The 67,898-nt window shown below is 38.0% G+C and overlaps 4 protein-coding genes across 8 annotated transcripts in view; 2 read left to right on the forward strand and 2 right to left on the reverse strand.

Moving 5' to 3' along the window:
• Positions 1–10,049, reverse strand: part of LOC127425481 (transcription factor E2F3-like) — a 19,588-nt gene extending 9,539 nt beyond the window's left edge. Inside the window, exons 1-5 of the mRNA XM_051671536.1 lie at positions 9,290–10,049; positions 7,611–7,713; positions 6,372–6,591; positions 4,350–4,521; positions 4,142–4,252 (exon numbers count right to left, since the gene is read on the reverse strand). Coding sequence (XP_051527496.1) covers positions 4,142–4,252; positions 4,350–4,521; positions 6,372–6,591; positions 7,611–7,713; positions 9,290–9,553 — 870 coding nt within the window. The 5' untranslated portion in view covers positions 9,554–10,049. The remainder of the gene's footprint in view (positions 1–4,141; positions 4,253–4,349; positions 4,522–6,371; positions 6,592–7,610; positions 7,714–9,289) is intronic.
• Positions 10,050–11,578: 1,529 nt separating this feature from the next.
• On the reverse strand, positions 11,579–21,478 carry LOC127424950 (serum response factor-binding protein 1-like). Its single transcript, XM_051670527.1, has 3 exons — positions 21,355–21,478; positions 16,694–17,361; positions 11,579–15,305 (listed from the first exon to the last, which is right to left on the reverse strand). Exons 2-3 carry the CDS (start codon positions 17,339–17,341, stop codon positions 13,467–13,469), a joined length of 2,487 nt encoding a protein of 828 aa, XP_051526487.1. The 5' UTR covers positions 17,342–17,361; positions 21,355–21,478; the 3' UTR covers positions 11,579–13,466.
• An 11-nt stretch (positions 21,479–21,489) lies between these two features.
• Positions 21,490–37,595, forward strand: LOC127424951 (macoilin-1-like). 2 transcript variants are annotated; one of them, XM_051670528.1, is made up of 11 exons: positions 21,490–21,703; positions 22,399–22,540; positions 22,705–22,831; positions 27,383–27,506; positions 29,912–30,090; positions 31,538–32,042; positions 32,132–32,290; positions 34,108–34,293; positions 34,371–34,491; positions 35,300–35,474; positions 35,582–37,595. In XM_051670528.1, the coding sequence occupies exons 1-11, from the start codon at positions 21,624–21,626 to the stop codon at positions 35,782–35,784; spliced, it is 2,001 nt and encodes a 666-aa protein (XP_051526488.1). In that variant the 5' UTR covers positions 21,490–21,623; the 3' UTR covers positions 35,785–37,595. The 2 variants fall into 2 exon arrangements, with proteins under 2 accessions (XP_051526488.1, XP_051526489.1); XM_051670529.1 differs by having other exon boundaries at positions 31,541–32,042.
• Positions 37,596–39,159: 1,564 nt separating this feature from the next.
• Positions 39,160–60,459, forward strand: LOC127425317 (low density lipoprotein receptor adapter protein 1-A-like). 4 transcript variants are annotated; one of them, XM_051671159.1, is made up of 10 exons: positions 39,160–39,540; positions 50,304–50,446; positions 50,922–51,034; positions 51,574–51,688; positions 55,822–55,894; positions 56,340–56,411; positions 57,671–57,780; positions 57,914–57,948; positions 58,770–58,801; positions 59,835–60,459. In XM_051671159.1, exons 1-10 carry the CDS (start codon positions 39,465–39,467, stop codon positions 59,879–59,881), a joined length of 816 nt encoding a protein of 271 aa, XP_051527119.1. In that variant the 5' UTR covers positions 39,160–39,464; the 3' UTR covers positions 59,882–60,459. The 4 variants fall into 4 exon arrangements, with proteins under 4 accessions (XP_051527119.1, XP_051527120.1, XP_051527117.1 ...); XM_051671160.1 differs by having other exon boundaries at positions 39,164–39,540; positions 57,692–57,780; XM_051671157.1 differs by lacking the exon at positions 58,770–58,801 and having other exon boundaries at positions 39,169–39,540.
• Positions 60,460–67,898: the final 7,439 nt, after the last annotated feature.

The following is a 67,898-nucleotide window of genomic DNA, read 5'->3' on the forward strand; positions in this document are numbered from 1 at the left end:
TTTATTTACATGTGGAAAATGTTCTAATATATATGTTTTATACTGTATATAGTAAATTATAATATATATATTATATATATATATATATATATATATATATATATATATATATATATATATGTGTGTGTGTGTGTGTGTGTGTGTGTGTGTGTGTGTATATTATATATTTTACAGACACATACACACACTCTCTCTCACTCACCACTTTATTAGGAACACATTGACCACCTACTTATTCATGCGATTATCTAATAAGCCAATCATGTGGCAGCAGTGCAATGCATAAAATCATGCAGATACTGGCAAGGAGCTTCAGTTAATGTTTAAAATCAACCATCAGAATGGGGAAAAATGTGATCTCAGTGGTTTTGAGCATGGCATGACTGTTGGTGCCAGACAGGCTGGTTTTTATGCATTTCTGTGACTGCTGATCTCCTGGGATTTTCACACACCACAGTCTCGAGAGTTTACTCAGAATGGTGCCAAAAACATAAAAATATCCAGTGAGCGGCAGTTCTACGGACATAAATGCCTAGTTGATAAGAGGTCAACAAAGAATGGCCAGACTGGTTCTAGCTGACAGAAAGGATACAGTAACTCCGATAACCACTCTGTACAATTGTAGTGAGCAGAATAGCATCTCAAAATGCACAACACATCAAACCTTGAGGCGGATGTGCTACAAAAGCAGAAGACCATGTTGGGCACTTTATATGGACCATAGTGTTCCTAATAAAGTGCTCAGTAAGTGTAGATGCTAAGCACAGCCCTACAATAGAAAAACTGATAAAATACACAACAAATAAATAGCAGGTATTGTTATAAAAGACGTTCCAACATAGGGCACAACACTGCTTATGTGCATCCAGGCCACAAAATGATGCACCTCAATGTAACCAGAGTTGTTTCAAGAGTGCATAGCTGTAAGATTGAGGGTATGCAACATGTTCACAGCGTCCAACATTTGTTTTCTTCTGCAACAATTTAATAACGCAATTATCTGTCTGTCAGACACCTCACCATTTCAAATAGGCAGCAGACTCCATAAAAATACTGTCCTTTCATCTGTTCACAACACCTAACAAATAAACCTGAGGACTTCGCATAATAACAGGAACATTGCGTACAGCAGGCAATTTAAAGTGTGATAACTAAAATGTAAATTTATTGTTGAACGCGGTTAATTTGTACACAAGCAATGCTTTGAGAAGTTGCATATTAAATCATCATTTAAAGTTTACCATGCTGATAGCAACTGCACACAAATGCACCGCATACGGTCAGCACGCTTAAACATTCCAAACAGTTGCATTTCTCAGTTCATCCCTTTAAAAGCACCACAGCTAAATTATTAAACAAACTAGTCGTTTTTGGACAACTAGTGGAACGGCCAGTCCCATTTTTAGGATGTGTACTTTCATGACTTCTGCCTTCATGTTTTAATTTCTTTAGAAATCGCAGTCATATAAATGCACCCAAACAACGGTGTTGGGTTTTTTTTTTGCGCACCACCACTGATTAAATAGGAGCACCGCTGCTGAAATGTAACATGTTTATATTCATTAACATTCTTGACGCAATGCAATGCTAGCAAATTGGGTTGCATAGCCATACATGTTGGATCGCAACGTATTTTAATAAATGTGCAAAACTTTGAGTGAAGGAAATTAACTCTCTTCAGTCCATTCTTCCATGCTGTTGCACTGGCTGGGACAGTCTTTCAGCTCTTTGCTTAGAATGATGTCACTCCACAATACCATTTGATAGGCAGACTCTCTCCTCCATGATATGAAGTGAGGCAGAAAAGCGGTCACTCAAGCTTGACATTTTCATGACACTAGTGTTACCATATACACTCGGCAAACAGAATGACAAATTCCTCAATTTGTTTGTGGCGGTTTTGAATAGACTGATTTAAGTATCAGAAAGAGTGAGGAGCATCAAGAATATACACGGATACAACGATGTTTCAGTAGGTGGCATGTGTCAAATTGACATCCACATGAATGGCCGGACCCAGGGTTTTCCAGCAGAACATTGCCCAGAACATCTCACTCCATCCACCGGCCTGTCGTCTTCCCCCAGTGCATCCTGGTGCCATTACTTCCCCAGGTAAATGGCACACATGTACATGGCTGTCCACGTGATGTGAATGAAAATGGGACTTATTGTACCAGGTGACCTTCTTCCACTGCTCCAAGGTCCAGTTCCGACGCTCACTTGCGCATTGTAAGCACTTCTGGCAGTAGACAGGTCATCATGGGCACTCTGACCGGTCTACAGCTACGCACCCCTATACGCAGGGTGGGATGCACTGTGTTGAGACACATTCCTCCCATAACCATCATTAAAAAAAAAAAAGTGTGACTTGTGCCACAGTAGACCTTCTGTCATTTCGGACCAGACGGGATCGCTGCCCTTGCGCATTGATGAGCCTAGGGCGCCCAACACCCTGTTGCCCGTTTGACCCTCCTCGGACCACTGTCGGTAAGTGCTCACCACTGCTGACCGTGAGCACCCCACAAGCCTTGCTGTTTCAGATATTCTTTGACCTAGTTGTCTGGCCATAACAATTAGGCCCTTGTCAAAGTCACCCAGGTCTTTACTCCTGCCCATTTCTCCTGCATTCAACTCGTTGAATACGAGAACTGATTGTTCGCTAAACATCTAATCTACCCAGACCTAGACATGTGGCCTTGTTCGGAGATGATCAACGTTACTCGCTTCACCTGAGTGGTCATAATGTTTTGGCTCAACAGTGTATCATCTCCTCATGCAGCAGCCCCCTTAACTCGATAAAAAGCCGTGAAAATTGGGAACAAGACGAAAAGCAGTTCAAGTCAGGAAAATGGTTAAGAATTATAAAAACGGTAAAGATGATCAGAAATACACAAGTATTGACTATCAAAGTGGGATATGCAAGTTGCTTACAAAAAAATTACAATTGCTCTGTACTGCACTAAATTTTTCATAGTTCAATCTGAAATAGAAAAAGACCTCAGTATGACTAATAATGGTCAACTGACACTATTGATCGTATCAGTTCTGTTCAAACTATTACTCACAAGTTTTTGTTTAATTGATTGGACATGATTTGGAAAGTTGCCACCAGTTTTGTGTTTGCATATTTATAGTTTTTATTTTATTAACAATAATTGGTCACTTTGGTATTTTTGGCAGAACTATGGTTGCCATGGTACATGTTTGTAGGGTTTAAAAATATAATGCTTTCAAGCTCAAACTGGATGGAATTGATTTGATTAGTTTCAAGAGATTTTCTCTTTATTTCAAAAATTCGAGTGTTCATGTTTGTGTGCTTGTTCAAATGTTTAAATTTCCATTATTTTTTTTTTTTTTAATTATTTTTGTCCGAGAAAGAATAAATCAGAAATGCTTGTCATTAAAAGCGAGTAAACTAATGGATATAGCAAATACAGCAAGTGTGGGTCCTAGGTACACACAAAATGTCATATTTGGACCCTGGGCAGAGAAAGTTTAAGAATCCCTGATATGGGGTGCCAACTTCACTGAGATACAAACTTAGACTAAACTGGTGAAACTTTGTCCTGTACACTTATCTTGTTTTTTAGATTAGTCTGAAAGACTGGCTAACTAAAAAAGTAAGAAGGACGATAGTGACCATGGAGGAGCTGAGGTCAGTAAAGCAAAGTAGGGGTGCAAACTAATCAACTTTCAAGTTAATGAGGGGGATGTATATTTTGGGTGTAAATGTATAAATGCTTGGAAGTTATGAGAAGGGAATCAGTGGTATAGTATAGTGTTTCAGTAGTGTTGATAGTTATGAATGTATGCTCTGATGACTAGGGTTATATTATCTATTTGTATTTGTTTAAAAATAGTGCAAGTAATTTTGTATATTTATATATAATATTATTTCGACGTGAAAATTTCATTTGATTCTAATGTTCTAAATTCCTAGTTAAAGTAACTGAAATTTTTAAATGCGGTTAATAGTAAAACTGTATAATCGCGACATCAAGTAGTACGTAAAAGAACACCATGCCTTTTTGTTTTGCTTCTGGTATGAATAGGCCCGTCATCACTTTTTAGTTCTTACAGTGATTTGGCCTTTACATATTGCCATAACCAACACAAATCAATCAAAAATTAGAAGCATTACCTCCTTTGGGTCAGGCACCTCCAGCTTCGTTTCAGATGGTGCTTTGACCGCTATGACGGTTTGGTCTTGAAGGCTTTTTATTCTTCGGATATCCTGATAGGTTACATAGGCATATGTGCAAAAAGTTAAGGACAAGCCAGGCAATTACAAGGCGTACATTCCTACTTTTGCTTTCACTGCTCTTAAGATAACAAATTGCTAGTAAAGGATATTTTTGGTTATGGATCTCTTCAGTCATCTGCTGGACGTTACGTGTGCAGGTCTGTATTAGTTCATCTAGTCGTCTCTCCTCCTGCGTGAGCTCCAGCATCTCTCTGGCCAGACTGTGACTAGACATCGAAAGAGATGGCAGCTCTCCCTCTGATGGCAGACTGGGGCCTCTGCCGGAATTAAAACATGTAAACCCTTAGAGCTTTTGACTCATCCCACAGTTTAGTGCTCAAAAGGATTTTTTTCCTGTTGGCCCCGTCAGGCAAATAGTTAAGATGTCTGCTTCAGGGTTCCCACTCTTTTCAAGGCTCAATTGTCCAGGACATTTCCTGGACATGGGTGCAAGGCATGGTGCGAGGCGATTGTCTGTGTTCCACGACTGATATCAGGACCTTGAATAATGTATAACGTGTGAGGAAAGACAGGCGGTGGAGTTTCTGGTGCCCCCCTAGGGAGCTGGTGCCCTAAGCAGACTGCATATGAATAAGGAGCAGCAGTAGTTTGACAGTAGTTTCTTAACTCCAAATAAGCAGATTGCTGCATGGCCCAGTGCGATTATTAAACCCCCAAAAGCTGTGATTTCATTAAATAATTATATAGACTGTATGTGCAGCATGTTTCAGAGCTCTCACTCATACATATACTACACATACAAAGTGAGTTTGATGACCATGATTAGGGCTGCACAATTACTCGTAATGCAACCAGGTAAAGTGTTCAGTATAGCTGGTTTATAGATGATCGACCAAATCACAAGCTTTTTCGAAGTCCATTTCCAACACAACTGACCTATCACTCTCCCTTCAGAAGTTTGCTACTGACCAATCACTTTCGAGCACGCTCTGAAATATTTAGCCGCAGAAGTTTACAAATAGCATGTGCAAACATGACTTAATTTTGGCCAAAAGCAATCACCTAGTAGTTTGTAGTTTATACACCTTGTTCAGCAAGAGAGACGCTGTTTAAACGTAATTTTAATGCTTTTTTCCCCATTTTAGAATATCTAAGCAGTTGCAACAGCGATTTTTTTTTTTTTTGTCCAAATCGTGTAGCACTACAAAAAAAAAAAAAAAAAAAAAAAAAAAACCTCAAATGACAGAATCTTGAATATTTGTGATTAAAACTGAGAAAAATAACCTTGCCTTTTATTTTTAAACATTATCATGCAGCCCTAATCATGATGTCTTTTCAGTGATTGACCGGCTTCACACATTCATTTTGAAATGTGGTGCACATGCATATTATATACACTGATTTAATAAAATCACAGCCTTTCACAGCCTTAACCACATTAGGACATATCACAATTTTAATGTGATTGTGCATTTAAATATTAATTTGTCCCAAATATGTACAATTCCATGACATTCCATATTTAATGAAAAATTTTTGACCGGATTCAGTGATTCTGTCAGCGTTTTCCGCATCATGGAAATCATAGGACCCTACATGTGATGATCATGGTATATGTGGACTCCCATCATTGAATTATTGAAAAATACACCTGAGGTGTAAAGACTGCATCGCCACTACCACTTCAGTGTATGAATTCATTTTCAAAAAAATCTGACCGTCTTTGTTGTCTTAAAGGTTCATGACAGTCAACTGTTGATGTTGTTTCACAATACGCAGCCGCCGGCAGTGACAAAACGATAGGAATGTGTGTATGAGACACCTATCCAGAATCCCAATCGTTAGAATGTTTTTGTACATGTAACAAAAACCTTGTCAGTGATACAATCAAACTGTTTTATTTACAAAAATATTTTCCAAGACAATTTTTTTTCCCCCAGGACATTTAGGCATTTTTCTTATTATCATGACATTTCCATAACTGGAAAACTGCACTGCAAAATTCCAGTTTTCCAGGATGCGAGGGAACCCTGCTACTTGCCCTGCCAACATTTTTAGCACTGTATTTATGTGCCAAGAAAAAAAAATTTGATAGTTTTCATAATAAATAATTATTCATTATGAAAACTAAGACATTTGTAAATAACTGTAATTGTAAGCAACCTACAGCCATTGGATGTTGTTCTTTGACTTCTTTTTGATGAGGTGCACACCCTCCAGCACATTGGTGATGTCATAAAGACGTCTCTTCTGGACGTTGAGCACAATCGCAGCTTTATTCAGATCCAGCACTCCATCTGAGGACTGGGCCAGCAGCTCACAGAACTTCTTTGTCAAGAACCCCAAGGATGTGTCATAACGGGTCTTCTCTGGTGGAGTTTTGGGAGCTGAAATGTAAGAGGTCATTCAATCAGACATAACTGTCCATCAGGAAGGGGCCAATACTGTTCTTAAACACTGGATCAAATGTGATAACATGACAAAGGGATAGCTCACCCAAAATTGAAATTGGTCATTTACTCCATCTCATGTCGTACCAAACCCACATGAATGACTTTGTGCATAACTCACACTATTTTCAGTATAATAGTAGTGAATTCTGCTTTCCAGCTTTAAAGGTGAACTCTGTAATGATTTCCTCATTAAATAAAATAAAAAAAGTTTAACTTCCATAGAATAGTAATTTTGAAACAGAAGTATAAAATCATGACCAGTCACATGAGAAAAAGACTTGTCATATCAGTAACCTTAAAAAAAAAAAAAAAGCAGTTTTATTTTAGAGGTCCATACATGGGGGCTGCCATGTTAGGACCACATGACCAGCCAAATACTGTTCTTAATCTCAGTAACCACCCTGTTAATTGACACTTCAACTCATGTGTTAAATTATTCATGGCTAACTGTGAAGTGTACATTTTTACAAATGGCATCGGTATCTAATAATTGTTTGAATGATGCTGCATCCAGGAACCTAGATGTCAGTGTAAGTTTAAGATGACAAATTCAAACAATTACAGAGTGCATCTTTAAAAAAGGATGGAAGTATCAGTCCTCTCATGAACGTGCAAGATTTTCACAGAATAATGACTTACATTTTGGGTTGTTTTCCACCAAACCCGATCTTGGAATATGAAGAAATCATATGGACTACTTTTGCATCTTTATTTGAAGCTTAAAAGCAGAATCATCATAAACTGCCACTGTATTGAAAAGACAGCCAGAGACAGTACAGCAGTTCCTTTCTGTTCCACAGAAAGGTTCAGAACAACATGACATGACAGCTTCCGTGAATATTTTAATGCTGAAAATGATAGAATTCTCATTTTTGGGTGAACTACTACTACTTTTATAGATGACAGCGCACTTAAACTTAAACAACTGCAGCATGACGCACTAAACTTGATACCTTTGGGGATCTTCAGTTTAAGAGCTCCTTTCTGACTTCGAAGTGTTTTAGCTGGCTCACTGTATTGATGGTCTGTGATGTCCAGCTCCAGCCTCCTTTTAGCCTACAATTGAGGGAAAAAAAGTAACCATTAATGTGTAAAATATTTGAATATCTTTCATGCAAAACTAGAGTAATGATAATGAATACAGGTTACCTAAATAGCTCATCCCATTCCATCCTACTCAGGTAACAAAATACAGTGAAGCCAGTGTGACAAGAGAAAAATCATGGTCAACCAATATAGGTTTTTCCAACAACCAATGTTCGAAATAATGCCGAGACTATAGAGGCCTACCTATACATGCTTACAATATTAAATGATAGCAACAGATAGCTTCAGCAACAAAACTGCCGAAACCAAATGAACTTATTTTACACAATATTTACACTCATTTAAAACAGAAAAATGTCCATTAGCCATTAAACAAAGTCTGTTAAACAGACACACTGTTAATGCGCCAAATAAGTATGACTGTCTGGTAATCTTAAGAAGCCATACATCTACAGATATTATCAGTCATGTCACTATCAATAAGAGAATCAAGACTAGGTAGGGCCTTGCATATCAAAATACAAAAAATAGCTTATTTTCCAGGGTAATAACATGATCTGACATAAAAAGCAGCAGACATTAGATTTTCATTACTCTCTACTTTTGCTTGGTAATATAGGTTACCAATTCAAATGCAGAAGTCAACACAGGATGGGGGTGGCAAAATGGCTGTCCACCATTACCAGAGTGTAACCTTAACGCCATCTAAGAACTTCCACTGACTCGCGGAGATAAATATAGACGGGTCGAGGATTTATTTTTATGCATTTTGCATCTAGCAAAAACACTGCTGTCGTCTTAATAGGTAGTAAACGAAGTACAGTTCGAGCTCTTATTAGCGGGTTAAGTTTTGGAGCAATTCGAATGCCATCGACGTTATTTATTCCATATTAATCTACAAACAAATGCCAGTAATGCAATAATGAACAATAAAAAACGCAGTTAGCAAAGCATTCGGCTTAGCACAAGGTCCGCGAGCTCAGAAATGACTCCATCCCCCCATCCTAAGAAAACAAACCAGGGCCTAGACTTAACAAATTCAATCTTTTACTTGGAAAGCAAACTCCCAAACACATATAGTCTATGTCAAGACTTAAAAACATGAAAAACATGAGGGGAAAACATGAAATCAAGTTCTAAGATATGCAACTGGACAACGAAGCGATTTATAAATATTACTTTAGTATTCCTTAAAGTTAGAGTTACAAAAGGCATTGAAAAATCTCGTCTAATACGGTTATACACAGATTGACTAAAGCAGTTAAGTGAAGTTATTTCACTAAACATGCACTTACTACATTGCGGAAATATGCATGCTTGTATTTCCAGTACAGTAAACAATCGTCATACGTCCTGAACCATTTTTGGGGGAGGTTAAAGGTCTTAATTTGTTAAATACCTTAAGCATGCAGGCAGGTTCTGAGTTGTATAATTAAACTGCCTGCTTTAGATATTGAGTCTACATTGAGAAGCACCAGTAGTAGCCACAGAAGCAGGCTAGGAGGACTTAGCCTACCGACTTAACATTTGCAGGACTGGATGTGCATGAGACTCTACAAAACACAGAATTTAAGCAGACATTTACCGGCGGTCGTCCTAATGTGGGTCGCAGTCCAGTCCCGTGCGTCGGTACTTGCAGAGGAGTTGTGTACACACTGTCAACAGAAGCCTCGGGTACACAAACTATACTAGTGGACGGCGGTGTGTTAATATGTATACGACTTGCACTGGAATAACCTGCACATTGCCGATCAGAAACCGCGTTATAAACACCGTTTTGCTCACGGGGAGAAGCTCTAACCCTTGAAAACATTACTTGTCCTGGGAGCGAGGAACCCCCTTTTCTCATGATCTTCAGATGCGTAGTTCCCTTTGTCCCGCTTTTGATTCAAGGCTCGTTTTCTATAAAATCCGTGTGCGTAGATTTAAAATGATCATAAATTATCAAAGCGCACAGTGTCAGGAAAGCACTGTTATAATATGTGTGAAATTGCTCAATCCTATAATAGCCGATGTAAGCGATTAAAATGCGATGCAAACTCCCTCCCTGTAGAGCGAAAAATGGCTCCAGGAAGCGGACAATGAAGTAGGGGATGAGGTTTACGCGCGAAAGGTCCTCCCGCGAAACTCAGATTTCCCGGGAAAATTTTGAATCTGATTTGCATATATGAATTCATTGGCCAGCGCCTTTTTATTTCCCGCCCCAAGTGATGACGTTTGACTGCAGTGGAGCCAATAAAAGCGTTCGATGAATTTGTAATTACACTTGCTCATTCACTAGAGGGCGATAGATATACGACCAAATGTTTTCAAAACAGTTTTTGGGCTAAACATTTATTAATCCTTAATTTAAAGGTAATTAATGCGAATTAAAGGTAATTCAATCTATTGACTTCTTGTATTATTTTGATAAGAGGAAAAGAAAGTCTACTTGCATTTATGTAAATTGTACTAGGCAAGTCGAGATATTAAAACTAAAATTGGGGGAAACCAACCGTGTTCCAAACGACTTAAATGATGCCTTCGGAGAGCACTTCGAAGGGAGAATAATCATGATAGTTAAGCTGTAAGGTCGTTCCAAACAGAATTTCCAATAAAGATGACGTATCCCCACACTTGTCAGGCCTCCAAAGCTCTCACAGTGGGTGGTAAAGTCATCAAAGGGAATTGGGCTTAGGAACACTTCTGAATAGAACACACCCCAATGAAAAAGTTTAAGAATTAGTCTTTGAAAAACACACATTGATTGACTTCTATTCTGAATATTGGCGAGGACGTGCCCCCCTCAATGTCTATGGTGGTTACTGCCTTGTGTACAGTTACAAAGAAACAATTTTGACTTAAAATTAGGATAAAAGGAGACTCCAGTCATATCAGTAACCTCATAAAAGCTGTTTTATTCTATATGGAGAGGGTTCGCACATGGGGGCTGTCATGTTAGAATCACGACCTGCCGAATACTACCCGCTTAATCTCAGTAACCGTCCTGTTATTTGACAGTTTCACTCATTGATTAAAGTAATCATGGCTTACTTTGAATACAAAATTTCTACAATGGCATCTGAAATTGAAAACTAGTGATTTTAAATGATGCTGCCTCCAAGCCGCTAGGTGTCAATGTAAGTCCAAGATGACACAAAGACAAAATTAATGAGTGGAAGTTTAATGTTTTGCTGCATTTAGCCAAATCTTTTAGCTTTAAGGTGATTTGCTAGTGTACATTTAAATGTTGACAAAATTTGTTTTCAGAAGATATAAGCATTTAAAATCTTATCTTCACTCTCGCTCTTCCAGATAAAAAGACTCAGCATCATCCATGACTCAGAGGTTGTAATATCTTGTCCAATCAAATGCTTACTAGAACGAGAACTCTCCCTCCCCCTACAACTGTTCAGCCCATCTGGCTGTGCTTTAACTGGCATATTATCCTTTACTTCACACAGAGCACTTTGAAGGGAGCACAATCCATGCTTTAGGGTTGTTTCTAAGAATTTCAAATAAGACTTGCATAAAAAGTGAGTTCCGACTGAACATTAAGAGACTTATGTCTCTGCAGAAAAAAAATGGGCTTTTCCCAATCAGTGGGTATTTTCATGCCAGGATGGGCATTTTTCAACCGCTTTACATGTGACATTGATATTCCCTACTTTCATTGGATAGTTTAGAAATGCCCATTCTGGTTTGGAAACACCCACTGATTACTATATTGAGATTCCCTACTTTCACTGGATAGTTTAGAAACAACCATCCCGTTTTAAAAACGGAAGCCTATTGGCTATTTTTAAAAACGGGACAAGTCGCTTGACGTGTCCCGCCCCACTTCCTGTTTCAGTAGGAAATATGTCAAAACACCAAATCAAACTGTGCTTGTCAAGGCAATTCACAGGGAATTTAATGAACTTAAAAATAATACTGGAAAATAACCCCAAATTTCAGGTACAGTTGAAGTCAGAAGTTAACATACACTTAGGTTGAAGTCATTAAAACTCATTTTTGAACCACACCATAGATTTCATATTAGCAAACTATAGTTTTGGCAAGTCGTTTAGGACATCTACTTTGTGCATGACATGAGTAATTTTTCCAAAAATTGTTTACAGACAGATTGTTTCACTTTTAATTGACTATATCACAATTCCAGTGGGTCAGAGTTTACATACACTAAGTTAACTGTGCCTTTAAGCAGCTTGGAAAATTCCAGAAAATGATGTCAAGCCTTTAGACAATTAGAATCTGATAGTCTAATTGGAGTCAATTGGAGGTATACCTGTGGATGTATTTTAAGGCCTACCTTCAAACTCAGTGCCTCTTTGCTTGACATCATGGGAAAATAAAAAGAAATCAGCCAAGACCTCAGAAAAAAAACAAAAAAAATTGTGGACCCCCACATGTCTGGTTCATCCTTGGGAGCAATTTCCAAATGCCTGAAGGTACCACGTTCATCTGTACAAACAATAGTACACAAGTATAAACACCATGGGACTACGTAGCCATCATACCTCTCAGGAAGGAGATGCATTCTGTCTCCTAGAGATGAACGTAGTTTGGTGCAACAAGTGCAAATCAATCCCAGAACAACAGCTAAGGACCTTTTGAAGATGCTGGAGGAAACAGGTAGACAAGTATCTATATCCACAGTAAAATGAGTCCTATATCGACATAACCTGAAAGGCTGCTCAGCAAGGAAGAAGCCACTGCTCCAAAACTGCCATAAAAGAGCCAGACTACAGTTTTCAAGTGCTCATGGGGACAAATATCTTACTTTTTGGAGAAATGTCCTCTGGTCTAATGAAACAAAATATTAACTGTTTGGCCATAACGACCATCGTTATGTTTGGTGGAAAAAGGGTGAGGCTTGCAAGCCGAAGAACACCATCCCAACCGTGAAGCATGGGGGAGCAGCATCATGTTGTGGGGGTGCTTTGCTGCAGGAGGGACTGGTACACTTGACAAAATAGACGGCATCATGAGGAAGGAAAATTATGTGGATATATTGAAGCAACATCTCAAGACATCAGCCAGGAAGTTAAAGCTTGGTCGCAAATGGGTCTTCCAAATGGACAATGACCCCAATCATACCTCCAAAGTTGTGGCAAAATGGATTAAGGACAACAAAGTCAAGGTACTGGAGTGGCCATCACAAAGCCCTGACCTCAGTCCGATAGAAAATTTGTGGGCAGAACTGAAAAAGCGTGTGGGAGCAAGGAGGCCTACAAACCGGACTCAATTATACCAGTTCTGTCTGGACGAAAGGGCCAAAATTCTAGCAACTTATTGTGAGAATCATGTGGAAGGCTACCCAAAATGTTTGACCCACGTTAAACAATTTAAAGGCAATGATACCAAATACTAAAAAAGTATGTAAACTTCTTACCCACTGAGAATGTGATGAAAGAAATAAAAGCTGTTATTCTGCTACTATTATCCAGACATTTCACATTCTTAAAATGGTGATCCTAACTGACCTAAGACAGGGATTTTTTTTCTACAATTAAATGTCAGGAATTGTGAAAAACTGAGTTTAAATGTATTTGGCTAAGGTGTATGTAAACTTCTGACTTCAACTGTATGAGATGTAACAGGAAATTAACATAGGCTTTAAACATTCCTTCATTTTATAAAACCAAAGACTAAATCCATTTTAACTCCATGTTTTAATACAAATTAACAGCAAATAGCTTAAAGGAAGCTTTTTTATTTTTTATAACAGGCAGACATTTTTTAAAAAATAAAGGTGCCATATGAATCTGAGCAGGTCCAGCTTAATCATAGTCATCAAATTTGATCTTTTTCCCCTGGAATGCTGTGATTTGTGACTGCTGTTCTTTTCTTTTCCTGCTGGCCTCCCATGACGGATGAAGGGCATGCTGAGGTGGATTTGAAATATTGCCTGATGGACCCCTGGGATTTTGCTTCTTGTGCTGCTCAAACTGTGACTTTCCCCTCCCCACCCCTGAAGGTCCACCTTGCCTTTCTCCTGAAACTTTAAATGTCTGGGTATTGGGTTTAAAATTAAATGGGTCTGGGCCTTGGTATTGAGATGCTTTCATCTTGCCCTCAGGACCTTTCCTTTGGTTCTGAAAATGAGGAGGTCTTGGACCATCATGCCAAGAGCCATGCTTTACGTTCCAAGAGGAGATGCTGGATTTGGACAAGGTCGAACAAAAAACTGATTTTAAGTTGCCAAAGTTTGGCCTGTGAGGTTTGCTGGTGGCCCCCTTTGGTTTCTGTAGATTGTCAGGTTTTTGAGGCTCACCCTTTTTCTCCTTGACTTTTCCTTGGTAATTTTTCCTTTTCTTGAATTTGCTTACTTTGTCGAGGAAGAAGTCATCATCATCGCTCTCTTCAGACTGAGATGATTGTTTACGGAAACGCTCCTCTGTGCTGTCGTCGAAGTATTCCTTCTCGTCATCATCATCCGATAAATCACTTTCCTCATCGTCGTCTTCTGTCTCAGGCCTCTTGGCCTCAGGAACGTCCTGCTTCTTCTGTGAATTTATGGTGGTACCCTTTTCTTTGTCTGATTTTACAAGGTTCTTCGGTAGCTTACACTCTGTACTGGTTACTTTTGAAGACTTTTCAGGGGAACTTTGAACAACTGTAGAAGTGAGATCAGCACTCTTTGATTTAACATTGGGCTCTCCGGCTTTTTCCGAAGATGTTGTGTTGACCTTGGATGGTGTCAATTTTACAATCTGAGTGTTTGTACCCTCCACTGGCTCTTCAATGCCAGACTTGTGGATTTCAATGGAAAGACTATTAAATTTTTCCTCCCCCACTTCATCCTCCTTGTCTTGATCGCCATTGTCGTCTTCTTCTTCTTCTTCTTCTTCTTCTTCCTTCTCCTCCTCCTCATCATCATCATCCTCCTCCTCCTCACCTTTATTCTTTGACTGAACCAAGACCAGTCTGTCTTTCTTTTTCTGTTTGGTTTCAGCAGCCTTTATTCTTTCTCTGGGTTTTTCCAAAGGTGTAGTGTTGACCTTGGAAGGTGACAACTTTACAGTCTGAGAGTTTGTACCCTCCATTGGCTCTTCAAGGCCAGATCTGTGGATTTCAATGGAAAGACTGTTCAGTTTTTCCTCCCCAACTTCATCCTCCTCGTCATCTTCATCACCATTGTCTTCCTCCTCCTCTTCATCATCATCATCCTTCTCTTCCTCACCTTTCTTATTTGACTGAACCAAGACCTTTCTGTCTTTCATTTTCTGTTCAGCTGCAGCAGCCTTTGCTCTTTCTTCTTCGATAGCTTCTTTGACCTTTCGGAGTTTGTTGACGAAGTGGGAATGTGTGATGATATGTGCAATGGCTCTGTCCAGTGGGTTTGCCTGAGGGTCCTGCAAAACATTCTCAAGCTCAGCGTTCTCCTGAAGTGCTGTCTTAGTCACCTGATCTAGTTTAAGGCTCCTTAAAGCCTGGATTTCTTTCAGGATTCCCGTCACTATCTCTTGGTTCTCCTTCACCTCAGATTCCTGACCCTTTTTCTTCTTCAGAGCAGCCACCTTCTGTGTCAGCTTACTGATGATCAGCACCCTCGTTCTCTTCACCTCCTTCCTCATCCTGACCATCTCATCTGGGATGTTTACTGTTTCCGCTGAGTTCTGTAGGAGCAGAGGCATATTTTTTAAATAATCTTTATGTTAAGGGAATTTTAGCAGAATATTGTCTAACACAAATCAGTCAAAACTCAGGAGTATGGAAGGAGTACAGAATAGTAAACATTTTGTGAACTAATCTAGGCTACCCTTAAAGAAATTGTTCAACCAAAAATGAAAATTATGTCAAATATTTCTCACCCTTATTTCATTTTTAACCTGTATGACTTTTTCTTATGAAGAATACATAAAGGAGATTTTTTAATGAATATTTTGGTTCATATTTTCAATACAAAGGTGGCTGATAGTGACTCACTTAAAAGCTTAAAAAAGGACCCAACATTATCATAAAAGTAGTCCATGCAACTCATGCATCATATTCCAAGACTTCAAACGTTATACAGTAGGTTTTGGTGAGAAAACCCCCAAAACGTAAGTAATTTTTCAATAAAAATGTTGATGTCCACTGTGCATTCATGACCTTATTCACAGTAGCACCATCTTTAATTTTTGACGGGAATGACAAGACTATGAGGGATGGACTTACAGTCTCTTTGATGGGTTGTACTGTGTTTTGGGTTGTTCTACTGTCAAACATTGAAGAAAAAAAACATCTTTCCAAAAAGTCAGTAGACGAAAAATTAGATGTGATCGAGAAGCTTTATATAGCTTCATGCTGTACAACCCATTGAAGACATTAAGTTTATTCCTTACAGCCTCACTTTCATTCCCGTCAAAATCAAATACTGTATGGCACAACAGTGAAAAAGATCTGCGAGAATGTTGTTCACAGTGACATAACTAGCATTGTTTAATGCTAAAAAATAACGCTAGTTCTTGCATAAACAAGTGTGCTACCTTTAAATTCTCCTTTTGTGTTCCGCATGATAAAGGTATATTTTTTCTCTATAAACGACATGACATTAAATTATGTTTTAATTTGATGGAAGTTGCACATGAATGCCCTCTCAAGTCATTATTATGACTGGGAAATCTGGGAGATGATTTTGATACCCGAGTTTCCAAGTTGGGAGGAGAGAGCACATTTTCAATAGTGAATGATGGTTTTATTCATTTTTCTAAATACAGCTACCATATTATCACTTGCCGTTTCAGTCATATACATTTACGCATATCAAGAACTATTTGATGCTTATAATACATTTTTTCACAGAGGAATTTGACTAAAATTCCGTCAACCTTAGCCACTTGTCTAGCATGTATGACGGTGTCAAAATAAGAGTTCCCCAAGAAATATGCATGAATGAACCTGGCCTCCTCCGTGTTTCTGACAACAAAGCACTTAAACGTGACGTGCTCGTAATTACGACTCCAGAAGTGGGAAGTAGGATAATTCCAATAGCATGTGACGGTAGCATTAATCATATACTTACCTCGGTTGTTGAAATCTGTTCCTTCTGGCACTGATTAGTTTGTTCATTTGACATCTCCAGACTTGTCTTCTGGCTCAGCTGTGAGGATCCATCAGCCTCATCTTGCTGTTTATCTGCATTTTTCTCACTCTCCTCCTCTGTCAGTTTCTCTTCTCCATCATCTGATTTTTCTAAACCCACAACATATTCATCACTGCCTTCTTGTACCTGATCTTGCAGTGTGACATCTTCAGCATTGGTTTTTGCTTGTTTCTCAGCCTTTCTTGCATTTATTCTCTCCTCTTTGAAGGCTTTGATGGCTTCTTTTATGCTCTGGATTTTCTTGCTGAACTGTGGGTGCGTAGCAATGCGGGCGATTGCTCGTTCGGACAGGGTGCCCTCCTTATTCTGACACACCTTCTCGAAGCTGATGTCCTTCTGCAGAGCAGCCTTGGTGATACTGTCTGGTGCAACAACCTTCAGCTCATGGATCTCCTCCCGAAGTCTCGCTGCTCGCCTGCGGTGCCTCTCCAAGTCCACCTCATTTCCTTTCTTCTTCTCCAAGACCGAAATCTGACGGATGAGTTTCCGGATGAGGAGCACCTTCACCCTTTTCACCTCCACCCTCATCTTGACCACCTCATTGCTGAGGTTCAACACTGTAGACATCTTGGTGTACTTTCTGAAGGCTGAAATGACAAAGGCAACAGGTGTTATAAGCATACATTAAAGGTGCACTAAGTAACCTAATTTGTTTGTGTTTTGCTGGCCGCATTTAATTGTGCATATTTTGGATAGTAAAATAAACAGGCTTATTTATTTATTAACTTGTAAAAGTGAGGAGAAAATGTTCTCCCAACTAAAGCCCTAGGAATACTTCCATTTTGATGCGAATGCTCAGCTTCTGCCTACAGTTGAACGCTAGCCTGTCAAAGTATACTCCATATTTATTTATTTAGTTAGTTTTAACGCCATGTAAGTCAACAGGCTATTCACATGGCAAATAAAAGTTCATCAATAAATATTTACAATATTAAATAAGACACAACATTTATACAACATAAAAACTGTCAAATCTGTTCAGATGGTACTTTAAAAAAATATCTATTAAACAAGTCTCTGAATAAAAGCGTTGTCTGATAGTTCCAAACGTTTTACAGTTCAGTAAAATGTTCTTGATGGTCATAGGGGTTTGGAAAGGTATACATATGGGAGGATCTTCACCAGTCAGTAAAAACGCATGTGTTAGTCTTGAATGGCCCAGTCGGCATCTGGTAAACACTATTTGGTCATTTTGAGAGTAATTTCTTTGGACCCTGTGGTTTATTTCGTATAATTTATTGCTGTTGCACTCATTCCATTCTGATTGCCACTTACTGGTGATATATGAGTTTATTAATGGCCTGAGGTCAGAGGGTGGTATCAGACATTCCGCAATCTCCAAGTTGAATGCCTCTTTTGCAGCCATATCTGCTTTTTTATTTCCTGCCAGACCAATGTGTCCCGGCACCCAGAGGATAATGTTGAAATCCTTCTTCTGTAATCGATGTATTTTAGTCAAAATGTTTATGATTATGGGATGATCGGTCTCCATGGATTCAAGTGCTTGAAGGCAAGACTCTGAGTCTGATGCGATTAAAAAGTTTTGTCCTTGACCCTGCTCAATGTTTTCCAGTGCCAGCAGCAGCGCTCGGGCCTCAGCTGTGAAGATAGAGCTCTGTTCTGGAATACGTATGCCATATTGTTGATCTCCAATCACTACTGCTGCTGATACACTGTTATCTGTTTTGGATCCATCCATGAATACTGTACTATGGAGTGGAAAACTACATTTCAGTTCCAAGAATTCCTGTTGATACACGTTGGGAAGTGTTTCTGCCATTTTTAGTTGTGCCAATGCCATAATAATAGTTGTTTTTTTCAAGATCCAGGGGTTAACAGGCCAAAAATTATACCGTCTCATGTTGTCCAGTTTGATATTCAAATTCTCCAAGTATGATTTAATCCATATTCCAAATGGATTGATCGCTTTAGGTCTAGCTTCATACAGATAAGAGCATTCCGGTTAGAATACTGGTGTAAAGGCCAGATTACTTAGATTTGCTTTGAGTTTGACTGCATATTGTATGGCCAGTTTCAGATGCCTATTCTGAAGGGAAGGTTCACCGGCTTCTGTATAAAGGCTTTGAATGGGACTTGTTCTGAAGGCTCCAAGAGATAGACGTATTCCCTGATGGCATATTGTGTCAAGTGTATACTCCATACAACTCTTAGTTGCCGCATGTGCGCTAAGACTATTTCTCTTTGGGGTTTAGACCCACAAAGATGTCTTTATAGTCCTTTAGACCTGAGTTATACAAAAACAGGTATCTCCAGACCTCCTCACACGCGCTCTTCACCTGCACATCCACTGTTGTTGTTTTTACCTTCATCTCCTGATGTTTAGTGGCCATGACCAGCAAAGGCACAAATGTGAGTGTTGCCACCTCGTGGACCCACTAATTAGTGCAAATAATTCCAGGCACATTCTGTGCATTCAAAGACGTGTGGTTGGAAAAGTCGGACTGCGCACATTCAGTGCTTGAGCATGTCCTAATAAGCGGATGCTCAGCGTTTGCGTCTGACCGAAGTATACGTTGGGCTTAACAGTGCATTGTATATTACTTCTGAAATGTAATCCAGTACTGATTACAAATTACACTATTTAAATTGTAATCTGTTATGTAATATTTTAGATTACACTTTGTAGGTAATCTAATCTGATTACTTTTGGATTACCCATTGCATATTTTGTTAAATCTAATCATTATTTTAAATGTGTTTAAATGACTTCGTAGCAATTAATTAAACATTCATTAAACATTAGTAATCATAAAATGAAACACAAACTTGCTATATTTTATGTACAGAGTAAACAAAAAGGTGTTTAAAGGTTCATAAAAATTTATGTTACTCAAGATAGAAGACAATGAGAACATGCTTGTATTTTTAAAAGAATTGTTGTTTAGGAAATTAGGAATGGAGCTTTGAAAGCAAATGATGTAGAGATGTACTATTTGTACCTCCACATAATTATTCATGAGAAGGTGTTACCTTAACCTAAAACAGTTTTTATTTATTTTATTTTTTGCCATCCTGAAGCATGGGCTGAAGTGCATTTGCATGGTATAAAAGAACAAATTTGCATGTAAACGGCACCTATGAAATGTTTTTTTGCATTGCAACGTGTTTTTACAGAAGAGTGTATAGAATTATGAACAGGTGGATGAGGGCTTGTTTGAAATACATTATTTTCGATGCAGAGTGCAAATACAGTTTGGCATTTATTTGTACATTAATTTAAAAACTAAATTTAAACAGAAACCAAAAGTCCTGTGTGTATTTGTGGATTGTATTAAGCACTTTCAATACAGTGTATCACTTTCTGTAGCTATATGCACACATGGCTAGACGAAACAGAGGTATTATTAAAATACTTTATATTTAGAGAACATATATACAGATTTACAAATATAGAGAACATACAAAACCTCCAAATGCTTCTTAAGATTGGATGTGGAGTCTTTTTCAATCGATAGGCCTATCATTTTTGTAAGGAAAAGTGTAGCATTTCATAATGGTAACTAATGGATTTTCAACAAATAAAAAGGCAAAATAACTATAACATCTTATTGTGCAAAACTACTAAATAAAAAAAAGCCTCAATACAAAGTGGCACAAAATGCTTATGAAAAAGTAGCATCTCAATTAATTTGTTTATTGTGTTTCCCAGTGGCCTAAAACCACCACCACCTCTAAAAATATTACCGTTATTAGTCAACCCCACTAATCGACAATTCAGTTGTTAGATGACTAGTCGATTAGTCGACCACCCTGGCACATCACTAGCTAATATTAATACAATATTTAGCCCACTGCATGTTACATGTGCTTGGCTTTTAAAATCACATTTCTCTTGTTTGTGCATTTATAAATTTGCCAATTTTCCTACTTTTGTTTAGTAGTAGATTTCCCTACAATTATGCTAAATGCTTTGAGTGGAAGTATCCAGAAAAGAGTCTTAGAAATGGAAGGAATTAAATAATATATAATTAACTATTCAGCTTTTTATGTCATGATAATTGTTTTGCTTATTGCTGAGCTTTTGCATGTGAGTGCGCACAATTTTAAGCTATTGTCAGAAGTACTGCTGTTAAGGTGTTAAAATATAGTAAAAATAATATTGCACATTTAATGACAGGTGAAGCGTCCTAAAAACTCATGTTTGCTGAGCCAAATAACTTTTTAAGTTTTCAGGCATCATGACAACACAGGTCAATTCTGTAATGACTCTGGTCAGTTTGGACCAGGTAAAAAGTTAGCATAAGTGTATATTTTAATAATATCACGAGTACTGTGTGCATCACAACGCACCCAACAGTACTCGTGACTCACATTAAAACAAATGCATGATATAGTAACGAATTCAACTGTCAATATATATTAAGATTATTACCACGACACACTCAACAACTTTTTCTTCACGTTCAGCTCACACATGGCAGAAAGTGAAAGCATGTGTTGGAGTGAGCAGAGGTGGTTTATCCCAAACACATAGTTTACATAATATGCCACCGCTTATACTTGATTGTTATTATACAAGTATTGATATCCACACAGTTAATGTACATGTTAACACTTACCTTTACAAAATATACATCAAAATCAGGCAAAAATTGTCGACTGCTCACAACGCCGCCATCTTGTCTAGCGAACGTAACATGGAGCGTACGACGTCCTGACGTCACGAGACGTCCAGAATAAAAAAGGGAGGGCCTCGCGCGACTTGTTTTTATTTATTTATTTATTTGTTTCTACCAGAAGGCAAACGGTGACATTCTCGCAGCGATGCGCATCAGTATTAGGTCGCACACGTAGTTTCCCTCAAGTGCAAAGAGTTACAGGGTGGAGAATGAAGCGGCGCAATGCGGACTGCAGCAAACTCCGTCGCCCGTTGAAACGGAACCGAATCACCGAGGGTATTCACAGCAGGTACAGACGGAGAACCTCTCGGGTATCGAGAGCACCGTAATGGCGTCTCCCAACTGAGCCTGGCTGTATCGGATGCCTGAGCTGTCACAGTCAGATACAGATGACAGTAGTTCAGATCTGTCTAATCATACACTTCGAGTGTTTAGCTTAGCCCGGAATACCTGATGCCTCTCAGTAAAGCTCAGAATGTGTGAATGTTTTGATTTATGTGGGATCCATGCGCTTACATAGTGCATATCATGGGGAACAAAATAAGCGTCCCATTTTGTGCTTCCCATGTCACGAATATTCCTCAGGCTGGACAGTTGCCTTGTATAGCTATCATCACTGCCATTTGTGTATGCAACATTATTGTAACAATCCTTCCACCTACACTGTTTTCTATAGGTGTAGCGTTAACTTTATTAAGGCAGTCCTAAATAGACTGAAAATATGTCCATTTTAGACTTTTGATGCTCTAGAAATGTGTAAATTAATTCCCATGCAACATAATCATACAAGTTATTGTTTATTCCAAATTACACTGTGTTGACTGAGGACTTTGGTGTGTTGTCTAATCTGCAATAACTTCTTGCAAACATACTCTGCCCAGATATACTGTACTTTACTGAGTATGTTTGCATAAAGATTTGCTAAAACATCTCTTTGTTTGATATCCTCATACGCTCAAATATGATTTCTCTGTGATCCGACAGTACCTTCCTGTACCTGAAGTTCCTGGTTGTTTGGGCGCTGGTTCTGCTGGGCGATTTCGTGCTGGAGTTCCGGTTCGAGTATTTGTGGCCTTTCTGGCTTTTCATCAGAAGTGTTTACGATTCCTTTCGATACCAGGGACTAGTGAGTATTTGATCTCCCAGCATCAGTTCATTGAGCAATTAATGGTCTACCGTCTGCTGCCTGGGTCCTTTGTAAATGTAATTATCTTTGACATCTTTCTCTGATGTGGCATATGGAAGACAGGTTTATTTGACAGTTACCCCACTTATCTTTTTGTTCCACAGGTGTTCTCTGTGTTTTTTGTGTGTGTCGCATTCACCTCAGACATCATCTGCCTCCTGTTCATCCCCAAGCAATGGCTGTTCTTTGCCGCCAGCACGTATGTCTGGGTACAGTACGTGTGGCATACAGGTAAACCAGCATTGCTCAAGTCTAGTGTTTGATGAAGATAATAAAAGCTGGAAAAATTCGGAATGTCTTTGGGGATATTTACACTGTAACTTTGTGCGTTTATACCGATCAGACAGGGATTTGATCATGAAAAGACCAAGTGCAAATGCTCTCCAAGACACATTTACAGGATTTGTCAGATTTGCCCATATTGTTTGGTAAAATGTTCTAAATTTTCCTTATTAAAGTCACTTTGAAGGGTTACTTTAAGCTTAAATACTTAAAGCTTTAAATACAACAAAAATCAACTGAAAATATACATCTGGAGCACCTAGTATCATTTTCTCACCTTTTTCACCTCTCATGAGTTTGCATCCCTGCACTTAAGATGGACAGCAATGTGATTACTCAAACCTCAGAAGGTAGTTTAAGACACATACAAGACGCAACTTGGCCAAGTGTAAATGCATTGGATTGTTCAGACCACATGTAAACTTTACTCCTTCCAAACTAAACTATGATAGCATACAAAGTTTGATAGCCCTGCAATCAAAGATGAGTCACAAGAATGGGGCAACCACAAAACTTAAAAACACTTAATTGTCATGTGGTTTGAAGTGATCATTCAACAGAAACTCTAAAACTTTAATACAAGTGTAAAAATGACACCTCGCTGGCCCAATGGCGGAATCCAGCGAAGTGGTGAAGCTGTCTGTGCATTTGTCTTTTTCGTGCACGTGTGACTGTAGCGTCATAACTATTTGATTTAGTTAAGACCGAATCTGACTCCATTAATTATTTAATCTGACTCCAATTATATTAGACCTCGAATTTGGTTTGAGATTCCAATTATTATTGATTGTCAATTGAGATCTTCTCTAGATTTACTTGATTATTCTAGTTAATTCTATACTTTTACATTGCACTCGTTCATTTGGATTTCTGTTTGTAGTCTACATACCAGCCAGGTTATACGTGATCATTCCACAAACTGGTCAGTTTTGGATTATTATCCAGAGGTAATTCACTAACACTATTCAGACAAGTTGCTCCATGCATACTTTTATCTGAATAATAGTTTTGTTTAGTCCCCCTAGATCTGCATACACTTAATTAAAATAACACTACTCTCAACCAGAGGATTTGCGTATATTATCTAGATAGGCCGACCAACGCTACCGTATCCAGATGGTACTTTTAAATAGTCTCCATAGTTCCTATGTACCCTATAATAATAATGTAATAATTTTAACAGTAATCAGAGGTAATGACTACCATTATTTAGGCGAGTCAACCAACATTTTGTTGTTCTAAATAATTATTATATTTAGTCCATACAGTCTAGTTACACTTAGTTAATGCCAACTAGTTAGCCAGAAAGCTAAGGTCTCAGAAGACATGCCCGATGCTCTATCAACGCTGAGCCGTTAGTTTGTACTAACACTGATCGCAGATTTGTATCAATAATGACTTAGGATAATATACTAAAGGCAAGAATTTCAGAATAAGTCAGAAAAGAATCAAGCTGAACAATTTATTAGTCAGGTAAATATGTATCATGCCAATTACATAATTAATCAGTTCAGAAATAATCAATACAAAACATCTAATGCTCAAAGATGAATCTTAAGAGTAATAGATGCATACCTGACTTCAGCAAAGTACGTAGTGTAAGCAGCACGGGGATTTCTGGCTACAGAAAATTCCCATGAACAATGTGCTAAAACAATACCAAGACCACAACCAAATGGAATGACAATAAGAATTTGGGGATGAATAGGTTTGGAAGTCCTGGGGTCACACCTTATCTGCATACAGGAGGTAGGCACACCCCCAGAATTGGTCAGAATTCCTCTAAATTCTTCAAACTATGTTATGTATTTTACAGGTAATGAGACCTTCATACCAGTCACACTGAGACCTTTTCAATTATATGAAACATGAATAGTCAGACATATAATTAGACATTTGTTACCTACAAGATTTAAGTGTGTTTTAAGGTGATTTTGAGCTGAGAGGGACGGGAGGAGGAGAGAGAACAGATGTAGAAAGACAACAATGAGGCAATTCTTGCTCAGTTGGGTGTGAGAAGGTCTCTTTGCGAGAACGTTTCTATGCTGATTTTCTCAGAGATCATACATTTGCTCTTTGCCTCCCTGGGGAGTTTTGTCCTTTGAATGCAAACACCTTGGCACCCCACCTTACACAAGTATATGTTTACATGCCATAAAATGAGTGGACATGCTGTAATTAAAAGTTGGGCAAGAACTTCTGCTATTTTCAAGTGGACTTTTTTTAATAATAGGATCGAATGGGCAGATTGAGTTTAGATCAAGCTTTATTGGCTTGAGAAACTTAAGTGTTTATTGCCAATACATTATTAGACACTATACGTACAGATATAAAACAAATTGAATGCTGAAGTTTAAAATCTCAAAACTATTATTTTCACTGGCTGCCATTCATTCCCTATCATGCACATGCTGGGTCTCTCTCATGCTATTTTGCTTTTGACACTGGCTCAGATGACAGTTAGTGAGCATTTTCAGGTGATGCGAAGAGATACATCAGCTTGCACATATCTCTCCTACACCTGGCTCACCACTTGCAGGTGAAGTCTCCATTCTCCATACAGTAAATCCACTCCCGTATTTATTATCGAGCATTATAAACAAGCGTGCACTGATCTGCACAATCAGCTTCTGTGCTAGGATGTGCAGTCAAGTGTGTACCTCCTGGAAATGTATATGCCAATTTTAGCCTCAAGAAGTGGGGACGTTTTTTGTAGGAAGTTAAAAAAATTAATACTACATTAATTGCATTATTTTTTTACGCGTTCAGTCAGCTGTTAATCACTGAATTTGAGGCGTTAAATTTCCCAGCCCTATTTTAAAATTTTTGCAAAGTCGGACTAACAGACCTAGGTAATGCGATTGTAGCTCGGATTCGTCAAGCACGTATACACGTTAAACGGACCACAGTTGGCCTTGGCTTTGTACACATGCTACAAAAGACAGAAGTGACACGCTATATGTTTGTAACACTTTATCAGCTGTCGTTCGTCCTTCAAATATACCATTATGCATTGTGTCATGTGTACTTGGACAGACAGATTGACTCTGTAAAAACCTGCATTATCTGAACTATAACTGTCCATGTAAACTTAATGATTAATGTAGGCGTCTGTTGACCAATAATAATTTAAGAGGCAAGTCCATTTGTGCTTGGGGAAACCCAATTTGCTGTATTCCTGTTAAATTTCAATCTGGCCTGGCTTTTCCCATCCCTCAACATTATCTTGCACATTCATATGTGCAAATGCTTCATAAGAGCTTTCTCTAGTAAGTGCCCTAAAGGCTTTATCACTGATTATTGTGTGGCATAATATAGTAGCATTTAGATATTATGCAACTGTCAAGTTTTCTGGCAGTTGGCTACCAGCGAGAGAAATGTTGAAAGGGATGTTCTTGTGCAAGCATTGCCAGTTTAATCTCTCTGGAATTAATTCTTTCTTTTGAATGTGTTTGTGTGCATGGAGGAAAAAGAGGAGCAAGTTGCATCTTTTTCCTACTGCATTTTCAAAAGACTTGTTGGTCATTGAGATGATAGTGTAGCTAAAGAATCTTCTAAATAAACTATTAAAAATGAAAAGCACAGTAAATATTTGGAATCAACCATGTCACTCATAATATAAAACATTAGATTTCAGTTATATTTTCAAATATACTTCAATACATATAAAAGATTTAACATGCTCTTACAGTTAAACGCTAATTAAAAGTTCAGCGATCAGCAGAGGTCTTTGTTGGGTTGTCTAGTACTACTGTCTGTTGTTATTTAACATTTTCTCAGGTGGACTCATTGATGTCTCAGGAAGGAGAGGGGAGATAAGAATTGCTGGCACTGAGTGATAGTTCCCAGAAAACTGATTGACTGTGTCTTGAGCTGTGGCTGTGATTGCCCTGCTGTCATACAACTCACAGCATGTCTCAACAAGAGAGCATGCTTACAGAAAGCTGGAGTTTTGTTTGCAATCTACGGCTTGTTTTGTGTGACCTCGGCTGTATCAAATGTGACGTTATTGACCTTCATATATTTGATCAATATGTGCTGCAAAAATATGATAACTGTTCTAAATGAGGCTAAAGTTCACTTAAAGGCTCCTTGAATGTATGTCTTATTGTTTGTCTAGTTATATCTTTTTATAAAACCTTCCATAGTAACCATAGTTTCCACCAAAATACAATAGCATCTTGAGTAATTCTTACTAAAACTCTTACAGCAGTAGAACTGTTGTAACTTGGTATTAACACTGTCATCAAAAGCATAAACAAAATGACAGAGATTGTGAAAGCTTCCTGTACTGTTTGAAAGAGATCCCATATTTATTACAGTGTTAAAGACTTGTAAAAGTAACTGTAGTAACCATGGTATTTCCGTGGAAACTATGGTTACCATAGTACATTTTTGTAAGCGTTGTTAATGCTGTTGTTAGATTGTGATTAGAGATTTTTGAGATTGAGACCTTTCATTTGTTGGCCAATATAAATTATTTTTCCCCTCTTTATTCAGAGCGAGGTGTGTGTCTGCCCACTGTCTGTCTATGGATTCTTTTCGTCTACATCGAAGCAGCCATCCGATTCAAGGATCTGAAGCATTTTCATGTAGACCTTTGCCGTCCATTTGCTGCTCACTGGTGAGGCTTGGTTTTAGATTCTGATTAAACCTTAAAGGAATATTCCAGGTTCAATACAAGTCAAGCTCAATAGACAGCATTTGTGGCATAATGTTGAATACCACAAAAAATGTTTTCGACTCATCCCTCCTTTTCTTTAAAAAACAAAACAAAAATAAATATTACAGTGAGGCACTTACAATGGAAGTGAATGGAGAAAGGTTTAAAAGCAAATGTGAAGCTTAGCATTTTATAAAAGCACTTACATTAATTATTTTATTAAAAATCATGTATTATTTGAGCTGTAAAGTTGTTTAAATAAAAATATTTACAGTCATTTTAAGCTTTGAGGGTTTGTTGACATTATATTTTAACATTTACGGATTGGCCCCATTCACTTTCATTGTAAGTGCTTCACTGTAACCCAGATTTTTGTTTTCAAAGTCAAAATCAATTTTTGAGGTGGTCAGTAATATTGCCGAAATGCTGTCGATTGAGCTTAACTTGTATTGAAACCGGAATATTCCTTTCAATCATAAAAACCGAGGTTCCTTGTTTAAGGAATGTGCTGGGTTCAGTATTAGTTAAGCTCTATAAAGATGACATTTGTGCCTTAATGATTACCACACAAATAATTTTGACAAATTTTGATATATTAGTATTGAAAGTAAAAATCACTGTAGTGCACTTACAATATATATATATTTTATTTTAAACTAAGAAGGAATATCGGCGGTTATTTGCACCCACTGTCTGCACTGGTTTAACACCTGATTCACTAAAAGAATTATGCGGATCAGGCCAGAACGCAATTTGAACACGCAATTCCAAACTTGCGGGCCAATTCTGAGTGTTATATAGCGGAGGATGAAGCAGAACACCGTTATCTGGCACACTCTGCCGGGACTGAAAAGCATCACTGACTACTGTGATTCAGACACATGAATCATCTCTTTAATATGCCAAAAGTGCACTTGACTACACCGCGCATCTGGGTATATGCCAGGTTATAATGCTCTTCTCCATCATTTGATCATTATTTGATGAATTACTGCTGATATGATCAATAGAAAATGTATCTGTTTTGAATAAAGTTCATTTTTCTGCCTGCTTTCAACTAGTGGTAGTGCGCTGTAAATTGCAGGAGGCAATATTTGTGAATGAAGCGCAATCTATAATTAGCCTAGCTCGCATAGAAAGGAATGACATTGACTTAATTAAAATACTCCAGATATAGCTGAAATACCACCAGTTTATAGTGAATTCGCCCCACAGTGTTTCAAAGGTATAGCCACAAGACTTGAACTCAGACATGTTGGCATGAGACGTGTGATAGAATAGCTCCTTGTTCCTAACCCTATCTGTGTAAAATTCTGTCCAATCTTTCACTTTTAACAGTGTGACCATGTAATGCTGATTAACCCATTAATGTTTGCATGATGTGTTTAAGGGTACAAGAAAAGGACAAACTCTAAACAAACTTGGTAACATGTAACCAGAATTTATAAGTAACCAGAGTATACTCCCCTCAAACAGGATGAGTTGGTAAAAACCTATTTGTTATTTAAGATGTAAAGTTGTCTAAAGAATAATTCTTGCAAGTTTTGAAGCAAAAATATGAGCTTCAAATTTTTGCTCATAAACCCTCTGGAACGCTGGTCCCATTTACTTCCATTGTAAGTGCATTACTGTAACGTGTTTTTTTTTTTGGCGAGGATTGAGTCTGAATTATTTTGGAGCTAATTGACATTATGCTTTAAATGGTGTTGCTAAAGGTTAATATATTTTGAACCTAGTCAGATTATTCCAAATGTTCCCTTCTCTCAGATGTCTTATTTACAGGGTTCCCATGGTCATAGAAAACCTGGAAATATCAGGTCATTTTCATTTTGATTTCCAGTCCTGCAAATAAGATCCTAAAAGTTCATGGAAACTTCTATAGTCAATATAATTTCCTTGTTATGCTTGGCTGTAAAATATTTTATCAGCTAGAAATTGCCCCTCTTGGGTGAAATATCTATAATTCAGAAATCATATACAACTGGAAAAGTAATGGAAATTCATTAGTCAAAAGGTGTGGGGAATCAATAAACTGAAGCCTCTTCTACAATTGCTGTTACAATAAGCGTATAATTCCTATAGTGTCTATTAATGTGTACACCAGTCAATACTGATCTCCACTGCCTCAGATTCATTTTCAGAATTTCCATTTATTGATGTTGTAGACAACTGATGTAACTGTACCACTAGTAAAACAGCAGGTAGCTTTATATTTGTAAACACAGTGGTGTCTCCGTAGCAGCACATGGGAGTGTTGCCATTATCTGAGGAAGTTTGATGTTGAGTCATCACTATCCCTCTAGATGTAACACTCGTGTTCATTTAAAAATGTTTTGTAGCATGTTGTTCTATGCCTTTCGTTGCAGCATCGGCTATCCGGTGGTGACGCTGGGCTTTGGCTTCAAGAGTTACGTCAGCTATAAGATGCGTCTACGCAAACAGAAGGAGGTGCAGAAGGAAAATGAGTTCTACATGCAGCTTCTTCAGCAGGCCCTGCCTTTAGAGCAACAGATGCTCCAGAGACATGAGAGGGACACAGAGGAGGGTAAGATCACTTATTGCCATTTTGATAGTCTTTGAGAACTATTACAGTTTGGATTGCTATGAAATCTAATGTAATTGAGGAGGAGCATGGCATTTACATCCAAATGGTAATTAATTTACATGGACCGGAACCCAACACTCAAACTGTAGATTATAAACTGCTTAAAGTAATTGTTCACCCAAAAATGAAAATTTAATTATACTCATCCATGTAGCAATCATTCATCCAAATCTGTGTGACTTACTTTCTTCTGTGAAACACAAAAGAAGGAATTTTAAAGGATGTCCCGTTCACTGATTTCTATACGATGGCATGAGAAAGGGCCCAGAAATGACCCAAAAGTGTCAGAAATTTCAGTTTAGATCTCACCAAAATTGCTTTTAAGTTGTTCTACCGTGAAACGTTGTTTTATTACAGTGAATTCTGCCATAGCTCTCCTTTGTGTGTTCATTAGTGCATGAGAAAAGCTTGTTCACACTGACCATGTTTACATGCACTTAAGAAAATGGTTTATTCCAGGGTTTTTTGCAGCAAGTGGCATTCTGAAACATGTAAACAAGAACACAGATTTCCTTATGCCTTTTAAGGGATTAAGAGAAACACACCTAGGTTTTTCCTCGAGAGCACAATTAATGTGGTCATGTAAACAAATAAGTGACGTTCTGATGGGTGTTTGAAGAGTGCGCATGTGCGTGAACACACCGGATAACTAGCGTCATAGTATGGAGCTCAACAAAAAGTCAACACAGCAGAAAGAATTCAACATTTCTCAGAGAACAGTTGGAAGAGCACATAAACTATAAACTGTACCCATTTATACACACCAGTGTAAAATATCGACTGTCCTTTATGTCTGCGTATATGCACTCGTACACTGGGGGAATCCCAGAGTTTTACATATGAGGGGAAACCCCACTGTTGCAGCGCAATTCCACTGCAGATCACGATGTAAAGTTGAGAAAACAAAAACTGCAACAACTCTGGAATACCTGGAAATAAAGCAAAGCAACAGAAAATTAAATGGCAAAGTTTTCCTCGAATGCCATGTTTGATATTTACACAAGCGTCGTGAGGAAATTACATTGCTATGGAGAAAGCTGCTTACTGACTGAGCCACGTGTACACGGGAGTAAAGAGTACACATCTTAAACAGTGCATGTAAACCAGAACGCTGCTTTCTCGCATAAAACCGCTTTCTGGTGTTCATGTAAACCTAGTCAATGGCTTGCGGCTAAACCTCATGAAATCTGCACAAGTGGCGAAAAAGTGCAAATTCTGTGTCAGACTCGTGAACATTTCTGGTTAGCAGTGCGCTTATGATTCCTTAAAATGTGGCCCAAAAAGCAGCTCACTAGATTTTGGAACAGAGCTATTGTACATCAATTGTAGTTATACCAGTCAGACAGCATTATCTTCTAACCTCAAAATCTTTGTTTGATTGATTTAGCAGCAACCTCCAAAAGCATGTCTGAAGCAGACTCTGTGGTGGTGGCTCAGAACGGCACTGCTGTTACCAAGAAATTGCCTGCCTCTCTGCCAGAACTGGAGTACAAGGACAAGGGCAAAGATGGTGGGAAGGAAAAAAAACAGCAGCAGCACAGTATAGGAATAAACAACAACATTCTACAGACTGTGGATGCAAAGCTGCAGGACATTGAGTATATGGAGAACCACCTAAACTCTAAGAAACTCAACAATGAGCTCAGCGGCAGTGCAGAGAACCTGTTTCTCAAAGAGGAGGTGGGTGGAGGAGGGGTAGGCTCCGCCCCCTCCAAGCATTACAAAAACTCCTCCCCCCATAGCCCCAACTCCAATGGCAGAGTTCCATCCTCCTCATCCAATAGGAGTGAAAAGAAACAGAAGTGTGCAGGGAAGAACCTTGCACCTCACAGAGATCTGATGGAGAATTATATACCTAACAACCAGCTTAGTAAGCCAGATGCATTAGTGCGGTAAGAGTCCTCATGATTCAGACAGTAGAACAATTCATAATTGTAGTGCTGTTTACTGAATATGCCTTTCTCTCTTTGTCTGTGCTCAGGCTTGAGCAGGACATAAAGAAGTTAAAGGCAGACCTGCAGGCGAGCAGACAGGTGGAGCAGGACCTGCGCAGTCAGATCAGCTGCCTGAGCAGTGCAGAAAAGAGCATGCGCTCTGAACTGGGGCAGCTTCGCCAAGAAAACGAGTTGCTGCAGAACAAGTGAGAGGAAATAAAAAACACCTAGAGGTTCACAACTCCTTTAAAATGAAAATGGTTGCAAATATGTACAAAAAAGTTGACCTGATCTGCTCTGCGATATCCAGTAAGTCATGCTGTATAGTCAGTTTGTCTGTGGTTCAGTTGGGAAGCACATTTAGCGCTTCTTATATTAAAGCATTAAACGTTAGATGAAGATGCAGTGATATTAGAGGAAAATAGCATCATGTGTAATTAAATTTCACTTGGGCAGCTGCCAAAGAATTTTCAATGCAGGAGAAACCTTGCTCAGGGAATACCACAGCGTCCTAACCACACTCGACAAGCAATTTTTGACGAGACATTTTCTTGGTCGCTGACGTTTTCTTGAATTCTATGTCTGCTGGGTAGCCCCACCTATGCCTGTAGCGATTATTAAATAATAATCTGTTTGCGGTTAACTGCCATTATTGTGCACTTTAAATTCCAATCATATTTTATTGTCCAAATAAGGGAATGAGTGGCACATTTGAGTGTCTCATTCAGCTGAACTCAGACCATCTCACTGAGCCACACCGCAGACCGCACTGAGTTCAGCTCCTGAAGAGCGTGTGAAGATTAACCGCTTCTGAACCGGACTTGAAGTGCTATGATGCATGCACCGTCTGTGGACACAGATGAGCACGGACCCTGGGCATCTTTCTTTTGGTGTTTTTCAGAGTCAGTAGAAAGGTCTCTTTAGTGTCCTAAGTTTTTATAACTGTGACCTTAATTGCCTACCATCTGTAAGCTGTTAGTGTCTTAATGACCATTCCACAGGTGCATGTACATTAATTGTTTAAGGTTCATTGAACAAGCATGGAAAACATTGTTTAAACCCTTTACAATAAAAATCTGTAAAGTTATTTGGATTTTTACAAAATTATCTTTAAAATACAGTGTCCTGAAAAAGGGATGTTTCTTTTTTTGCTGAGTGTGTGTATATATATATATAATATAACATTTTATTTTTTTCACTAGATGAGGTTTATTAATGAGGAATTAAAAAAAAAATCCTATGGAAACTATCGGCAGAGATTTTTGACAATAACCGATAGTTTAAAAAGCAACTATTGGCACGAATTAGTCGGTAAAACCAATATATCACTCTACCTCTAATTGGTACCTGACATACAAATGGCAATCCGGACATTCCCGAAATCTCTTATGTCATGATTACCGTGTTTTCCGGAATATAAATCGTGTTTTGTTTATCATCTCAAAAGTCCTACGACTTGTAGTCCGAAGCAATTTATTTACATATAAATTATGTATGAGATTTCAGCTGGACTTTAAAACACATACAGTACTGTGCAAAAGTTTTAGGCACTTGTGGAATCTGTTGCATAGTGTGGATGTCTTCAAAAATAATGCCATAAGTAGTTTTCATATATCAGTTAATGTCATACAAGGTGCAGTAAACACAAAACAAGCTAAATCAGTATTTGTTGTGAACATCTTTGCCTTCAAAACAGCTCCAATTATCATAGGTACACCTGGACACAGTTTTTCTTGGTTGTTGGAAGATAGGATTTTCCAAGCATCTTGGAAAATTCACCACATTTCTTCCATCGCTTCATGTAATCCCAGACTGACTCGATGTTCAGTGGTGGCTATGTTGGGGTCATGCCATCTGTTGCAGGGTTCCCTGTTCTTCTTTTCTGTTCTTTTATATTTGCAAATGGAATGTTTGGGAGTCTAAAATGTATATTTCCTATTGGCATTTCTCACAGTTCTTGCAATTCCTTTCCACCAGCTACAGTAGCTCGTGTGAGTGTTGAGCATGTGCGTCTCTGTCATAGGCTTCATAACGCTGTGCAGGCCAAGCAGAAGGACAAGCAGACGATTGTGCAGCTGGAGAAGCGGCTGAAGGCAGAACAGGAAGCGCGAGCATCCGTGGAAAAGCAGCTTTCAGAAGAGAAGAAGAGGAAAAAGTTGGAGGAGGCCACAGCCGCACGTGCTGTCGCTCTAGCTGCTGCTGCCTCCAGGTGAGATGACATAAAAGTCATTTTATTTTATGATCTTTGCGTGGTGCTGATGGGCTGACTTTCACTTACCTCCACAGAGGGGAGTGCACAGACTCGCTGAGGGCTCGCATACGTGAGTTGGAGTCAGAGTGCAAGAAGCTCTCGCACGACATGAAGCTGAAGGAGGAACTGATCAGAGAGCTGGAGCTCAAAACGCAAGTAAGACAGCACTCTGACATCGTTTCCTGGCAACATTGATATGCTGTCTCAAATGCAATATGTAGAATAAAGCATTTAGATATAGATAGGTGTGTTGGTGTGTGGTTGTACAAGAAAGTTTTGAACAGTAAAAACAGTTTAAAGTCAACACGAAATCAAATAAATCAAAATTTATTTGAAAATAAACCCATTTATTTTCTTAATACATGTTCTTGGTCTAATTGTGCACGAGTCATACCCTGGCTCTAAAACGACTTTCCTTTTTGGCTGAAGTCACCAGGCTACATAGGCTATTGGTTAGTGTTAACCAACTTTATGGCTACTGTTGTAGGTAATTGGGTTGTAATTGAATGCTGGCAAAAGGAATGGTTCATCCAAAAATGAAAATTCTCTCATCATTTACTCACCCTTATGCCATCCCAGATGTGTATGACTTTCTGTCTATTGCTGAACACAAACAAAGATTTTTAGAAGAATATTTCAGCTCTGTATGTCCTCACAATGCAAGTGAATGGTGGCCAGGACATTGAAGGTCCAAAAAAGCATGTAAAGGCAATGAAAAAGTAATCAATATGACTCCAGTGGGTAAATCTATATCTTCAGAAGTGATATGATAGGTCTGGGTGAGAAACAGATCAATATTTAAGTTATTTTTTTACTATAAATATCCACTTTCATTTTCTTCTTTTGATATTGGTGATTTGCATTCTTTGTTAATTTTGCCAGCTAATTTATAAAACTATACTGAGTCTATACCTTCACATGCTTCCTCACCTCTTTTTTTTTTCTTTCTTTTCGCTGTGTGCAGGAGTTGCGCAAATATAAGGAAAATGAAAAGGACACCGAGGTTCTAATGTCAGCACTGACAGCTATGCAGGACAAGACCCAGCACCTCGAGAACAGTCTAAGCGCTGAGACCAGAATCAAACTGGATCTCTTCTCAGCACTTGGAGATGCCAAGAGACAGCTGGAGATTGCTCAAGGTCTGCTCCTCACACACTTTCATGTCTTTAGTATATTCCTGTATTTCAGTATCAGGTTTTCCAGCTTCCTCTCTCACTAACCCGCTATGTTTTTGGCCTACGTACAGGTCAGATTTTGCAGAAGGAGCAGGAGATAAAAGATTTGAAGCAGAAGATCGCAGAGGTCATGGCGGTCATGCCCAGCATCACTTACTCGGCCGAGACCAACAACATGACCCCTGTCACTCCACACTACTCCTCCAAGTTCATGGACACCGGTCCGTCCAGCTTGGACCCCAATGCCTCCGTCTACCAGCCACTCAAGAAGTGAATGTCCCAACAGACACACACATCCTCCACTTTGCTCAATAATTTGTCTAAAAGTTCAGTATGCAAACCAATGGGATGGGGTGGTAATTTTTGTTTGTTGTACCCCCTTCTCTGTTAGTATGACTCTTCTTTGTTAGTGATTAAAATAAGTGGAGTATAAGAGGAACAATAAGGAAAAAAAGCGATATCACGTTGACCAGAACTACCCTCCTTGTTTTTAAAGAAAAATTAATTTACTCATCCTTGTGTTTTTCCAAACCTAACTTCTTTTCTTCTGTGGAACACAAAAGATGCAAGGCAGACCATCTAAATGTTAGTGACAGATTTGGTCACCATTTACTTTCGTTGTATAGAAAAAAGATGCAATGAAAGTGAATGGTGACTGAGACTAACATAAATAGCCACTTTTTTTGCGTTCCCCTAAAGAAAGTCATGTGGGTTTTAAACTACTTGAGGGTGAAGAAATGCTAACAGAATTTTTATTTTTGGGTAAACTATGCCTTTACTCTTATTTTTAAAACACTTTCTTGGTTATTGCTCTTCAGCCTGTTGTGGTTCTTTTGTTGTCCTCCACCCCTTTCGTGAGGTCTTTATGAAAATCTTATACGATTTTATTTGTACCTCCTCATCTTTTTGTTGAATATAAGCATTTTTATGTGCCAGAAATGGTGGCACGTCTTCCTTTACTTCCCTTATATAAAAATGCCATCTTTAAGTTTATTGAATGTAAAAAGAAAATGGAAAAATGTATTGCAATGAGACAAAAGTATTTGTGATGGAAAAATATTGTGTTAATTGCGATTGCCGTGATTGTTTAAGAATGCATTTCAGTTCAATTATGACCATAGTATTGTACATCTCTTTTTTGGGGGGGTGGGGGGTAAAAGTGTTTAATTACAGACATGGAATATGATTTGGATATATTTTGGGGTTTGTGAAAACTAAAATTCTCCATTCCTCCCAATGCTGTTTTATAAGTTCCTACTTTGTATTTCCAAGATGGTGAGGACACAAAAAAATCCACATATTTAAAAAGGGACTGATCTTCACATTGTATTTGTTGACAGTGCATAAATATTTGGAATGTTGTCATATTTTGCAGTCAGTGCAAGTCCTTTTTGTTAATGGACAAATTTAAAATAGAATTTAGTTGAAACAGTTGCAAAGCTGAACATATGATGTCTTGTTAACTGTTTTTTTTTTTTTTTTTTTTTTTTTTTGCGCCAGTTATGTTACACAGTGCCTTGAAATATCTTATATGAAATATCTGTTTAATATATTCTCTCACACACCTCCCATGCCATGTCCACCCACACCTGATCCACTTGATTGGTCAACATACCCCATGCGCCATACATACAAGCACGCTCACTCTAATGCATTAGTTATCATTGGCCCTACTATGCCTCTAATTTACATTAACCTGGCATTGTTATTGAAGGTTTTAATTTTGGTAAAATGTGCCAATTTTTCCTCGCCTCCATCATTTAATATCATTGAGGATAATGCAACCTGTATATGTACATTGGCAAATGTGCTGGAAATGTGTCACTTTTATAGTGGCATCATTGCAGTGACTGGGATAACCTGCTTCATTACAAAGGTTTTCACTTTTTTTTTTTTTCTTCAGTGGTTTAAGTTTGTGTCATGATGCAAGAAGAATATGCTTGTTTGGTCTAGTCCTTGTTTTACAACAGGGATTTTTATTTGTATTTTTTATTTTTTCTACCTTGGGAAAGTATTACTGTGGATTGCATTGGTGTTTTGATGGTAAAATTTGTGCAGAGTAAAGAATAAGTTTTTTGTTTCTAATTGTTTGATTTAAAAAAAAAAATATTGAAATCTAAATATTGGGACTGAGACACTCCGCAGTGGCAAGGTGTTCAAATTTCACTACAAAAACCAAACCAGGAGTGCCAAAATTAAGCCAGATTTGACCCACATCTTTTTGCTATCTGGGTAGTTTTAGTGGCTGAAATGGTTTTATATATATATATATATATATATATATATATATATATATATATATATATATTTATATATATATATTTTATTTTATTTTTTTTACATTTAACAGTATACAATATAATAATGAAATTACAATGCAGACCCTAAGAAAATACATGAGGGGCCATACACATATGTTTTTGTGTCTGTCTGCGCTGTTTTGTAGTTGTTTTTCTGAGTAAGCGCATTAGACGGACATTTCTGACCGCTGCGCTGCACCTTCCACAGAAGCACTGCGTGTTTTAGACACCATGGCAAGTTAAAAAGAACTTCAATCTAAAAACACGTCTCGAGAAACCTGCGTTCTGTTAAATTATTTTTGCTGCTTCTAGGTTTGTGTGTGTGTGTGTGTGTGAACGGCTCGTATAAGGCATTACAAATATAGAAAACAAGAGGTCACATCAACAATACCATTCAACAAAATGTAGTAGTCATTTTCAGGGTATTGCATGTTGTGTCATATTAAAGGTGCACTCAGTAACTTTTTGCTCTTGCCATCTTGGACTTACAGGGACACCTAGTGGTGTGGATGCAGCATCATTCAAAATCAATAGTTTTTAGTTACAGATGCCATTGTAGAATTTCACTATTCACAATCAGGCTTGATTAATTTAATCCAAGCGTGAAAGTGTCCTATAACAAGACAGTTACTGAGATGAAGCGAGTAGTATTCAGCTAGACATGTGATTCTAAAATGGCAGCCCCCATGGAGGTGTCCCTGCCCCATGTAGAATAAAACAGCTTTTATAAGGTTACTGATATAACTGGAATCCTCATTTCATGTGTGCTCATGCTTTTATACATATGTTTTAAAATTACAGTTAATTTCTATAGAAGTAAATCTTTTTAATGGGGGAAAAAACTACTGAGTGCATCTTTAAAATGTACTTCACAACATTGATCATTGTTATAAATTCAGAGGCCAGTCTTTTACAAACGTAATTAATCATGAGACCTTTCTAAAACACATTTTCTCCTTCCAAAAACACTTCGAAACACTTCTTTTTTGTTCCACATTAGAAAGAAAGACAAATGAGTTTGGAACAACAAGAGGGATAGAAAAACATTACAGAAATTGGGATTTTTGTGTGAGCTATGCTTTTAAGAATGCTTTAGTCTTGTTTCTTAAACTGTTTTAAATGTTATGTTAGTAAGTTTAGCTGTTTCGTAAGTTTAGACTGACTAATCAAACTTTAGTTTTCCTAGTGTTCAAATGATAAGGCCAAGACAGGGAATACGAACCACTTCAATTTTATCAAGACATCGTAACTAATGTTCGGCCACAAGTCTCAGTGGAGAATAATATCTCTTATAGCCACATGAGGGCGACAACGCTGAAATTAATGATGTGTCACTCAAAGTGCTCCAAAACAGCATGTTTGTCGTGTCTCGCTGTGCTGCGGGACATTTAAAAACGCATATGTCAGAGAATCTAACAGAGGTGCTGCATGCGTTTCCATAACAGAATGACCGCTGAATTCGTCAATCTGGGTGGTGCGTCTCTCCTGCGTCATTTTGATTGACAGATAAAAACGCCGCCCAGGAGACGCTGTGACTCAAATATTCCCACAGATGTCGGCATCGAAACAGCAACAACAAAGTTGAGAGTGGGAAGAAAACGCAGCTCATGGCCAACACTACCACCTGAAGACGCTCCTCCGATTCAACCTCATCATGGATGTGCTGAAATCAGCCAGGAGGGCTTTTATTCGCAGTCCCAGCCAGTCCTGGAGCTCAGGCAAACACCAAAGTGAGTATTTATTTATTTATTTATTTATTGTCAACATTGAGACTTTAGTTTGACGCGTCACTTAAAGTGTGTGTATGACAATTTGTTAGTATCTGCAAAATGTTTGGGAGTAAACGCAAAACATACTGTTTGCCTAGTATGAAGCTTCAGTGACTCAAATGCTTGATGCGGATCCATAAGTTGTTCTCCATTTGTTATGAACGACACACAGTTGTTTAGAACTATTGTATTTTAAAACCAGTTTCACAAATTACATTAAACTTAAAATGAACTGGGTTGTTTTGGGGGTTCATTAATGGTTGACTGTCACAAAACCTGTTGAGCTGTCAAACTAGACAGCAGTTTTGGGAATCACAGGTGCCTAAAAACGCTGTCTAATTAGGCAGCTGTCTGGGTTTTGAGACACAGCCATTGTGTGGCTCATGCCAACTAGATTTGTATGTTTCTTTGTAAATGGGGATTTTTATGATTAGGCTGAGAAGTTACCAGAAACAGTTTGGTGAAACAAAAATGATGCAAAAGCCTGCAGAGTGGTTTGAGATTTTATCTATATCTAAAATCTGTGAAGTTTCCTTCTCCTTGGCATCCATCCTGGACTATTCTACAAGTAGGCACTTGTTTGCTGGCAGTGTCCGAGACATTCTGACTGAGGCACATTTGATTCAACAAAGACTTAATGTTAGAATGGACGAAGTCTGAGCCAAGACTTGAAAGCAGGTGAAGTAGGTCAGCCTGGTCTTCGCATAAAGAATCCGCTTTAGCCGAGTGCAATGAACGTTTTCTTTAGCAGGATCAGAAAGTGTGCTGTGCATTTTTAGTTCCCCTTCATTCTTTCTTGACTCCACAAAGGCTGCTCTGTTTGGTGACTGAGATCTGCTTATCTTCAAGACCTGCAGCCAGTTAAAAGAAACATTTAGTGAAAATTCACTTCCAATTTTTAGGGGTTTCTTGCTACAAGGCCCTGGAACACAAGGAGTCTCCAAGTGAAAGGTTAAGGTCATGTTCAGTCACGGTGAAGAAGTTTCCAACATCAGAAAGCTATCAATGTTTATAGACTGGACTCTCAACAGATGAGTGATCAAGTATAAGACATATTTGTCTGTTTAACATTCTTTTTCTGATCTACTGACCTACTTTTGGTTACATTACAGACCTTATTGGAAGTCACCTAATTTTTCCTCCTTTTTGTGGAAACCAAACAACGATTCTCCCTCTTTCTGGCTGGGTCACGGTGGTTCATCTTGCCTTTTGGATTGTATATGTTCACAATGTAAACCTGTGGTTCTCAACTGGTTGGTGGCAGGGTCTGTTTTTCTTCCCTTCCCCGTGGTGCTACAGCCCGTGAAGGGCCTTGACCTGCTCCATCAAATTCATCCATTCGGACCGGTCTAGGCCTCGGCGTCTCCAGCCACGGACTCCCATCTTCCAGAGATGCTATTCCACGTCATCCAGCCAGCACTTCCTCAGACGTCCTGGAAGCCGCTTTCCTTTGGGCTTGTGCCTGAAGACCTGGCGAGCTCCTCTATCCTTTGGCATGCGCTCCAGATGGCTGAGCCAGTGTAAGCGGGCTTTCTTGATTTCCACCGTAATGCAGGGATCTCCGTACAGGTGGTACAACTCGCTGTTAGTCCGTACACACCATTCGCCATTGATCTGTACCGATCTGTACACCTTCCACAAGATCCTTCTCTCCCAGATGTTCAGGAGGTCTTCTGCTTTCTGCGTCAGTACCCATGTCTAGCAGCCGTAGGTGACCACAGGTCTAATGATTATTCGGTAGATGGTCTTCTTGGTGTTCTGAGGGAGCGACCAAGATTTCATTCAGTGGAGGACACTGAAATAGCAGCGGTTTCCTGCTGCTATCCATTCCTTGATCTCCGCCAGGCTTTCGTTTGATTCCATCAGCAGGGGTCAAAGGTATTTGAAGCTTCTGACTCTTTTGAAAGTCCAGTCTTCAAACGTTAGGTTGTCGTCTGCTCCCACACCATCCCGTGACATCAGCATGTATTTATCAGCAGGGTCTGTTCTTATAGGGTTAAATGCAAATCAAGTAAAGCCAGCTCCTGTGGTAAAAAAGTAGCTGAGAATCACTGCTTTAAACCTTGCCGCTGTTGTAAGGTTTAGCTCAAAGAAGATGTAACCCATTACTTTAGGTCTTGATAACGATTAACCATTTTAAAGTTCATTACTTTCCCTCCTCTTCCACACCTGATTCTTCTTCTCAAAGTGTTGAGAAATGCCCTTCTTGCTGCTGCCAAAGTCATATGACTGGAAAGCAAAAGTGCATAGCTTGCAGCAAACAAGGCTGCATTGTAATGAAGAGAGACACAAGTGGAGTTTTTATGGTGTTTTATAGTGTTAAGATTTATCGCCTGTGCCTCAGGAACTTTTAGTTTGTCTGTGTCATGCACATACTTAAGAGGGTGGCAATCTGATGCAGAGCGAGAGGGAGACATCCAACAGCAGCTGTTGAGGCTTTTCCAGGGAGTCCATTTGGTAAAAAGCATTCGATATTCACTTCTCATGTTGCATGACTTGTGGCATGGATTGGAGATTTTCCAAGATGAGTTGTGTGCTGGTAGAAAGAGCCAGTTTCCTTACAAATTGAGATTTCTTTTTTTATATAATTATTGTGGAAATCTGGAGCCTTAAAATGTACTTTTCAAAACACAATCACTTTTGTTAAAATAGACCTTATTCACAGTAGAGCCATCTTTGATTTTTGAAAAGAATGAAAATGAGGCTGTGAGGGATAGACTTGCAGTCTCTTCTATGGCATCTAATTTTCCACAACTTGTGTTTTCTGGAGTTTGTTTTTTTTTTTTTTTCAATGTTTCATCAGCTGAACAATCAAACACTTTAAACAACTGTACAACTCATTAGAGGCGTTTAAGTGACTGCTCCCGAACGTCGTGCTATTTGTATAAAGTTAAACTTTTCTCACGACAAGACAAAGTTGAGAAAGGTTTAACTTTAGAACCAGAATGAGCTCTATTGCCAAGTATCCTTACACATACAAGGAATTTTTCTTGGTGACATAAGCTTCCAGTGCACAAACAATACAGCAACAAGATAATAATAAAAAAAACTGCAATGATTAGCCTATAGATATTTGATATATGAGTGAATCTCTTGTAAACTGTGTAGAACGCAGGGATGTACTGGTCCTCCAAAACCGACATTTTTAACTGGATCAGGTATAAGTCAGAAGAGCCAGATCCAAATCAGATAAAGTGTGTTAGTCATGGTCATTACTGTCAAGCTCCAAAAATGACATGCAAGAACAATAAAGGCACCATTAAAGTAGTACATGTGATTTGTGCATTTTATTCAGTTTTTTGAAGACAAACAATAGCTTTCTGAATCACAAAAGGCTGCATTTAATATATAGTCTGCAATGCGCAGCGCGTTTTATTGAATGCGTGCTGCTCTGACACACTTGTAGACAGTGTTGGGTGTAACGCATTACAAAGTGAAGCATTTCAAGTTTTCATGCACTCGCAATCAATCTTAGCGAGCTCTGTGTCAGCATGCTCCCAGCCCTGGCTGAGGCACACAAGGCTGTGCTGCCGACAAACCCTCCTTAAATATCCGCGCTCTGCCCCATCCTCACGTGTCTCCCTCGGGTGTCCCTCTGCAGCTGCCACGGGAGGAGAGGGGATCGGTTTCATGTGTATATGGAAAACAGCGCTCGTTCTTGTCTGACAGAGGTATGTATCACTCACAAGGTGGGAACATTTGCAGAACGGCGTCTTGAAAAAGATGTCGCTAAGTAAACTGCTTTTTATGTTCTTTATGTACCGTACACAATAAAACACACACAATGCTATATTGTTACAGATGCGCAAGTGATAAAGGATACTCAATTCATCCGAGCACAAGCAGGGAGGTAGAAATAATCCACTCATAATCTACAAGCTGTAAAGTTGTGTAAACGCACACATGCTGCACATGTACATGTACACAGACATACGTGATGCAACACACAAGCAAACCTGTATATACACACCGAAAAGAAACAACAAGCATTCAAATACACAATGGTTTTACTATGAAAGCTGTCTGTAAATGAGTTTTCAGTTCATTAGTATTCTTTTTCTGTCTTACACAAACACAGGTAAACAAGCTTACTATACACATACATACCACACACAGCTAAGAAGGTTGTAGATAGCGGACACACACATACCTGAAGATAATTCTACAGCATATTTGAAATAAGAAATATGAGTTGCATTTTTAGAAATGCATTGGATCTCTTTAGCCAAGTTGCTGTCTTTGTCATATTGCTGTAATTTGGTTAATATTTCAGTCAGTATTAAAGTACTAAAAGAGCTATTAGTGTCACATTTGTTTTTGTTTTTTCCCGCAGGTTTGATTGGTTTTAGAATGTTACTTCGAAGTTAAGTAATTAGTAATATAATTACTTTCCAGATGAAGTCATTCATAATCTAATTACAATTTTACAAAATTAATTAATAATCATTACTGCTTGTAGTACGCGCAGGGCTGTCATGATGCACTGATATTTTCAGCCCTCAGAGTGGTGCAAATTATGTGAGTGCAATATTGATTTTAAATAAGATGCATATTAAACCACTGTGTACTAGGCTACATACACTAGAGTTTTCCGTCAGAATAAAAGCCAGAGGGTTTTAAGTAATAATTATTAATAAATAATAATTTAATATTATTATTATTACTACTATTGTTTTGTTACAACAACATTTAAGTTAACTGGGTTCCAAAAGTAATTTTGTGAATGAATAATGGAATTGTATCCTATTACAAGTAAAGTGAACAAAGAAAGAGATCTGAAACCAGATACAACCAGAACTGGCTTCTTATCTACTGAAGACTTTGTGTAGGCCGGGCCCCCACCTTCGTCTTTCTAGCAAGTCAGTCCACTGTCGGCCGTCTTTGGAATGCTCTCAGGAGGTTATTTCCAGATATGCCAGTGCAGCTCCTATCTACTTAAATGGGGAAAGACCGAAATCTCAAGATTACTATCAAAGCACATATTGCAAATCGGCAATAAAATTTGATAATATTGGAATCATAAATTGTGCTTCTTTACCTCATATTACGCTAAAACATGCAATTTACTCATCTTGTGGAGCTAATGCACGTTAGTGAGTTGATTGACAGGCGATATCTGTATCTAAAAGGTGATTGGCTGTTTTACCTGTAAAGCGGGACTTCCTTTCTACATCTATTGACCGTTGGGTGCTAGAGCTTCTTGGTTGGGCATTCCAATTTCTCCCATTCATTTAAATAGAAGTGGCCCAACTCTGCTAAATAATCTCTGCCCCCACTCACTTCCAATGTAGGTGCTTTACTACAAGTGTTACTGCAAGACACTTGCTGCTTTATTATTATTATTATTTTTTTTTCTTCACTTTTTGAATAAAATATTTTGGGTACACAAATGCTGTTGATTTGAGCTTAACTTATGTTGAATCAGAGCATTCATAGTGGGAATAAATAATAATAAAAAAAATGTATAAGTAAAATTTCTGTATGTTACGGTAAAGAGAATAAGGAAAATGTGCTTGGTTGTCATGAAAATAATGTCACACAGGGGTAAAAAAATTCCTACTAATCTTAAAAAATAAGCTGCATTGAAATGTGAAAATGTGGCCTGAATGTGTTGTGAGATTCACTCATGCTTAGCTTTGTCTCTTGGGGTGGGGCTGGTTCACTTTTAAACAGTTGTTTTGCTTAATCTTTTGTAAATGTAACACACACATTACCATTTGCATCAATATATTTTGCATGTCTACTATTATCTGGATTTGTTTTTCTACACAAGAATGATTTCCTGTTTAGAGAGCACCGTTTATTTTTCCACAATTTCCACTTTGGCAAAATAAGACAACATTCTTTCCTCTTTATTTGGCTGCAGTTGAAGTAATTTCAACCTTGCCATGAACTCATTATAACCTCCGAATTGTAATTTTATTTTTTAAATATGCACGATAATCATATCTGGGCTTTACCCAGTGTCGAGAGCAGTTTCTGTATTTTTAAACTTTGAACCAGCAGTCGAGTCACTCCACCCTTGAATGGTTCTCCAGGGACATCGTTAAGACAAAGTAGTACGTCCCCCTGTGATTAAGGGCCCTTGGGTGTGTCACTAATCGGTATGGCCTGAGCAATGATGTCTGTTACAAGGGTTGTGTTATTACGCCCTTCTTCTTTTATGTATGTTTGAGAAGAACCCCTGATTTTAAATGATAGAACATCAATTTAAGCATGAAATGTTATTTCTGGAGCCGTGGTCAAAGTAATTATATAGAAAGGTCTCCAGTTGTGTCTTTATATCACTGTGCAAAGCTAAAACTCTTTCTAGTTTTGGGTCTGTGTACATATGAAATGTCATCTGGTGAACATCTGAATCGCCTTAATTTTGGCATTATCATGACAATTAGTGCACGTCTTATTTTCAAAACCAACCAAAGATGCGTTCTATGTTTCCCAGGATTGTGAGTCTTATGTAAATACATTTATGCCGCATCTGTGCCACATTGAATAATCTGTGTGAATGCCTTCTGTCTTGAGACAACTTCAGAAACCTGTTTTTGCTGAGGAGAAGGGAAGAAAGAAGACAGTTATAGGCCTTTTTCCAGTCTCAAGTCGTTAAGTTTCTTGTGAGGAAGGATGTTGAGTAATTACATTGGATAGGGCTCTTAACACCAAATTGCCCCATGGGGAGATGTACATGCAATTGTGTTATTGCATGTCACATTGGATGTAAAGTGCCTGCTAAATGTCATGTAAACATATAATTAAATCATTACCAAATCCATACCATTCATTTGTGCTGTGTATGTGCCGATTTGTGCCTCAAAAATGAACGTTTGTGCTAGTTTGATGTTTGAGATTAGACATTATTTTTTTGGCTGTGTGATGTCACTTTTCCACCCCATGTGGTCCAAATCGCTCCAAACCGGTGTCTTTGTTTGTGCTCGATTTGTGCCAGTTTGTGCTGTTAAAAGAAACATCATAACATATTCCTTTCTTTATATTTAACAAGATGTCTTTTGGGAGCTGTGAAATCCTGCAGGCTAAACATTGTCTCCATCGTTTGTGCTTGCTTCTGGTTTGTGCCGTGTTTGATATCGTTAAAGCATTAATTTTTAGGCAAAGATACAAATTTTCACCCCATCAAACTCAAACACATCTCTCTTTCTCTGTCAGGAAATATCAGATTTGGTCTGATATTTAAACCAGGGATGAAACTACTCACCTTTCAGCTAAAGTCACCTATTCTGAAGCTAATTTGACCAAATTGTTTGGTAAAATCTCTAAATTGCACTTATTAAAATCACTTTAAATGGTTACTTTAAGCTTAAAAATTAAACCACAAACTTGAAACTCTGTTATCCTCGATTTATCTACAACAATAGCAAAACAAATAAAAATAGTAAAAGTTAGTAAATAAAATTAATATCAAGAACATTATAAAATATATATCCTACACAACCAGTCCAAAGGACACTGACTAAGGGGCCGTTTACACGACAACGTTTTCAACTAAAAACGGAAAACTTTTTATGCGTTTTGGCTGTTCGTTTACACGACAGCGGCGTTTTGGGGCCTGAAAACGCAAACTTTTGAAAACTGGGTTTCAAAGTGCAAGTTTTTGAAAACGATGCCGTTATCGTCTTCCGTGTAAACATACAAATAATTAAACATAATTATCAATATGAATACTGGTGTCTGTGCAAATAACAATAATCAACCATTTATTCATTTGGAGTTTTTTGTATGGAGTGTGAACATTGTACAGTAGGCAGAACCTGCAATTTGAAAATCTTGAAATTAATGTATGGATTCAGATGGGAAAAATGTATTTGTATTTTAAATGTTATTTATTAATTTTATTTGATGTACCTTTACCCTGCAATTCATTCACCCACCGCTTATGTATATAGCCTATAAACAGAGATGTGATGCCATGAACAGTAGTCAATGATATGCTTAGAATATGAAAACTTGAGGCAGTGAAAATGCTCGTTAGATCCAGTGTACACAAAACCTCTCTCTCCATCAGAAGATATCCATTTATCAGAATTCTGTCTGATATCCAAAACCAGTCAACATCAACTGCTTATGTTAACTTACTCTCCAACCAGCCCAAGAGTCAGTGAAAAAACAAATCTTTACCCAAAAATGAATGCTTCAACGATACCAAGCACAGCACAAACCACAAACGATGGAGACAGGTGAGAATGATTGACATGGGGTTTAGCCTGCTTGATTTCACAGCTCCCAAAAGCTATCTTGTTAAATACAAAGAAAGGAATATGTTATGCTGTTTCTTTTAATGGCACAAATGAACAACACTGGTTTGGTGTGATTTGGATGGCATGGGGTGGAGAGTGACGTCACTGCCACCGAATTAAAATTCTTATTTCAGGGGGCCTGGGTAGCTCAACGAGTATTGACGCTGATTACCACCCCTGGAGTCACGAGTTCGAATCCAGGGTGTGCTGAGTGACTCCAGCCAGGTGTCCTAAGCAACCAAATTGGCCCGGTTGCTAGGGAGGGTAGAGTCACACGAGGTCCTCGTGGTCACGATGAGTGGTTCTCGCTCTCAATGGGGCGTGTGGTAAGTTGTGCGTGGATCGTGGAGAGTACAATCAAAAAAGAAACCTCTTTCTCTAGAAACTCGTCAGTCAATCATTGTTCTGAGGAATGAAGGCTATACAATCTTAAAATTGCCAAAAAAGATTTCATACAAAGTTGTACACTACAGTCTTCAAAGACAAAGGACAGCTGGCTCTAACAAGGACAGAAAGAGATGTGGAAGGACCAGATGTACAACTAAACAAGAGGATAAGTACATCAGAGTCTCTAGTTTGAGAAATAGACGCCTCATGTCCTCGGCTGACGGCTTCATTGAATTCTACCCGCTCAACACCAGTTTCATGTACAACAGTAAAGAGAAGACTCAGGGGTGCAAGCCTTATGGGAAGAATTGCCTAATTTTGTGTGTGTGTGTGTGTGTGTGTGTGTGTGTGTGTGTTTATTTTTTTATATATATATATAAATAAATTACAGTCAGAAAGAAGCAAACTTTATTTCAGAAGGCCCACAGTATAAAAACTGTGTACATTTATTGTATTTTTTTTTATCCAGCCACAGTATTTTCACAGTCAATGCATGCAGTGTTCATTTGTCAAGTCCGTTTTAAGTCTCATATTTACTCCCCTAGCCACAGTATTGCCACAATAAAAGCGTGCAATTATCATTTGGAGTCTGTTTGTAATTAAAGCACTGATTCCAGCAGAAACTTTAACAGTATCTTCATGTTGAACCTCATATGATAGACATCACTGTTTTCAGCTCACAGTGAGTGACTGGCGCCTGGTGTTTTTTTTTTTTTTTGTTCCTCATTTGCATAAAGCCAAGGATTTTCAACTTTTTTTGATGCTCTTAACAACCCTCTGCAAATTTAATTCCATTGACTTCCATAGGAATGAATTGAAAACGCTTGCTCACCTTCGCTCACAGCATGTCAGTGGAAACGTACGTTTAGAGAAACTTGTTCATGCATTCATCACCTGCAGGGTCGACTACTGCAATGGACTCCTCACCAGCCTTCCCAAAAAGACCATTGCAGACACCTGCAGCTCATTCAAAATGCTGCTGCTGTCTATTATTCATTTATAAATCACTCAATGGCCTAGGACTTAAATTGCAGATATGCTCATTGAATATAAACCTAACAGACCTCTTAGATCATTAGGATCAAGTCAGCTAGAAACACAAAGCATTCGCTCAAAACAAGGTGAGACTGTGTTTAGTTTAGCTATTTTGCCACCTGCAGCTGGAACCAGCTTCCAGAAGAGGTCAGGTGTGCTCCAACAGTAGCCACATTCAAGTCCAGACTCAAAAAAACATTACCTGTTTAGCTGTGCTGACCTGGGCTTACTGATTGCACTGCATTTTATTACTATATTCTTTTTCCTTTTTTTATTCATTTTAATATTTTAAAAATGTATTCTATTACTTTTATTCTTGTTTAATTGGTTTAAAAAAACATATATTTTTTCTTAACCATTTTTACGTAAAGCACTTTGAATTGCCATTGTGTATGAAATGAGCTATATGAATAAACTTGCCTTGCCTTGCCTTAGCAGCAAATTCACTAAACGGCACAACAAAAACTGCATCTTATTCTTCAAATGATGGCAAAGAGTGCTATAACCAGGCATATTTGCTGATGCACGATGTAGTCAAGTGCACTTTCGGCATGTTACAGAGACTATTTTGATGTCGAACCTTTAACCTCATATGATGCTTATCGTGATTTAGCCATGCATACCACATATCACACAGACTAGACAGGCTTAACGCTGGGGCACAAGCTACCCCTGACTTACAGATTCTCCAAACCAAAGACTTTAACTGTTTTCACTCAACCCTGAAAATAAGGATGAGCAGGCTTTTGAAAATGTATTTGGGTCTGTTGAGCAATGGTTTTGTATTACAAATATTTACTCCGTCTGTGTTTTTACTTTTAATATTTCATAATGACACCTGACCTGAAAGCGTGACTCCAAGTACATGCACTTTGGTTAAAATTGTTTACTGTTTTTCTGTACTGACTTTGGTTAACCCACGTGTGTGTGTGTGTGTGTGTGTGTGTGTGTGTGTGTGTGTGTGTGTTTTTTTTTTTTTTTTTTTTTTTTTTTTAGCTGTTTAGCTTTGTCTCAAACTCTTCACTCTTATTTGGTCGCCTTCCCTCTGTACAGAGCTCCCTGAGAACTGGACAGACACGAGAGAGACCCTGATGGAGGGCATGACCTTTAACCTTCGGCACCTGGGAATGACTCTGGTGGATCAGCCTAAAGGCGAGGAGCTCTCTGCAGCTGCTGTCAAAAGGATTGTTGCCACGGTGTGTTCCATCAACCGGCATATTCTTATTAATGTTTAGGCGACACTTCATATTCCAGATTTGTATTTTATTTTTTCAAACATTTACAAATGTGTTTTTTTTATTTTATTTTTATTTTTTTTTGGCATTTGCTAAGGCAATCATCAGTATTACTATTGCTTATGCTTGGGGTTAGGGATTTATAGCAACTCCTAACCATAAGGGTTATACTCTGTGCATAACTCGTCCAGTACCACTACAGACATGAACATATTGGAGTTATCATTCGGTTTGTTGAAAGAGGTGTGTGTGCTATTACGTTTTTCAAATATCGGTCTAATGGTTTTCGCCTGGCAGATGATAAAATGGGTGAAGAAATTCCATAGACTTACACCCTTAAGTCACCCAGAATATCATAGAATTGTGGGGGTGAATCACACCACTCACATTTTCCTCTGAAAAATGTAAGTAATGTTTTGTTATTGTGTATTGTTAGGCCAAAGCCTGTGGAAAGAAACTGCCTAAAGTGGCCCTGAAAGTGTCTCCTCAGGGAATCATCTTGCGTGACAGTGTGTCCAACCAGCTGATCGAGAACATTTCCATATACAGGTGAACTCCACACACTTTAGCACTCCTTAACTTCTCTAATTTTTGACTGCTTATTAAATATTCACCACTGTGCCACTGAAATACATTAGTTTATCAGAAGAATGTTTTTCCTTTTTTCCCAGAAACAAGTGTGCAGTCTTGCCTAAAGCAATAATGATTTATCCTACCATAGTGTTTTACCACACACACGCAGGGGGTGGTGTAACCTCCATGTTTCTCACTAGGGACATAATAAAGCACACTGCAGGTGACCAGCAGTAGTCTCCATAAATCTCATGTTCCCAGTGTGCTTTAGATAATCCTACTGTCCAAATAGACACATGCTCTTCTCTCCAATTTCCATATTTGTTTAAAGAGAAACAGTATCCATCAGTCCTTCATTGTTACAACAGTGATGCATGAAAACATTCCGTGAAGTTCCAGTACAGACAGTTGCAGTCTGCTCCACATCTGCCTTGCAAAACATCAACATATCTTTATTTACTCAAAACCGACTGCATGTGCTTAGCGCTGGTCTGTTTTGTGACCCTCCTCCTCAGGATATCATACTGCTCAGCTGACAAGATCCATGCCAAAGTGTTTGCTTTCATCGCCCAGAACCAACAGAACGAGGCGCTGGAGTGCCACGCATTCCTCTGCGCCAAACGGAAAGTGGTGAGATTTTGACTGTTTTCTAATGAAAACCCTGAATATTTTACAACCACAAGCAAACAAAGTATAAAGAAGATTAAGAAATGTTAAGAACAATTTTATAATGCCTTTCTGAGCAACAGCTGACCAGCTTACTCTATTTGTATGCGGATCTAAGGACACACTGTTCTGATCTGTCATAGCACTAGACATCTTTCTCTCTGTAATCATTCAAAAGCATATTAACATGTCTGTTGAGGCTAGACACTGAAGTTTTGATGTGAATGCTTTCTTAACACTTTGTTTTTGTGCAAATCATATCATTTAGTTTTGGCCCAAATCGCGAACAAATCATGTATTGTATTTATGCCAGTGATTTTCATTTTGGGGTATGCGTACCCAAGTGGTACAACCACACCGCTGTGGATGTTTATTATACTGTATAGTAAGCTTGTTACACAGCTCTCTGGAATACTTAATTCTAATTGAAAACAGTTGACAGTTTTCCCAGGATTTCCTACAAAGATTCATGTCTTATCGTATTATTCCATGGGCTCTTTCTTCTAACAATGAGCTTGTTTACATGCATGTTCTTACACCGATTATGCTTAATAAGCCAACAATGCGTGCGGTCATGTAAACGCAATTAACCGCATTCCTTTATTGGCACAAAGGCCAAAAACGGCTTATGAACGACATCGGTAGATCTTTGCCAATTACGCAGATTTTGCGTGCCATCTTATACTGTGTTCTTACCGGCTCAACCAATGTGCGCATGTGTTGAGCGCATTTCTCTTCACGGTTTGACGTCAAAAGTAGACATAATCGGGAGTATGTCATGTAATCGCGTATTTCTTGCCTTGTCAGATTTTTTTAAAATAAGCTGATTTTAGAGAGTAATCAGCGAATTGGTGTGCATGTAAACGGGCTCATTATCAAATAATTTAAACTCAAATCACTATTTATGCACATTATTATTTATTTGGTTAGATGCAGCCTATTATGGGGGATAATGTACAGTAAGCCAGTCATAATCACAAAATAAACCCTTACATTTCAATACATTGTTAGAAATAAAAAATATATTTTATTTATGACATATGAAATGTACAGACATTGATATACCTTCAAACATGCACGTCTCATACATTTATATATGCTAAATAAAATATACATTATATACGTGTGTGTGTGTGTGTGTGTGTGTGTGTGTGTGTGTGTGTGTAATATATATATATATATATATATATATATATATATATATATACACACACACACACAAATTATTGTATTGTTTTTGTTCATATTGAATACATCATTCAGACATTCACAGTGTAGGTTGGGGAGAAAGTATATGAACCCCTAGACTATAACCATCAACAAAAGGTTACAAAGTTATCTCGAAGAGCTTAGATATTCATCTGTCCACAGTTAGACAAATTGTTTATAAATAGAGACAATTTAGTACTGTGACTACTCTCCAGCCAAGATGACTCAAAGGGCACACTGCAGAATGCTCAATGAGGTAAAAAAGAACCCTAGAGTGACAGCTAAAGAGTTGAAGGAATCACTGGTACTGGTTAACATCTCTGTTCATGAGTCTACTATACTGAAAACATTAAACAGGCAAGGTGTCCATAACAGGACGCCATGAAGGAAGCCACTGTTTTCTAACAAAAACATTGCTGCATGTTTGAAGTTTGCCAAAAACCACCTAAACACTCCACAATTCTGCTAGGGAAAATGTTTTGTGGACTGATGAAACTAATGTTGAATTGTTTTGGAAAAACACGCAGCACTACGTACAGTTGAAGTCAGAAGTTCACATACACTTGGGTTGAAGTCATTAAAACAAATTTTTTAACCACTCCACAGATTTAATATTATCAAACTATAGTTTTGGCAAGTTGTTTAGGACATATACTTTGTGCACGACACAAGTAATTTTTCCAATAATTGATTACAGATAGATTGTTTCACTTTTAATTGACTATTACACAATTCCAGGGGTCAGAAGTTTACATACACTAAGTTAACTGCTTTTAAGCAGCTTAAGCAGAAAACGATGTCAAGCCTTTAGGCAATTAGCCAATTAGCTTCTGATAAGAGGTGTACTGAATTGGAGAGTACCTGTGGATGCATTTTAAGGCCTACCTTCAAACTCGGTGCCTCTTTGCTTGACATCATGGGGAAAATCCAAATAAATCAGCCAAGACCTCAGAAAAAAAAATGTGGAGTCTGGTTCATCCTTGGGAGCAATTTCCAAATGCCTGAAGGTACCACGTTCATCTGTACAAACAATAGTATGCAAGTATAAACACCATGGGACCACGTAGCCATCATACTGCTCAGGAAGGAGACACATTCTGTCGCCTAGAGATGAACGTAGTATGGTGTGAAAGTGCAAATCAATCCCTGAACAACAGCAAAGGACCTTGTGAAGATGCTGGAGGAAACCGGTAGATAAGTATCTATATCCACAGTAAAACGAGTCCTATATCAACATAACCTGAAAGGCTGCTCAGCAAGGAAGAAGCCACTGCTCCAAAACTGCCATAAAAAAAGCCAGACTACAGTTTGCAAGTGCACATGGGGACAAAGATCTTACTTTTTGGAGAAATGTCCTCCGGTCTAATGAAACAAAAATTGAACTGTTTGGCCATAATGACCATTGTTTTGTTTGGAGGAAAAAGGGTGAGGCTTGCAAGCTGAAGAACACCATCCCAACTGTGAAGCATGGGGGTGGCAGCATCCTGTTGTGGGGGTGCTTTGCTGCAGGAGGGACTGGTGGACTTCTCAAAATAGATGGCATCATGAGGAAGGAAAATTATGTGGATATATTGAAGCAACATCTCAAGACATCAGCCAGGAAGTTAAAGCTCGGTCGCAAATGGGTCTTCCAAAAAGACACTGACCCCAAGCATACCTCCAAAGTTGAGGAAAAATGGCTTAAGGACAACAAAGTCAAGGTATTGGAGTGGCCATCACAAAGCCCTGACCTCAATCCGATAGAAAATTTGTGGGCAGAACTGAAAAATCGTGTGCGAGCAAGGAGGCCTACAAACCTGACTCAGTTACACCAGTTCTGTCTGAAGGAATGGGCCAAAATGTCAAGCTTTTGGAAGGCTACCCAAAACGTTTGACCCAAGTTAAACAATTTAAAGGCAATGCTACCAAATACTAAAAAAGTGTATGTAAACTTCTGACCCACTGGGAATGTGATAAAAGAAATAAAAGCTGTTATTCTGCTACTATTATTCTGACATTTCACATTCTTAAATAAAGTAGTGATTCTAACTGACCTAAGACAGGGAATGTTTTCTATGATTAAATGTCAGGAATTGTGTAAAACTGAGTTTAAATGTATTTGGCTAAGGTGTATGTAAACTTCTGACTTCAACTGTATGGTGTAAAAAAAGGGCAGTGCATACCAACATGAAAAAATCATCCCAACGATGAAGTATGGTAGAGGGAGCATCATGGAGCTTTGCTGCTTCAGGGCCTGGACCGCTTGCCATTATCAAGGGGGAAAAATGAATTCCCAAGTTTATCACGATAACCTGCAGGATAATGTCAGGGTGGCTGTGCACCAGCTGAAGCTCAATAGAAGTTGAGTGGTGCAGCAGGACAATGACCCTAAACATCATCAAAGTCAATCCACTATAGAATGGCTTCAAAAAAGGAAAATCCACCTTTTGGAGTGGCCCAGTCAGAGCCCAGACCTTAACTCAGTAGAGATCCTGTGGATTGACCTCAAGAGAGCCATTTCACACTAGACATCCTAAAAATATGGCTAAGCTGAAGCAGTTCTGTAAGGAAGAATTGTGCAAAATTCCTTCTGAATGTGTGGAGGTCTAATCCACAGCTGCCGGAAATGCTTGTTTGAGGTTATTGCTGCCAAATGAGGATCGACCAGTTATTTTAAATACAAGGGTTCACTTACTTTTTCCACAGCACTGTAAATGTTTAAGGGGATGTGTTCAATAAAGACATGAAAGATTATACTTGTCTGTGTCGTTAGCTTAAGCACATTGTGTTTGTCTATACTTGTGACTTTGATGAAGATGAGATCACATTGTATGACCAAGCAGAAATGCAGAAAACCAGCTAATTCCAAAATGTCCCTCTTTCTTTCCTGTCTCGTTGTGTTGTTTCAGGCCCAGGCTGTCACACTCACAGTGGTTCAGGCCTTCAGAGTGGCCTTCGAGTTCTGGGAGGTTGCCAAAGAAGGTACAGTGTCATATCTCTCCACAGAGCCCCTGAACAAAAGTCTTTGCCAAAACAATGTAGTGGCCATATATAACTGTCTTAGAAGATCATAGGCCACAAGAAGAAAATAATTTGTCATGTTGCACTTTTGAAGAAAATGTCCTCCTCATGGGGTTTTTGAGGTCATTGTTGCTGTCATGATGGATTATGATCGGCAGAGCATTCTCTGTTGCCTCTTGTTGTTGTAGAAAAGGAATTTCACAGAACAAAATGTTTTTGTATTTGTTAAAAAGGAACTAGTTAAAGGACCACCTTCCAAGAAATTCTTGTACTTGCTGAATAGTTTCTAAAGTGATAAGACTGCCAAGTGACATGATCCTAAAGACTCCTTGCCTAATGAGTTTAATATTGTGGTGATGTCATGGTTATTATTCTATATAATGTTTTTTTTTAACGCTGCCTTTAGAGAGAGAGCAGCGAGAGACATCCAACAGCGCACAGTCTGAGAGATCAGTCAGTCTGACCAGCCTAAAAGGAGGTGGTATAAAACACTGAAGGCACTTGGTTAAATTTATCAGATATTAATAAAGTCATTAAAGGTATAGGTTACCTAAAAATGAAAATTATCATCATGTAGTCATCTTGTCATTCCAAACATGTTTGACTTTTTTATTTTTTATTGAACACAGAAAGAGTTGTTTAACAGTGTTCATACTGCTCTTTATCACACGATGAATGTATTAATACAGATGGGTGCTTCCAAGCTCAAAAAATGACCAAAAGTCTTCCATTTCCTTCGTTCCCTCGCCAAGTCTTGAGCTGTAAAATAGCTTTATGCAAAGAACCTACCAAAATTTAAGTCGTTATTCTCTGATATTCTTACCCTTATGCTGCAGCTCTCAAATCTCATTGGCGCTTCCACATATTTAAACATGCCTCATTGTGATCAGTCATAAGACGACACAATGCTAAGTTTAGTGTTAAAAAGTTCTATGGCTTTGGAAGACTTGGAACATAACATACAAGTCGTATGGACTACTTTTATGGTGCCCAGTAACAGCATGAACATTTCAGCCTAACTTCTCCTTTTGAGTTCTATGGAGGAAGTATAATCATCTTGGTTTGGAACTTCATGAAGGTGAATAAATGGGGACAGATTTTTCATTTTTGGGTAAACTCTCCCTTTAAGATTTTAAAGGAATATTAGAGGCTCAATACAGTTAAGTTCAGTCGAAAGCATTTGTGGCATAATGTTGATTACCACAAAATATAATTTAATCCTTTAAAATAAAAGCAAAAAATCAGGGTTACAGTGAGGCACTTGCAATGGAAGTGAATGGGGCCAATTTTTGGAGGGTTTAAAGGCAGAAATGTAAAGCTTATAATTTTCTAAAGGTACTTTCATTAATTCTGTTACAACTCATGTATTATTTGAGCTGTAAAGTTGTTTAAAATGTCATTTTTTTACAGCCATTTTTGGGTTTGTTGACATCATCATAGCAATGAAGTTGTAAAATTGGCTGTAACTTTACACAGAAAAGGTTAGTAAGTGATTTTATCACGCAAATCCTGTTAACATGCATATTGTTTACGTCTTGTGGCTATACTTTTGAAACGGTGAGTATTTTAATGTTTACGGATTGGCCTCATTTACTTCCATTGTAAGTAACCCTAATTTATTGATTTTAAGAAAATTAAGGGCAAGTCAAAATACATTTTTGTGGTAATCAACATTATGCCACATGCTGTCGATTGAGCTTAACTTGTGTTGACTCTTATATTCCTTTAATGTATCAGTGGGCCATGTGTCTCATTTAGCTGAAGCTACAGAGAACCTGTTGGACATTGATGTTATCGTGGAAAATATGGACAACCACACTGAACCCAACAATAACAACACAGTATGGGTAAGAGCTTCTCAAAGGCAGTTTTGGACATGTCCAAACTTACATTCCATACTGCTGACTACAATGTTTGTGCATCTTTTTACAATGTACTTTATTCTTTTACAAAGACTTTCCATTTTGTTCCTCCTTTCAGGAGATGGATGATGGTCTGGAAGAAGCTTTTTCAAGGTATGAGGCACCCAAAGCAGTTCTTATCTCCTCCTCAAAGTTAACGGCATGTTAAAAGCATGCTTATAAACCTCTCGCAAATCAAATTGACCTCAGAATGCAATCTTTCCATGTTTGTTTTGAAAGATTGTGTTGCAATCACTTGAAATGTTTCTTACAGTTCACATAGAATGACTTCTATGCCTTTGATTAATAAACAAACTGAAACAATTCAGCAAAGGACTTAGACAAATTTTCTTTTTTCTTTCTTTGTTTGTTTGTTTGTTTGCCACAGAGCCAAAGCAAAGCTTTCAATAACAGTAGTTTGGCAGGATATAAGTCATCCTGGAAAAGCAGTTGGTCTGGATTTATTTCTAATGGCATATAAAATAAACCTGACCTGAATACTTGGGCATTATGAGTACAAATGCTTTCAATTTTATTTGAACGCATCCACAAGAGAGGCTGAACATGAAATGTTTGGAAATGCTCTTTCAACAAGCTTCCAATATGTTTTTATTTTTCTTTTTTTTTTTTTCTGTCTGCTTCTAGTCTCAAAGACCCATATTAAAGGGTAAAGGAAATCTGTGACTCTGTAGACCTGCCCTTATCTTTACACTAAAAACACTTGTGCTGACCAAAAAGCTGGTTATGTTTTTTGCTTGTAGAAGTGGGCAAGTGACTACGATTTTATGACCGTTCAGGCTTTTTTGAGATTTGACCCTACATCGGATAGTAAAACATTGCTTTATCTCTTTTTATGAAACCCAATTTAAATTGTGGTGACAGAAAGATCCTGTAGCACCAAAACCCTTGATTGTTGTGCTTTCTTTTGTTCCTAGCTGCAGTCTGGATAGCTATGAGTACTCTCCAGGTAACAAGTACAGTTCTTGTCCTGTACCAGACCAATCCAATCTCGTCTTCTACCAACCCCTTACCTAAATCTCTTTTTAGCATACTGTCTGTCAGTTTATGTAACATCATTCCAGAACCCTGCCATTGTGCATTGATCAAACCAGTGCAAAAAAAAAAAAAAAGAAAGCCTTCTGGATAGTAACCGGTTACTGACCCAACAGACAGATCTTATTGGGAATTTCTTGGCAGGGTTCTGCACTGGTCCATTTTTAGTTTGCAAGACTTAGAACTGCGTATTTTTGTTGTACCCTCATGGTTTTTGTTGTCTTTCAATTTCCCATCATCTTGAGCCTAGCCAGTTTTGTATCTGTTACTTGTATGTGTTATTTGTGTATTTCAGCTTGTGATTTTCATCCTAATCAGCAACTTATTTATCCATGAGCATAATTCTTATTAAGAAGTACAGTAGAATAACATTGATAAAGCATGGCCTCTAACCTAACAAATAAAACTTATAGTTGTGCATATTAGCAACATTTTAAATGGCATAGCTACTGAATGAACCACAAATATGGCCTTTAATGAAACTTTTAACCACATATGGGCAATTACAATGTTATGGATGTGGTAGTTTTTTTTTTTGTTTTTTTTTATCCTTTGGGAAATTATAAGTTCTGTTCCTTTTGGTAAACACTTTATTTCCATGGTAAGGCCGACATTTGCATGACATTGCTGAGATCTTAATCACTATAAAAATCCCTGATATACAGTGGGGTTCAAAAGACAGACCACTTGTGAAAATGATTCTATTTTGCTTTTTTATTATTATTTAAGTTCTACTTTTATTTGCGTAATCTAAAATTCATTTTACATCATAACATTTCCTTGTTTTAAATTTTTCAAAATCCAGCAACCTTCTCTTTGTTTGCAGGTTTAAATAGATTTTGAGGACCAGATTTTCAATCTGAATACTTTTGAACCTCACTGGTATGTTTGTATCACTGTAGAGTTTCAGGTTTATGCTCTTCTATGTTTTTTCTTCTCTCGCATAGACTCGCCGAGTCTCGTACTAACCCCCAGGTCCTGGACATTGGGGTGATGCATCAGGATTGGAACTCTGATCCCGACTGCGACAAGACCAATGGAAACGCACCAAACAACAATGATGTAGTTCGCCTTTGAGCACAGACAGGTTTGTGGGGAGGAAGTAATCCCAAGAACATGATGCAGAAGACTGTTGTGGCTCACAGTGTTCAGTCAAGAGAGTGGCTGACTGCTCCTCCTTACTCCAGACATCTGGTCCAACATCTTTCTTACCAAAGCAATAGTAGATGAGTCTATTTTTTCAAAAGTGATATGTTATGAATTTACATGCTTAATTTGTATCAGTCAGTTTGTATACAGAATAATATGTGTAGACACCAGAGTCAGTATTGTTTTCATATATGAAAAAATGAGTTTATCATATAAAATGTTACATTCTGTATATTAATATACTGTAGAGTTACTATTTTGATGGACTAACCCTGGAGTACAGCTAATATCCACTGTAAGTCATATTTCATATGTATCTACATTTATTTAATCAGAATTGTACTGATTTATGTCATAACACACCAAGGGGCCATTTAATATGTATTTAAAAACTCTAATAAACGTGTTTATATTATATGAGAATTTGCATGTTGATCGGTTTTTATTTTATTTTTTTATCATAATATACACAGTGGGGTACAGAAGTCAACATGGAAAAGTTTTAGGATTTTGAAGAAGCGATTATGTTGAAAAGTGCAAAATTTATTATTTTCATCTCACTAATTAAATATAAGCAAATTTGTGACATTTCCATGTTAACTTACTTGTACATATGGTCTTCTGGGATACCATGGATCATCAGACTTTATGCAAATCTGTGAAGTCCATGCCAGCTCAAGTGCATGTTGTCATTAAAGCAAAGGGGGGATGTACCAAACACTACAGTATTTAAGATGTCAAATTTTTGGTTAACATTTTCACTCAAAGTAATGCATATACTAGAATTAGGAATAATAATAATAAATGTAATAAGAAAAATACTAAATTAAAGCATTTTTACTGTGTCCCCACACTTGTGTAAAAAAAATTGTATTTTTTTATTTTATTTTATTTTATTTTTGGAAAGGGAGACCAGGAGAGGGCAGCATTTCCTCATAAATATATCTGGCTCTGTACCTCCTTTTCAGGCCTGTGTGTGTAAGGATACCTTTCAGTCTTTATATACTAGACCCAGAAGGCAGTAAAATACACTTGACACATGTAGAGCACCTACTGCTGAGTCTGTCTGCAGTGACACATGAGAGCTGATTTGCTTTCGTCTCTAGTTTTACTGTAGGCTATTACGCACTTAGAGAAATCCCTGTATTCATGATTGCTGTGATGGCCGTAGAAAGCAATATATTATATACAACGGAAACCTCAGATCTGTAAATTAAATCCAAATGAGCCTCATTGCTGACTGCTTATTGGATAGCAATGAAATGGGTGTGTAACCCTAACAATAAGGTTCCATTTGTTAAGATTAGTAAATGCATTAGATATCATGAAATAACAAAGAACAATATATTTTTTTTACAAAATATTTCAATCTTTGTTAATATTAGTTAATAAAAACACAATTGAGTGCATAGTGCATTAACTAATGTTAATATATACACATTTTGATTTAAAAATGTATTTCTATATGTTGACATAAACCTTAAACAAGATTAACAAATGCTGTAAAAGTATTGTTAATGTTAACAAATGGAACTTTATTGTAAAGTGTTACCAATGGGTGAATCTTATGAAGAAATGTCTGGGTTATATTTCACTCTAAAATCAAAAGAATAAAAATAGAAATTTATATTTTGCAGAAAATTAAAGTTTATTTTAGGACCAATAAGCATTTTGCATTGTGACATTATTTTTGACATTTTCCTCTCAAATTCTCATTAATGTGAAAAATCTCATTCTCATCACTGTAATGCAAAAAACAAAACAAAAATGCTGTTGTTTAAAAATAATAGTTTGTGGGGGAATATTTAATTATTTTAATCTAATAATGTCATTCCTGTTAGGGATTAGAAAGCTTTTCTTAACTGCATGTGACTATATTAATCAACATGGTGAACAGGATGTACACTTTCACTGTGCCTTTCTGCTCAGCTGAATATATATATATATATATATATATATACAGTGCCTTGCAAAAGTATTCAGACCCTTGACCAATTATCTAATATTACTGAATTACAAATTGTGCAATTAAATTTCATTCTGTTTGATATTTTATTTTACAACACTGGAACTCAAAATCAATTATTGTTAGGTGACATTGGTTTTATTAAGCATAAGTATTCAACCCCTGTGTTGTGGAATCTGTCAGGTTACACAAATGAAAGAAACTGCCCTAATGAGGACACAATTACTTTACCATTGGCATTCACCTGTGAATCATTAATGGGGATAAAAACCCCATTGTTGAAGGATCATTTGTCAGGCTGTGGATCTGAAGGAAAATGAAGACCAAAGAGCATTCCACAGAAATTAGAGATAAAGTAATAAAATGCATAGACTAGGGAAAGGGTACAAAATAATATCCAAATGTTTGGATATCCCAGTGAGCACAGTTGGATCAATAATCAGGAAGTGGAAGCTGCACCACATCACCCAGGCACTGCCAAGAAAAGGCTGTCCCTCAAAACTCAGCACTCTTAACAAAAAGGAGATTTGTGAGAGAAGCCACAGAGAGGCCAACAATCAATTTGAAGGAGCTACAGAATTCAGTGGCTGGGAGTGGAGTAATGGTGCACCAGTCAATCATATCAAGAGCACTGCATAATGCTGGCCTGTATGGGAGGGTGGTAAGAAAGAAGCCGTTACTCAAAAAGTACCATCTGAAAGCACATCTGGAGTTTGCCAGAAAGCATGTCAGTGACCCATCTGCGATGTGGGAGAAGGTTTTGTGGTCAAATGAGACCAAGATAGAGCTTTTTGGCCAAAACTCAAAGCGCATTGTGTGGCGCAAACCTCACACTTCCTATGCCTCAAGACACACCGTCCCTACAGTGAAGTATGGTGGTGGCAGCATCATGCTGTGGGGATGCTTCTCATCAGCAGGGACCGGGCATCTTGTTAGAATTGAAGAAAGAATGGATGGAGCAAAATATAGGGAAATACTGCACTAAAAATTGAAGCTTGGGAGGAAATTCACCTTTCAGCATGACAATGATCCCAAGCACAAGGCCAAAGCAACATTGGAGTGGATCAAGAACAAAAAGATAAATGTCCTACAGTGGCCCAGTCAAAGTCCTGATCTCAATCCTATTGAGAATCTGTAGCACTATTTGAAAATTGCAATCCACAAGCGTCACCCAACCAACCTGAACAACCTGGAGCAAATCTGCCAAGAAGAACGGGCCAAAATCACTTCGTCACTGTGTGCAAAGCTGGTACATATGTACCCCAAAAGACTTAAAGCAGTTATTGCAGCAAAAGGTGGCTCGACCAAATATTAATGTGTGGGGGTTGAATACTTAATGCAAGCTAGGTATTTCAGTATTTTATTTTTCATAAAAATATTTCTCAACAAAAAAAACAATGTCACCTTACAATAATTGATTTTGAGTTTCAGTGTTTTAAAGTAAAATATCAATCAGAATGAAATTTCAGTGTACCATTTGTAATTCGGTAATATGAGAGAATTGGTCAGGGGTCTGAATACTTTTGCAAGACACTGTGTATATATATGTATAATACAATAATCAGAGCCGGAATCTCTCCTTGATGAAAAGATGGTCTTAAATAATCCAGGTGGGCTAAGCTTGTAGAAATGAACCTGACTGGTCCACTGTGTCTGTGTGATTGTGTGTATTTGTTGCATACATGTGTAAAGACAGGTGTGCGTGTGGGTTGAAACATGTGACGCAGTTCTCCAGAAAACACTTGAGGCACACGTACGCATGCACTCTCACAGACTCGCAACAGAAACGTGTCTGAAAACGTGTGGGAGGCAGTGAGCTTCAGAAAAGCTGGGTCGTCTCTAGTTCCTCTCCACACACGCACTGTATTCTCTTGCCCAAAGTCTCTCTCCCTCCCAAACTTAATTTGCATTCATTATTTGCACTGCTATAATGTGCCCTCGAAAATGTATGAGGTGTTCATTTCAAGTCATATATAATGCATTCTCAGTACTGTAATGTTAAAAAGCATGTGGCGAATACTCTTGCCCCAAAAATCTGCAAGTTGTGCCTCTAATGTCGCATCCCTTTTGAGTGTATTAATGTAATTACTACTCAAAAGTTACATATGGATAATGTTTGCTTATGTCTTGCTCTTGCACAGTGCATCGCATAAGCATTCAACTTTAGTTCGGCTACTGGGGACCAGTTAAAGCAGACAGCAACTCTAAACAGATAAACAGCACCTACTTATTATTGATTGACTATTTCTAAAGCATTGATGAGCTGCTTAAAATACATTCTTTTACAGCATTTGTCCACCATTCACAACATTCAACCATGCACAATAAATTATTAGGATATTTTGGGCAGTGAAATGTTTTGTTTATAATTTAATTATAGACTATAAAATAAATGTATTATTCGATGACAGAGTTTGTGTATGAAACTAAACTTCATGTTACGAGATTAGTTTAGTTGGCTATGATGTTTTTATTTTAAATGCTTCTTTTATTTTATTTTTATTGTAAACCACCGGGTAACTTATGCACGACAATTTTGAAGGACAATTCTATTAAATGTATTACTCAAAATTATTATTCTCCATGTTTTTGCGGTTAAAGAAGAGCTCAGTGAAGTTTTCTTTGGTTGGTATTTAAAGATTTCAAACTTAAAGGATGCAAAAAGCAACAAATAATTGAAATATCAACAGAACGCAGTAAGAATTGTGTTGAAGGACAGTTTTGTCTTCATACACCTAAAGCATATGCTTTCATTCTGAAACCACTTTGAAGTTTGTTCAGCAGGATACTAATCATAATATATGTATATATAAAATGCAACAAAGGAGTTTTTGATACATTTATATTGACAAACTGTTTTTCTTGTTGTGAAGTTTAAAATAAGCGTAAAATATTGATGTTGAGTTTACGGTTACAGTTTTAATTCAGATTCATGAACAGATTCATTTGGACTTGGCCTGTTATGGACTCGGTCTTAAGTCCGACTCGGCCCCTTTTGGACTCGGACTCGATTGTTTAAAGACTCGGACTTGACTCGGACTCGACTAAGGTGGACTCGAACCCAACACTATCAGAAACCAGAGACCGATTTTAGCAGACAAAATCAACTGCATAGTATGTCATAAAAAATAAATAAAAAAAATGCACAGTGCGTCGTGTAAATGTGCACAAGCATTCAACTGTAGTTCCAGTATCAGCCACTGGAGAACAGTTTGGAAATTTCAGAAAGCAGAGACCGATTTTAACAGGCAAAATAAAATAAAAAATAGCATATAGTGCGTTATGCAAACGTTAGACTGTAATTCCAGTTTCAGCCACTGGAGAGCAGTTCAGAAATTTCAGAAAGAAGAGAAGAAGATTTTAGCAGGCAAAAAAGAAAAAAAAAACAATTGCATAGTACATCATTTAAAAAACAAAACAAATATGTGAAAGCAGTCAACTTTAGTTCCATTTTTGGCCAATGGGAAGTATATACCCTGGTGGTATTTATTACTGAATATAATTTTTACTGATTATATTTATTTATTTTAATAATTTTGTGTGTGGACAGAATGATTTTCATTACTGTATTACAGTGATGAGAATGAGATTTTTATTTATTTTTTATTTTTTTTATGTTAAAGTATCCAGAATTAGATGTTTTCACATTACGGGAATTTTGGGGGAAATTTGCTTAATTGTTATTAAAATAACGCAAACAAATCTGAATGGTCCTAAAAGAAATGGCATAATTTTCATTATGTAACATATAATTTCACAATTCTTTTGATTTTAGGGTGAATTATGACATGGGCATTTCTTTGAGAGATTCACCCATTATATTTCTACCCAATTTCATATATATTCCAATACTTATTGTACTTTTTACTTTTTTGTGTGTGTGTGAAATAGCATTGATTTTACAGAGGTCTCTAGTTCAGAACAACTGAAGTATACACTTCCCAGTCATGAGTGCACATGCATCTGTATTCAAAGGGCCACTGTCAGTGGATGGCTGATGGGATTTTACACCCCAAACGTGGCAAGGTTGAATAAGATTGATGGCTTTGATCATGGAGAGTTGGTTCTGTAGCCCATTGCTTTATATTTTATTTTTTTTTACCTCAGAAACTCTGCTCACTGCAGTTCACTACAATTCCCTGCTCTGTCACAGTGAGGTTGTATTATTTCGATCTGTGTTCCTTTGTGTGTTTAACCCAGATAAACAGTTCTGACCCCAGATGTCTGTAAAACTGTTCAGAAGAGAGATTTCTTTTCATTAAGCTAGTTTTATGTTGACCTTTAATGTGTTAGTTGTAGCTGTGGTGCATAGCAAATGTTTTTTTTTTCTTCCCAATTTGGTATGTCCAATTCCCAATGTGCTCTAGGTCCTCGTGGTGGTGTAGTGACTCGCCTCAATCCGGGTGGAATAGGGTGGAATCTCAGTTGCCTCCACTTCTGAGACAGTCAATCCGTACATTTTATCACGTGGCCTGTTGAGCTAGTTACCGCAGAGACCTAGTGCGTGTGGAGGCTTCATGCTATTCTCCACGGCATCCACGCACAACTCACCACGCACCCCACTGAGAGCGAGAACCACATTATAGTGACCACGAGGAGGTTAATCCAACGTGACTGTACCAACCCTAGCAACCGGGCCAATTGGTTGCTTAGGAAGCCTGACTGGAGTCACTCAGCACGCCCTGGATTCGAACTGCGACTCCAGGTGTGGTAGTCAGCATCTTTACTTGCTGAGCTACCCAGGCCCCCAATGTGTAGCAAATTTCATTCAATTACCATAAAGCCTTTTTTAAATACACTCAGTCATGCGTTATTTCATTAGTCAGTGATGTCAGCTTATTTATTTTTTACTGAAGAAACAGAGTTTGGAGGGACTCCATAATTAAACCATGATTTGATAATTTGATGCAACAGACAGTGTTTTATTGGTTAACATGAACATTGGTGCACAAAGTGTGTATTAATTAACAAAATATCAAATCAGGTTGCATTTATTTTAAATATAGCACAAGAACACTTTTGAAGCAAAACATTTCACACCCTAAATCCACTAAAAATCACCTTAAGGCCAATTGGTAATTCGTGAAAATAGCTAGGAATTGAGAAGTTAGCTATTAGAAAAGGTCTTGCATCATTGGTTTGCTGAAGCCACTTGTGTTAATAGTTTGTAATGTAATGAAATTCATACATTTTTAAGTTTGGCATAGGTGTCCAAATACCTTTGGGGCCACTGTATAGTCCATTATAGTCCATATATAAATTTCTGAACTGAATTGCCAATCAGACCACTAGAGTTGAATAAACCAAAAAGAAAAACATACAATTGTTTGAAAATACATGACCCTTTATTTTTTGTGGTTGTACATAATTAGACATTTATCTATTTATGCCCATATAAACTTTATAATTCTGTGTAGAATAGCAGAAACATGCTAGCCCTCATGAAGCATTGTTCAAGAACAACAGTTAACATAGATTTGATGGATTACATAAGCCATTCCATCTGTTTTGAAATCCATGCGTTATAGTAAATAGGTGGAACAAATGATATTGTCATGACCACTCTAACTCAAGCCGTCTTGTCTACTATAGTTTCGTCTCTCTAGTTTTGGGTTCTTTAAGGCATGATCTCGTCGGTTTGCCTTCAGTAGATTATCAGGCTGCTTTACTGGATGCTAAGTTGCCACAACACAGAACTATGTACAAGTATCGTTAATCTGAAACACTCAATGTATCATAATTTTAACCTGGACACCTTAATTTTAACCTTAATGCATCTTATGTATATCTGTATGCAGTTGGCTGAGTTAAAGGATGAAATCTGAGCATGTATATTTCACACAGACTGTCAATACATACATTATGTCCATACACAGGCCAATGCATAGTTTCACAA

This window comes from Myxocyprinus asiaticus, chromosome 34, assembly GCF_019703515.2.
Source record: "Myxocyprinus asiaticus isolate MX2 ecotype Aquarium Trade chromosome 34, UBuf_Myxa_2, whole genome shotgun sequence".
NCBI lineage: Eukaryota > Metazoa > Chordata > Actinopteri > Cypriniformes > Catostomidae > Myxocyprinus > Myxocyprinus asiaticus.

Coding starts and splice junctions, on each gene's coding strand:
- LOC127424950 (XM_051670527.1), bottom strand. CDS start 17,341: ATGTCTACAGTGTTGAACCTCAGCAATGAGGTGGTCAAGATGAGGGTG. Junction 15,306..16,693: donor AACAGATTTCAACAACCGAG/GTAAGTATATGA, acceptor CTGCTCCTACAG/AACTCAGCGGAAACAGTAAA.
- LOC127424951 (XM_051670528.1), top strand. CDS start 21,624: ATGAAGCGGCGCAATGCGGACTGCAGCAAACTCCGTCGCCCGTTGAAA. Junction 22,541..22,704: donor CCTTTCGATACCAGGGACTA/GTGAGTATTTGA, acceptor TTTGTTCCACAG/GTGTTCTCTGTGTTTTTTGT. Junction 27,507..29,911: donor CGTCCATTTGCTGCTCACTG/GTGAGGCTTGGT, acceptor CTTTCGTTGCAG/CATCGGCTATCCGGTGGTGA.
- LOC127425317 (XM_051671157.1), top strand. CDS start 39,465: ATGGATGTGCTGAAATCAGCCAGGAGGGCTTTTATTCGCAGTCCCAGC. Junction 39,541..50,303: donor GAGCTCAGGCAAACACCAAA/GTGAGTATTTAT, acceptor CCCTCTGTACAG/AGCTCCCTGAGAACTGGACA. Junction 57,781..57,913: donor ACAATAACAACACAGTATGG/GTAAGAGCTTCT, acceptor TCCTCCTTTCAG/GAGATGGATGATGGTCTGGA.